This window comes from Erigeron canadensis, chromosome 7, assembly GCF_010389155.1.
Source record: "Erigeron canadensis isolate Cc75 chromosome 7, C_canadensis_v1, whole genome shotgun sequence".
Lineage (NCBI taxonomy): Eukaryota > Viridiplantae > Streptophyta > Magnoliopsida > Asterales > Asteraceae > Erigeron > Erigeron canadensis.
The window spans coordinates 1,802,599-1,874,687 of NC_057767.1; the positions used below are offsets into that span (position 1 = coordinate 1,802,599).

Genomic DNA, 72,089 nt, shown 5'->3' on the forward strand with positions numbered 1-72,089 from the left:
CTACTAGCTTCAAGTATAACTATGGCTTGCGGGAACATAGACAACCTAACTAGCACATATAAAATATTAAAAAGTACGGATGTTACAGATTGAACATCAAAATAAGTTCCTAGATACAATTTTATTATCGTGATTTGAGGTAACCATATATTGTTTGAGGATGGAAATTTAAAAAATGCATTGGAGCTCAGTATTAAGATGGCGAAAAAATATTTAATGTCGATGTCTAATTCAAAGGGTCAACAACCGGTCAATTTATCAAAGCATTATATATATATAAAAAAATATTAGGAAAGATTAATCATTTTATTTAGTAAGCAAAGCATATGATGATATGAAATACGAGCCTAAAACACCAAATATTAGAAAATGGGCCTTCACAGGAGAAATAGTTTTAGGTTTTATCTTTATATATAAAGCTCTCCATCCTCCTATAAACCTACCTTTATCTTGTTCATCTTTCTCTATTGCAACTTTCAAAGCTCACTTTAATAAAAATCAATTTTGTCAACATAACATTCATTCCTATAATAAATTTCAAAGACTGATACAATTTTGATCATTTCTTTAAGCATCATATGTATGCTATGTACAATGCTAATATGTTTTGAGAGCAAAGTGTAAGTAAAAATTATTCTTTTTAAAAGGAAAAAAAATACTAAAAGATTTTAGGTGGTTGTTGGTTTAGAAAAGCTAACCTTAAAAGCCTATAGAGGTTAAAGAAATAGATATATAGGTAGTTAAGGTGGCCTTGGGGTATAAAAAGAATTAGGATAGATTAATCATTTTGTTTAGCAAGAACATCATACAATGATATGAATACGGGCCTAAAATACCAACAATTAGAAGATGGGCCTTCACAAGAGAAAGCCTTTTAGGGTTTTATCTTTATATATAAACCTCTTCATCCTCCTATAAACCAACCTTCATCATGTTCCTCTCTCTCTATTGCAGCTTTCAGATGCCACTTTAATAAAAATAATTTTGTCAACATTACATCCATTCCTAAAATCAGTTTCAAAGAAAAGAATTCTTGTGCTTCGCCAAGACGATAAAATTTAGCCATGGCTAGTCTTTATTCCAAATAGGATTGTGTCTACCAAGACCAGTATTTACACATTTGTATTGAAGTAGGGGTGAGCTTTCAACTCGATAACCCGTGACACGTTTATGACCAACTCGTAACCGACCGACCCGCCCGAAGACCAAATGGGGCGGTTCACGGTTTAGTAAGAAATTCAGTGACTTTCGGGTGCGGACCGGTCCGGGTCAAAACCCGAGAATTCCCAGTTTGACCCAGCCAAATCCGAAGTATGTGCTTTTCTATTTATCATGCGCTCTCTAATATGTAAATCAAGAAATAAACAACAAACATTTTTGGTTTTTGATGTATTGCGAATCAATCTTCATGAGGCACGAATTTTACTTTATTATCAAACAAACATGGTAGATGAATAAATGAATTTTCATATTACGTTTTGTGAGAGTTAGATAAAATTCTTAAGAAGTTGAAAGGATTATATGAAGAAAAGTGTTGTACTGCACTAGTAGAAAAAGTTGGTCTATTTTTATACTACCATAATACCACATGTTACTAGAATCAATTTCAAAGACTGGTGCAATTTTGATCATTTCTGTAAGGATCATGTGTATTCTATATATAACGTTAATATGTTTTGAGGACAAAGTGTGAGCAAAAGTTATTTTTTCAAAAGGAAAAAAAACACTAAAAGATTTTGAGTGGTTGTGGGTTTAGGAAAGCTAACCCTATAAGCGTATAGGGCTTAAAGAAATAGATATATAGGTAGTTAAGGTGGGGTTGGGGTATAAAAAAAAAGGAAAGATTAATCATTTTGTTTCGTAAGCAAATCATACAATTATATGAAATACGGGCCTAAAATACAACTAATTAATAGATAGGCTTTCACAGGAGAAAGCCTTTTAGGGTTTTATCTTTTATATATAAAGCTCTCCATCCTCCTACCTCCATCTTGTTCATCTCTCTCTATTGCAGCTTTCGGATCTCACTTTAATAAAAATCAATTTTGTCAACATAACATTCATTCCTACAATCAATTTCAAAGACGATTGAAATTTTGATCATTTCTATAAGCATCATATGTATTCTATGTACAAAGCTAGTATGTTTTGAAAGCAAGTGTGAGTAAAAGTTATTTTTTTTTTGAAGGAAAAAAAATACCAAAAGATTTTAGGTGGTTGTGTGTTTAGGAAAGCTAACCCTATAAGCCAATATGGGTAAAGAAATAGATATATAGGTAGTTAAGGTGGGGTTGGGGGATGAAGTGATGGTAAAATAATTAGTAGGGGTTAAACCCCCCACAAGCACCATATTCTGACTTTTTTTTTTTTGATAATACCCAACCTTGTGAATCGGATAATATGATGTTACTCCCGATACTTATAGTAATTGGGTGGCTCTGTGATTTCTTATGGGCACAGGCCTGTGGCATTTCAACCTTCCTTCGTCTTTCATGGCTATATATCTTTCCGGCTAAGGAATGGGAAAACCTTTTCCTGTTCCATGAATCCGATTTGCATTTCATCCGGAAAAAACCATCTTTTTCTCAACAATGCCTTTGTCATTTGATCCAATAGTGTTCATTAGATAGGAACATATTTGATAAATACTGATAACTCTCGGATAAAGTATTAAAATGGAAAGATCCATTAGATAATGAATGATTGGTTCTTAGGCATCTCTGGCAATTAATCAACAATTCGAAGTGCTTTTCTTGATAAACCAACGTTTATATAAAGATGTAGAGAATTTGTTTGGGGAGTAAAAGGAACGGGGGAAGGGGGGCTAATATGTTTTGAGAGCATGATGCGAGTAAAAGTTACTCTTTTAAAAGGAAAAAAAATACTAAAAGATTTTAGGTGGGTGTGGGTTTAGAAAAGCCATCTCTATAAGCCTAAAGGATTTATAGAAATAAATATATATAGGTAGTTCAAGTGGGGTTTGAGGAAGAAGTGAATGGTGAAATAATAAGTAAGGGGGAAGAAAGTGGTGGGGGGGGGGGGGACTAATATGTTTTGAGAGCAAAGTGTGAGTAAAAGCTATTCATTTAAAGGGAAAAAAATACCAAAAGATTTTAGGTGGTTATGGGTTTAGGAAAGTGACATCATCCAAATTAGACATATTTTAAATATTTATTTTGAGGCTAATATCTGCTACTTAAATGCACTTTATGTTGTTTTTTTTTTAATTTTGGTTCCTTATTGTTTTGCATAAACTACCTTGTAAGTACTTTGAGTGATGATGGTAATTTGGAGCTACTAGTCTAGTGCTCGCGTGTTGCTACGACTAGAAGGGCAGAGACAATATAAAACATGAGCGATATGAGATGATGACGATAATTGCAAACTATGCACTTGTACTAATCCGTAAAAAATATCGACAACAAACAAAAGAAACATATTAGAATAGTAGTTTTAAAACGAAGTAAATAACCACATAAGACGGATGTAATTACCAACGTTGTGCTGTTAATAAAAGAAACTGAACACATGACAAAGGAAAAATGTAGAAAATAAAAAATACTTGTTTCCTAGGTAATGTAAATGTGGAGGGTATTTTGGGAATGAAAAAGATGCTTAAATTTATATTCAATATCTTTTATAAGGGTTAGGGAGTTAAAATGGGCAAAAGACGACTAAAAATGGCGATTGCGTGAAATGATATTGTTCGGGTCTTTCAATGGAGCTAGCAAAATAATGGGCCGAGAAGATCAAGCTGAGACTATTATTATTCAATATTTCACAAGCCCACCAAAAGCCCAGGTTCTCCATTTTAATCTATGATGGGCCAATTTCAAAAACAAAAGGGAAAAGCAAAAGCTGCTCATTTGTCGATGACATGACCGAGAACCCAGGATCCTTTTGGTTGTAGTAGATTGTTGACCAGCCAATGTGGCAGAGTTTATTAGAGCACCTAATGGTTCATACTAATACTAACCAATACAGTGCCACATTAGCAAAATCTTTTTTCAATACATTTTCCTCAATTCACACCCAATACCCAATACATCCAATACTAACCAATACACTCCAACATATTTATTTTCAAACTTTTAATAAATAAAACCACAAATATAATTTATAAAATAAACACAAATATTATATTAAATCCTAAAATACCATTTTATTAAAAAAACGAGCAGCATACATAAGAAAAAAAAACATTAAAATGCATTTAAAATTAAAAAACAATCCTAATAATGACTTAAGCGCAACAAGATTTAAGGAAGACTCCAAATATGCTCGACGAGATCATGACGTAGAGAATGGTGGACGTGTCGATCTCGAAGTTCCTTGATGGTCCGCTCATGCACCTTTAGCCTCTCCTCGAATGTTCGTCGTGGTAAGTTACGTGGCTCGTTAATGAAATCCTTTTCGTAAGAGGTTATGGCATTTCCCGAATCCTCAACAATCATGTTATGCAATATAACACACGCATACATGGTTCGGCGAATCTTATTAACACTCATGGCTTTTGCCGGTGCCTGAAGTATCTCCCATTGATCTTGAAGAACTCCGAATGCCCGCTCAACATCTTATCGAGCACTTTCTTGGTACTTCTTAAACTTCTTCCTTTTCTCGTCTTGTAGGCATGAGAACGACTTCACAAACATAGACCACTCTGGATAAATGCCATCAGCAAGGTAGTATGCCTTCTTATATTCGGTCCCATTAACGGTAAATGAAGTGTCGGGAGCCGTATCCTCAATTATTTCCCTATATTTAATAAATAAATTATATTAAAAAGCGATAAATTATATTAAAAAGCGATAAATTATTTTAAAAAACGATAATTTATTTTAAAAATACCTAAACAAATTTGACTGATTCAGAACGTTTATGTCGTTGTTAGATCCTGCAGCGCCAAAATATGCATGCCATATCCATAAATCATAAGATGCAACCGCTTCAAGCATGATGGTTGGACGTCCTTTATCACCACGAGTGTATTTCCCTTGCCATGATTTTGGACAATTTTTCCATGGCCAATGCATACAATCGATGCTTCCTAACATCCCCGAAAACCCATGAAGTTCTTCGTGTTTGCTTAGCAAACGTTGTATGTCATCAGGTGTGGGTCTTCGCAAATACTCGGCTGCATAAAGCTCAAAAACACACTTACAAAAATCTTCTAGACATACTCTAGTTGTTTCCTCCCAGATATGCAAATATTCATCAAGTGAGTCCGGAGATTTGCCATACGCTAGTTGTCGTATGGCAGATACACATTTATGGATGTACTAAAACCAACCCTTTTTCTTGCATCGACACATAAGTCTTCCATTCGGGTAAAATGTCTTGGTTTTGGAGACAAAAAGTAGCTTTGTATATCGTGAATGATGCGCATGAACAAGCTCTTTCTTGTTCGAAAATGCCGCCTAAAATGGTGTGGCGCAAACGTTGAGTCTTCAATGAAATAATCTATCATGAGTCAGTCAGCAGTCCCATACCGATCTCTATAAACCGGTTCCCGAGTTAATTTCTGGGACGGTTCGGCCTCATCGAGCTCGATACAATCTTTCATGATAGCCATGAGCTTCTCATCACTATCGTCATCGCTAAGCAATGGACCCAAGTATGTATGGATATTCGATGAGAAAGACATGGTGATTTTTAGTTTGAAGAATGAATTGGATTTGGATATGAAAGTGTTTGAGTTTTGGTTGAATGAATGAAATAAGTGGGTTAAATAAGTGAATAAAAGGTGAAAAAGGTTGATTTTTTTAAAAATTTTAATAACTAGCCGTTTGAAAATTGTATAGTAAATTCAAAAAAAAATATATTTTTTTTAATCAGGTAGCTGTTGGGAAAAAGAAAAAAAAAACAAACAAACAACACTTGCAATCCGTATTCACCACCACGAAATCCAATACGGAAGTGTGGGCCGTATTGGATGCCCAATACGCAGCCTAAACTAGCACATAAAGGGTGCTCTTACTGTAACTGAACTAAAGTAGATTTCTTTGAGTTTCTATAGGGCTGGCACATGAAAAGCTATCCCTCCAATCAATGGTGATTAAGGCAACATAGTAGGTGACGGATTTGTGTTAATTCATGCCATATTTCTTTGTAAATATTTTTTTTACCGACTGACACGTCACCATTCCGCCATACCAACCAGCCTGCAACCAGCCACCATCCTCCGGTCTACTGTTAGTGTTCTTGTATATAAATGATAGAGTATTTGAAATCTTATTCTTAAATTATTATATGTTTGTATGAGATGTGATATTGATATTATAATAAAGATTCAATTTTCACTCTCCAATGGTGTAATTTACTATTTTGGGGTTTACTATCTTGATATGTGAGCTGAATATGTATGATTGTATGAATAGTCAGATGAATTTAATAATTAAGCTTTGTTTCTTATGTTCTTTTTATTTATTTACGAAAATGGTGGCTTCTGCGAATGATGAGGCCATCAGCGATAAAAAGACTTGCAGAGTTGTCGGAGGTGTAAGTATTAACGAGCTATTATTTTATATTATAAGCCTAGTTATTTTTCTAACACCTAAGCACTGGTTTATTCTATGAGGTGGTTAAAAAGAAACTGATCCATTGACTCAATGGGTTGATCCCTGATATGAGCAACCTTGATAAATTGATAATTATGTAACTTTCTTCTCACAATGGTTAACTATCGAGATATGTATTGTATAGTTTGCTGTTATATTATGTTGTTGGTTGAATTATAGACCATCTATAGGACAACAAGTTGACTGGTCCTTTACCATCTTACTTTGGTAGCTTGCCAAACTTAAAAGAACTGGATGTCATAATCTTCACATCTTCATTTTTATTCGTAGTATGTGTTTAGAAATGCATGGTCACTTTAATCAATTTTTATGCAGGTATTACAGAACTATGTGTCTGGGACATCCCTCCAGCATTATTAACTGGAACAGTAATAATTAAGTAAGCTGTTTTTTTTTCTTTCCTCCAAGCTAACTATCTGTATGTATATTTATGAATACTATGGGTTGATATTTGGATTTGACTTGACTTGATGGAGTAGAATCTTAATCCTTTGTTATTCTCTTTACTAAGCATATAGAATTTGAAAGTTTAAAGTTATAATTTGTAAGCAAAAGTAGAACTATCAGAGGTTAGGTTGGTGGATGTAATCAGTGGAGGAGGAAGAGATGTCAATTGATGGGATCAAGCTACACATAAGCCTAAGTCGCGATTGTGTATTAAACCAATCCGTTGGCTTTAATCGAAATGAATCAAGTGGTTGTCTGTGATTATAAAGCACCGAGTAAAAGATATTGTAATAGTTACAGTGACCTACTTTCCATGATGCCAAGTAGGGATTATATGAAGGGTGGGGGTTCGTGATACCATTGGAGGTATTCCTAGAGGTACAAAGACACAATAATAATGGGTATCAAAGAAGATCGAGGCAAAAGAAACATTATACGAGTAAATCATCTAAAATTGTTGGAAGTGATGTCATGAGTTTTGTAGGCAGTCCCTGCTTATCCATGAGTGATACTTCATTTGTAGGGTCCATTGTTTGTGTTAAGATCATGTGGGTTTCTTATAGCCAGCACCTTACATAACGATTTGCTCTCATTTATATTTTTTTCATCGATTATGCCGAGAGCAAGGAAACATACTTCTATGCATGTTGTTTGTCTCACATCCATATGTTTATTGTTATTGGTTGTGGCAAGCTTGCTTCAAAACTTACTATAATGTTGTTTGGATATGTGTTTTGAAACTCAATAGGGGAAATGTGTAATAATCTAAGCTAGAAAGTTAGCTTTAATAAACCGATATGTGGTTAATAATGTATAAGAATCCATCCTAAAATGCATCTCTAACGCCCATACAGTAGTAATGCAGTACCAATACCATCCCCTTCTATTGGTGCTTAAGAACAAGAGAATCAAGAATCCTGGATATGCTATAAAGATTGTGTTATTATTAATTGGCTTTTCTATTTGTGGCCAGCAAGTGCAGAAGCAGATTTGGTCAGATTGTTGCTTGATAGATTCGTGACATATAACATGATTAAGATTCAAAAGCTCCAGCGAGTAGTGTATAAAATCTCTATGGGTTCAATCATAGATGTGCAGTTACACTTGAAGTGAGCAGCTTATGTCAGCATATCAACCAACAAAGTCAACGTCATGTCAATGAGTGAAATTTTGGTCTCATTTGACCCATTGTTCAAGCAGACATGTTTTGCTATTCCTTAGCAAATTGATTGTGTTCAGAGTAAAAATCCAATTTCTTAAAGCAAGTGGATCATTTTCATAAATCGGTCTTTTTTTTCCCAATTTTTTTACCCACATATAAACTCGAATCTATAGCTTTTAGTAGTGGCAGTGACAGGTTGTGTTGCTTAAATACAAGCCTTTTTTGGTTTAGCTTTTAAGAAGGCGGGTAAATCTTAGTAGTTTTTTGTGCACTGGGGTACTTGTGTTTCAACTGGTGAGAGGGATGCTCCTGGTAAGGTATGCTCATAATTCCTTTACTTCATTTTTGTGTTTATGTAAATATGATGGGATCATTCATGTGATAAACTCTCTCACGCTCACAAAACATATCGAATCCTCTATAGTTTATTCAACCATTGATGGGTTTAGTATGTCTTTGATTGCGAGGAATGATACAGAACACAAATCAAGATTTTTTTTATTTATAGGAATTGCAGCTCACATGGGAGGGAGGATTAGAATTTGTAGACGAGGTGAGCTTAATTTGGATTCTATCTCAGTAAGTAGTAATTACGGATTGGTTGTTTATCTTTTAAAATTACTCCAACATCCAGCAAAAAGAAAAAGAAATCAGAGTTGCAGTGTCTATTTTGTAGTATGAAAAGGTTGCTACCTTTACCTATAGATCAATATTCGTTTATTTTTTGTTGTAAATGTTACTTAATACAATCCAAGTATTTTGACTATTTTCTCCCCCAGTCTTCAACTAAACTAGTGTAGGGGCAAGATGGGCAGGTGAATATGGGAATGGGTTTCAACATGTGGCAAAATGGGCCGGGCTGGGTTGACCATCTTTTAAACTACTTTATTTGAATACCTTTTGATTATGATTACAAAGTTAGTAACCCCCTACGTTACAGTCATATGTTGATTATGAGTTAAGACAATAGAGGATACTCTTAAGACTGTTGTCGAGCCGCGCATGGTGCATATGATCAGTTTCGTGACACCCCTGGTGAGGTTCTCAAGTTTGTTCCGTCTTCCTTTGCATTTTGTTATTGTTTCCAATTTGGATAAGTTAATATTTTTTATTCTTTTGCATTTACCTTCCAACCATTTGACAATATACCCTCTTTCCATGTTTGACCTTTATGAGATAAAAACCCAAATCTGCCCAGTGTAAATTAAAGAAGTCAAAATTGCAACGTCTTCCAAACCCGAGGTTTTCGTTTATATGATTCATTTATCTAACACATCAATCTCTTGATTCTCGTGGAAATTGTAAGATGTTAACGCCTGTTCAAATTTTCTTATCATCAACATGTTTATGTTTTATAAACTAATTCGTTTTTAGGGAATGAAGGAGTGCTAAAACAATAGCTTAGTTTTACCAATATATCCTTATTTTGTTTATTTTAACAATTAGTTTACATTATATTCTTTTGAAAACTACAATTTTACGCCATACACAAACAATTGTGCAGGTTAGCTTTGTTAACGAGGTCATCGTCTACACTGGTTATTGACAGCGATGAGATTTCCCCATTGCAAGAGAAGTAAAAGAAAGTAAGGTTAAGGTACATATTAAAGAGAGCTACTTGATATTACGGGCATTGTAAGTTCTTATAACTGGGTTGTTGAACTGAACTCAAATTACATATAATAAAATATTGAGATTGCTTGCTATAAAGGGATTAGAATTGAAAATTAAAGCGGTCATTTTAGCGCAGAAGTATAGGTAACCAAATGGATGGGTCACATAAGCTTGGTGACGGATAAAACAGGTATGGGTGAAACATAATAGGTTATGATTAGGTTTGTATATTAAGTATATGATTCTGTCTTTAGCCTGTTCTATATTTGTTTGTGTTGGTTCATTTTAGGTGCTTAGAGGTTAGTTGTTGCCCGGAATATGTTGACCTTGAAAGCATAAGTCTACTAATATCACATCATATGTTAGTTCATTAGGCTGTCCAAATGGGTTAGTTAGGTGGTTTGGGTAATAAATGAAATAAGCTCTCTTAATAATTTGGTTGCCTAAACAAGCGCCCATTCATCATTCAGAAATAAGAACCAGGCGAGGTCATTGATTCACCACGGATCCAATAATGTTTATTCATAGGCAAGCAAGGAAGTTGTAATATAGATACATAAAACACAGAAAAGTGATAAATGGATGCTTTTGTGACCAGCTTTCTTCGCAAGTCAAATGGCTGTAATTTTGTTTTTGGCTCCGCCTGATGTGCGCCATATTACCCAATTAGGATGAATGGGTCATTAATAGCAATCAGCCCCTTTTTATTACATAAGTGTACTTTTAATTTTGTAGTTTGTCATATTTGTTTTAAAGTTCCACCCGTTACGTACACAAAAGGAAAGTGTGCCAATAGTTTTAGTGTTTACTTATCCCGACTTGCGGGCCTATTTTTTAACTCTAAATCTAAGGGTCTGTGTTTGCCAGGTTAGGTTAACTTTAGTCGTTTGAGCTTAGAACTAAAACCAGGTAATATTTTAGCCCAACATGCAATGTTAGAAACATGCTAACGTCCATCCAGACGCCCTACACCATTATATTTGGTTTTTCCCATTCATTTTATTATTTTGTTTTGGACTGGCTGGTAGGGAGTATGAAAAGAAACTGGAAACCCCTCATCTTGATGATATATATTTTTGTTTGGGAAGACTTTGGTGGGTGTGCATCCTGAGACAAGCAAAAGGGAGCAGCTTGGAAAAGAAATCACACACTCACAATTATCATCTATTAAATACCCTACATAAAAAACCTATTTTCTCTTTTCCTTTTTCTTGATTTTTATCACTAACAATATGTAGCTATTGAAGAGGGAAATGGGAAAGTGGTAAAACTATCCTCATCTAAAAAATTGAAGAGGATTACACCACTATCGGTTCAAGCTAAAACATCTGAACAAACTAAATGGCGAATGTAAGTTGCAAATATATTTTGAAACTGAATTATATATGAGTTAAATCCTTTATCCTTAAAGCTCATTTGACCCGCTTACTTTCCCTTTTACTTTCTGCCCTATTTTCAATCCTTCACCTTTTGTTGTCTCGTAAATTTTGACCTTTTGATGTGACGACGTCTTGATTACAACTTAAAATGCATATATGTAATACGCCTTCAATCATGAGGTAAACATCTAACTACATTCCCTTATTACCCGTGCATCTTTTTTAATGAACAAAAAGGTAACTACAGCTAATGGCAACAAAACAGACCAATAGAAGGTAACACGATGGCTCTAAAGAATGTCATTTTTTAAAGTATTCTAATGTATTCAACCCCACCAACTAAAGAATGTCCTTTTTTTTCCAGCATTCATGCTTGCCTCCCCCCCCCCCCCCCCCCCCCCCCCCCAAAAAAAAAAAAAAAACTTTCCAACATGAGCAGGCAAAACCCGAGTTAGTTTGGGAAGAATCGTGCTAAGGCCGTTGATGTTTTTAGTGAAGGATTTGAGGTGTTTTCAGCTTTTAATGTAGATCTTTTTAAGGAAATAACACAACCTCTTGACTCTGAAGAACTTCAGGTATCTAAGTCTTTTTCTTAAATCGTATTATGTATCTATTTTTGTTGTAACCTGTCTTGGTTTGTAATAAAAAAAATATACATACAAAGACAACGAGCAATTATCAAAATATGGAGACACCAAATCTGCCGGGGCTATAATGTTGGGCGAGCTTAAAAAGCTAATTGAAGTGAATCCTTTGTTGCGGGATAAACTAAACTTATTAAAAAAAAAATTCAAGATTGCATACTTTTATCAATCAAAGGTTAAGATTTTCCTCAGCATCCGGGGTGACTTATGTTGTTCGGTTGGTATTGAAGTCTGTAAATTTGTATTCAGGTACGTACTTTGTCAATGGTCATTGACATCGTTGCTTTACAAAGAATCATGCTAACTTTACGTTTGATATTCATCTCATTTTGAATGTAGTTGCTTTAGCATAATGCTGCTAAAATAGCAGCGCTTTATGAGCTATTTAAGAAGATTAGTAGTACAGTCCATGATGACCAGTTAATCAATAAGGTTTGTTAAAGCTTGCATCATCTTTATTTGGTTATGAAGTTGTGGCATTGGGTTCTAGCTATCTGACATTAATTCAGGATAAGTTTTAGTTGGCATTATTCAAGACCATAAAAAGGAAAGTGTGTTTATTAATCGGGTATGATTACTTGACCCGTTTCAAAGTTACCCAGGCCTGTCTTGGCCCTTTACCCGAAACACTCTCTTTCCACATCTAATTATTTGCATTTATCCATGGTAGTTGAATGAGACTTCGAATAGTAATGCCATGACCATATCTTTTTTTGCTTTGATTTTGTTTTAAAAAATAAATGATAACCTCCATATCAAGTGAAAATAACGGGATTGATCCCTTTTTATCTCATTGAAATTAATGAGAACGAACCATCACGCTTTCTTGGATATAAGAAATTATAGATAAATGGAATTGAATAATCAGGATTTCAGAAGTAATATTAAGCAACGGATCGGGTTAACAGAGGTTCGTGTTACTTTTTGTTTTGTTAGAGCTGGCTAAATAGATGGTCAGATCGTGTGTCTTTTTGTTTCTTAGAACTAAATGTTTATATAATGTTGATGCTTGCCTGCTTGGTAAACTTAGTGGAAGATAATCTTAGCAGGTTTCATCTGATTACAATTCCTTACAAGCTTGGAGGGAAAACCTGCCCAGAAAAACATAGGAGATGAGCAACTCAAAAAATTCTTTTTGGTCTTCTTCCTCATCTTGCTTACTACAACATACAATCGCTCAAAACTGGTGCCATGAAAGACTCTGAGCTGCTCGACTCGGTATTTCTGCACATCAGATTGATCGCATGCCAGAATCAAGAAAGTCAACTCATGATCGGAAGAGTCAAGGTCAAGCAGTGAGTGGACATGCACGGCATGTGAGGCTTCCTCCAAGTGGGGTTAAGGATATGGGTGATAGGCATCAGTTTCATTTCCTGATATAAGCAGCAAACTTGTAAGCTTCGGGCCTGATCTTGTGATGCGAAGATTTCACAGTGAAGGATTGCTGTGAGCTGTTTGCGATGGAAGAATAACGAAAACTATGATCATGGGTGTTTTTTTCTTTAATGGATTTGGGACTTGCCTTGTTTGCTGTGACATTATAATTTCATTGTTGTTAGAATTACAAATTTTGGTTATGTAAAGCATTAAAACATTCATTTTGTGTACCTGATTTCTTTTGCCTTCTGCTCCATGGTGTACCATAAAACCCAATGATTACCATCTTAGCTTTGGACTTTGAAGGTTAATATTTGTTTCTTGTCTTTCCATTCCTTAAACCCATGCCACATTAGTTTTATACTTTTATGTCGCACACTCAAATTAAGCTTATGTCATAGACTAAGTGTTAATTTTGTACTGTACCCTCTTTTGAAGTTATAAAGCTACCGAGATTATATTAACTGTCTTAGTTTATGTAAATATCTTTCGAATTATTTTTTAGGACCACCTAATATCTTTACATGTTTATAAAACAAACTATCCCTCAATGATTGTTCAAATAATTTAGGAAAGATTAATCATTTTGTTTAGTAAAGCATACAAATACGATAATAATATGAAATACGGGCCTAAAATACCAACAATTAGAAAATGGACCATAAGAGAAAGTGTTGTAGGGTTTTATCATTTCTTATATCTTACTAGATTAAACCCATGGGTTGCATGGTAAATTATTTTATTATAAATATATGTTCAAAAATTATAATAAATACTTTTAAATTGAAGTGTTAGACTATAATATTGTAACAACAATGTATTCAAATATAAACTTACTATTTTAATACTTATTCAGGGACCTATATTCTTTAATAATGTCTAAATCATGAACAAATCAAATCAAGGAATAGACTAAATATAATATACTTCATTGATAAACCATCGACATTAGTTCAATTTAAATACATAAAACATAAACTGGAAGAATTAATTTTCAAAAAATGAATAATTTTTTAAATATGAGTAAAATAAAAAATAATTTTAATTTAATAACTAATAGGTAAAATAAGATTTTTTTAAATTCAAATGATGAAAAAGAAAAAAAAAATTACGATATCTTATTTAATTTATTGTTAAAATAATACTATAAAATATTTAAAAAAAATAAATGATAAGTAAACAAAAAACTTAGTTGTCACTTAAAAACTTAAGTCACATTAGACCTAAATTATCCTCAAATAAGTATTGTTAAATTACATTGAAAATATTTCAATACTCCAACTAATGACATCTTTTTTCAACCTATTTTTATAACACAAAAAATTTATTATCTTAACATCAAAAAATCCTTTATCAATACAAATCTTGATGTTGTTGAAAATAATTGGATCAATGAATAAAGTTAACAAAATACTTACGTAACTCGTGCAAAAGACATATACATCTCCAAAGTTTCTTTATTTTTCTCATTAATTAAATAGACTAATACCTATCCATCATATCATATGATATAATTCAAATAAATAAATTAATATTATTAACTATGACTACGTAAAAAAGTTTAACAACTATTATTATTGTTGTTTTATTAAACAAAACTTCCAACAAAACTTTAGCCATTTTTTTCTTTTTAATATTTGTATTATTAATTAATGATGTTTAGGATAAAAGATTAAGAATAATTTAAATGACATGGAATGCTTAAAAGTATAAAATTAATGTAAATATTACACATAAGAAAAAAGCCTACATGACATTCTCTCGTAATTACCAACTAATCAAAAAACTATCATCTCTTAATTATATAGAGAAATCTATGTAAAAATATTCATGGTAGGCACCAGATATTGAGCATTAATACGAATCCAATCACAAATTGACTTCATAGACACTAATCTATATCTATACTATCTATACTTATCTATACTATATTATAAAACAGATCTACCCTGTTTACATTTTAAGTTTCAACATTTATTTTCCCAAAATGCTCATATTTCAATTCTATATTTACCTAACACTCTTTCTCTCTCCTCAAATCTCAACCAATCATTTGTTTTCTCTCTCCTCCATAAATCATTTATTCCTCCAATTCATTCAAAATCTTTTATCTCAAAAATCGTACATCGATAAATTATAAAAATTATATGGGTGTTCTTACAATTTCATGCTCTTTCATTAGAGATGTCATTCGATATACTTTCGACGAATTTTTAAATCCGAGGGCGGAGCCCGTACGGCTAAGGCATTTGGCTATCACATTCTATGACCTATCACCCCCATCATCTCACCGCCGCAATGCGCGGGTACTTGCTCTCGTATTATAAAGAAGATCCCCCTGTCTAAAATTTGAAGTTTCAACATTTACTTCCTCAAAATGCCTCTTTTATCAATTATATATTACCAAGCACCCTTTCTCTCTCCTCAAATCTCAACCAATCATCTTTTTTCTCTCTCCTCCATAAATCATTTATTTCTCCAATTCTTTCAAAATCTTTTATCTCACAAACTGTACATCGATAAATTATAAAATTTATACGGGTGTTCTTAAAATTTCATGCTCTTTCATTAGAGATATCATTCGATATACTTTCGATGAATTTTTAAATCCGAGGGTGGAACCCGTATGGTTAAGGTCTTTGGCTATCACACTTTATGACCTATCATCCCACCATCTCACCGCCGCAACACGCGGGTAATTACTCTCGTAAAACAAAAAGTCTCTAAATTTTCAACGAATTGAAATTTTCAGTATTGATTTTAAGTACATCCCTAAAATACCCCTCTCATCTATTCTATATTTATCTAAAATAACCATAATACCCTTTCTCTCTCCTCAAATCTCACCCAATCATTTTTTTTCTCTCTCCCCATAAATCATTTATTCTTCCAATTCATTCACAATCTTTTATCTCAAAAACCGTACATCTTTTAAATCCGATGGCGGAACCCGTACGGTTAAGGCCTTTGGCTATCACACTTTATGACCTAGCTATCACCCCACCATCTCACCGCCGCAACGTGCGGGTACTTACTCTCGTATTAATAAACAAACTACCTTCCCCCATTTTCAAATCTCTACCTTTAAAATACCCAAATGCCTTTAATTTTCAACACAATCCTAACTCACACACTAAATCTACCCAATATACCCTAAAATATTTTACACCCATATTTATCCAAACTATCTATCTTCTTTATTAATTAATTTAGATATTTCCATCTATTATCCGTGTAATATTCTTAATAAAGTTATTTACAAAAGATATATCCCTTAACCAAAAAATAACTACACTATCATTTACGTCAATTATTTTTAGATTAATAACCACATCGTTACCATCACCACCAATAGCACCACCCGTCGCCGCATTATGCGGGTACGCATCTCGTCAAGTTATACATGTGATTATTACACATCATGACAAAGAGATCGACAATATGAAACGGGCCTAAAAATGAAAAATACCAAATGGGCCACAAGAAAAGCCTTGTAGGGTTTAATCTTTTCTTTTATATGTACATATATAAACCTCCATCCTCCTAAAATAAAAACCTACCTCCATTGTGTTCATAGCTCTCTATTGCAGCTTTTACGATCTAACATCAATTTTGTCAAAAAAAATAAAATAAAATAAAAATAGAATCAGTTTCAAAGAAGATGACGATAAACTTTAGCCAAGGACATTTGTATGAGGCAGTCAAGGGACTCAAAGTGTTGATTTCATTTTCATCACCACCAATGAAGATGAGAAGGTACGACATTTTATACAATCACATTTTTATCAATATATTTTATATATGCCATGCATCGATTATATTTTGTAAAAAGACTTTGTTAAACCAAAAAAATTATGTTGATTTCACTTTTTGTTGTTAAGATGGACTAATAAGTTGAGAGTATGTTTGGTTTTTTATTTTCAAATGCACTTCATTATTTGTTGTTAACACATACATACATACCCAGTTATACAAATCCTCCGTGTATAAATATAACGTCATAACGTGTCTCTCTCAACAAATTAGAAATTACCGAATTACACAAAAAAGCACCCCGCCTTTCTTTCAAATTTTTCTTTCTTGGTTGCTCTGTATCTCGAAGTTCCTTACAAGATTCACAAAAAAAGGTTTCTCTTTTCATCCCTTTCTATACGTATGTGTATATATTCCCACCATTTTTTAGTATAACAAAAGGCTTCGTCTTTCTGTTTAATTTTCAATGTATGATCATTGTATCTCAAAATTTGATTATGGGTTTTATATTTGGTGTGGGTTTTATACGTTTCAATTTAATTTCTATTTGATTTATTCAATCTTTGTCTCTTTATTATATATATTTTACCACCACAACAAAGGTTTAATTTTTTTCTTTATTTCTGTACATATGATCAGTCTTTCTCCAATTTTGATTCGTGATACAATGTGGGTTTTTTACTTAGGAATTTCTATATGATCTTTGATGTTTGATTGTTTATTCATTGTTTTTCTTTAGTCTTTATGTATGATCCTTCTTAATTTAACTTTTAACTGAATCTTTATGTGATTTTACATGTTTTTAATGGTTTTGTAATCTTATCTTTAATCTTGAAAACTGAATATATGCGTTTGATTGTTTACAAATGTAATTGTGCGTTTTTGATTAATGCCCGTATATGTTTGAATCTTTCAGTTTTATACATTCTCTCATGTTTACAAGTATGATATGATTTTTTTTTTTAAATCCTTTACCTGTTCTTCTTTTAGGATTAGTTTGGGAGTCATAAGGGGCTATGGATTGGTGAAAAGTTTGGAAGCTGCCTTGTTTTTATAAGTTTTGTGGCTACAGTTGGTGGTCTTATTTGTTCTTGTTACAAAAATGTGCAGTGTTTTATATGGGAGCTTGAAGATTTGGGTTGGGAGACATTAGTTAAAAGAGGTTTGGATAAGTTGTTTTGAGGCTGTGATTAAATTTTTTATTTATTTAAAGGAAGTATATATTTTGGTGTTTGTTGGACAGAATTGACTTTGTCAAGTCAAATGCAGTGGCATTTGACACTCTATGACATATCACCTCCTATGACCTATCACACTCTATGACCTATTATGCTCTCGTATATTTAAACAGACGAGAATGGTACCCGCACGTTGCGGCGGCTGTCGAGTTAGTGGCGGTGAGAGTGTGATTGGTCATAAGAGGTGATAGGTCATAGAGTGTGATAGCCAAATGCCTTAGCCGTTCGCCTTTAGATTTAAAAATTCATCGAAAGTATATCGAATGACATCCTAATGAAAGAGCATGAAATTTTAAGAACACCTTATGATTGTACGGTTTTTAAGATAAAAATTTTCTATAAATTGGAGGAATAAATGATTTATGGAGGAAAGAGAAAAAAAATGATTGGTTGAGATTTGAGAAGAGAGAAAAGGTGTTAGGTAAATATAGAATTGATATATGAGCATTTTGAGAAAATAAATGTTGAAACTTAAAATGTAGACAAGGGAGATTTGCTTTAGAATATAGTATAGTATAGATATAGATAATGTAATCATGAAAACCTCATCCATATATAAAAGGGGAAAAAACACATTTACACAACTTTTTTTTAATAAAAAATAAGTTAGTTTAGTTATAATAAAAAAAATTTCATAATTTAAAAGAAAAATGATATTCATACCACAGATCTTAATAAATCTATTGTACAACTTTTTGAACACATAATACAAATTACTATAACACATGTATAATAAATTTATCAAAACTTGGTACAAATATCACTCCTCAGGCCAATTTAACATTTTATCAACATAAGACAATTGTAACCAACATCGTGTCTCTAAATACTCACTAGTCAATATGACTTCTGTTAAAGCAATCGTCAAGTCATGTAGGAAAAGGGGTGCCGTTAAGTTTGTCGTTAATTATTAACAGAAAAAGAAAAGTAAAACCCTAATAGCTCCTGTAAGTCTACCTATAAATATACATCACATATACACAATGAATCAGCAGCAGCAGCCACAAAACATAGCCACTTTATTCCAAAATCCATATTAAACAACGGGGCTATGATTATAAAGAGAGAGGGCTCTAGCCGGTTATTTATATAGAAAAAAAACCCGACTATGATATAGACGATCCGAATGCCGCCTCTTTTTGTAATTCGGTACAAAGATGGCTTTAAAGGCATACACAAAAGTTTCGTTTCTGCTATAGTTTTTGGGTTATTTTTTGTGTTAAATAATTGGCGATGACAGAGATCTCTAAAAACTACACTTGATATGAGCCCCATTTTGTGTTATATCATATATATGTTTTATCTTCTTTTTGTAACTAATAATAATTTTTGCATTTGTTGTATTCAATTTGTGAATAGAGTTGAAATATATTTTCATGTTTCTATTTATATACACAACAAATGCGTATATTAAAAGCCTATTTTTTTTTTTGATCTATTGATTTAGATGGAAAATTATTTAGGCAACGGCCAGACAACCGTAGAGATGGTTTCCACAGATGAACAGTTTTTTACCCATCTGTTTGTCTACTATTATCCATCTCACATTTTTATATTTATATATATTTATAATAATAATCCTTTGAGACAAATGTCATTATTAAACTGATTATATATATCTTTGTAACAGCAGTACCTTTAATCATCCAATATATTTAGGATTTATAATTCTAAATTTCAAGTCATTAACGGTTGATTTGTTGCAGAAAATATTTAAATATACTGTTTTATCATCCAGATTTGCTTGCAGGGTTTTTGACGATTATGAGTGCGAGGTACATTTGAGTCAAAAGACTTGGCGTACGTCAGCACTAAGAGGAATGATGAGAGGTTGTGACATAAAGAAATTGCGAAACAGAGCACATGGTGTATGTAGGGCCTGTGAATTTGGTTATTAATGAACAAATATAGTTATCCGAATGTTGTATAGGATAGAAAAGGTGGGTTACATTGTGCTTATACACCGTCTTGAGTAGCGTCCCAAGTTGCCAAGACGCGGATGGTGTATAAGCCGTGATCGTCCTTGTGGCTGCGTCCTTCTACTTGTTCTTCGCCAAGAAGTTTGAGGACATCCAAGGTGGGACCAAAGGTAGCCGTTTGTTTGTTTGTGTTTTTTTTCCTTCAACGGTAACATTTTTTTTTTCCTATTTAAATACTAACCTTATTCTCATTTTAACACACAAACAATTCATCAAACAAACTTCTCATTTCATTTTAAAACACAAACATTTCATTTCAAACACCACCCAAATTATGTCTACTTCATCATTAGCAAGTGATGAATTCAATTTCCTTTCTAACCGCTACACAAATGAACACGCTATTTAATCCAGAGATCGCAGGCGTCGTTTTTGATGTTTGTTTGGTTTTCAGAATGTTTAAATCTTAACTTTTGTTCCAATCGATTGTTTTGGTTTGTGGTGGGCAGTCCTTCGATGGAAAGACCTCATATGCTGCATCTCTATCTACAATTACAACTCTAGTGCTGACATATAAGAACTCAGACCAGCTCGTTCAGTTCCTTACAACTACGCCGGTGCTGGAATCCTTCCATCTGGTGTTTTATGAGGTAAGTCAGTTCTAGACATAGTTGTTGTGGTTCTTACGCAGAGGCTTATGTGTAGCTAATTTAGCTTAATACTGTCCTTATAGGAGTTGAAGTTTGACAAAAATCTGGTAGAGGCACTAAATCATTCTGAAACATTGACTAAGCTGAGTACCTGTTTGAAGAGTGTGACTTTCTTTGACTTTGATGAAGACAAGAACAAGACGGTGGCAGGATTTTTTTTGGCAAATGGAAGTTCGCTGCATAAGATGGTATTCTACCACAAGAAGTCAGGTGAATCCGTTAGTAAAGTTTGGAACTTTGCCAAGGCTTCTGCATCAGTCAGGCTAATAGATATTTTTCCTTGAAGGCTGAAGCCATTCAGTATTGTGTCATTGCCTTATATACCATAGTACAGTATAATGTTTGGTCGGTGACTTCATTAGTAAAGTTTGGAATTTCACCAAGGCTTGTTCATCACTGAAGATCATGGATGTTTTTCCTTGTAGGCTGAAGATATTCAGTAATGTGTCGTTAACTCATTGCCTTAGATACCATAGTACAGTATAATGTTTGTTTTGGTGAAAAGTTTCTTTGTCAGATTGCTCTTGATTCATTTTTTGAGAACTTCATGTGTTAGTTGTTTGTCAAGGTGTAGTTCAATTGTAACCACACTTTCATAAATCTGATTCCTGTCTGTGTTACCTAAGGAATCATTGGTTGTTAAATGCTTTCTATGAATAGATACGGTAAAAATCAACTCTTTTCTTGTTACTTCTATATTTTTTTTGTTTTTATTGCATGAATTCTCTGGAGTAAAGAAGAATTTATAAAAATGTTCACAAGGCTTAAAAATTCGATTTTTACATTCAATATGTTGTAAACATGAACGTGGCTCGTATGACTCTAGTTCTTTTCAAGATTTCAAGTTTATATTGCTATATACAAACCTGACTCACTTGCACTTTTTGATGGAAGCTTCTACTTTCTGCACGGCTCTGATGTGGTTACATTAGGCTAGTGCTAGATAGACCATTTGTTAATCAACGGAAAGTTCCATATACATCTCAGAAACTGAAGGTGACAAGATAACAGGTCGGATGGATTGAGTGACGGTCACTATTTAGTAGAGACGGAAAACAGAATGGCATGGTTGGACAAACTAATAACTTAGCATACTCGGAAAAATTTAGCATACTCAAAACACTATTAATATGCTGATAAACAAAAAACTCAGATCAAAGTTTACAAAAGGCGTTCCATTAAGTTTCGGTAATAGTAATTATAACCATGACCCGAGTGATTAATCATTACAACTAAGTCCGCATAAGAAGTGATAACTTCGATCATTGAAAATGATACATTTTCTTATATCCATGGGATGCAAAGAGACCAAGATTCGCTACATTACCAAAGGCTACTCTACATATGTCAATAGACATGACTCTCATTCCAACTTTTGTCTGATAAGAGCAATAAAAGAAGATTTTATAAAAATGTTCACAAGGCTTACATTCAATATGTTGTAAACATGAACGTGGCTCGGATGACTCTAGTTCTTGCCAAGATTCAAGTTTATATCGCTATATACAAGCCCGACTCTGATGAGGTTACATCAGGCTAGTGCTAGATAGGCCATTGGTTAATCAAAGGAAAGTTCCATATACATCTCAGAAACTGAAGGTGACAAGATGACAGGTTGGACGGATTGAGTGACAGTCACTATTTAGTAGAGACGAAAAACAGAATGGTAGGGTTGGACAAACTTTTCTGTCAATACTCTTTTAGTTTTTAAAAATAACTTACCACATTTACTATAATTACAGAAACATTATTAATCTGGTTTAGAAGGTGGTATGCTTTTAAAAGACACTTTTAACCCATTTGATGAATACTTATTTTTTTAACTATTTTTTTTATCCGACCCGTTTGAGATACAACACAACCCAAATCAGTCAATACATAAAACCTGGGTAGAAGACCACCCACCTCTTTGGGGGCCGTAGAGAAGATTACCACTCCTATCTAGTTGTAACTTGTTATACAGCGGGAATCTGGGAAGTTGACAGGGTTCATTTTTTTTTCTCTTGACCATGCATCAAAACCCCCTGTCAAAAAAATCGATTGATGACCTATTCTAAAACGACCAGCAAACTAATGATTTACAATACCTGAAACTCTTCTCGTTTGTAGTTTTCCACATGTTTCCCTTACCCGTCTTCTTGATCCTTACAAAGAAAAATTTAGCATACTCAAAACACTATTAATATGCTGATAAACAAAAAACTCAGATACAAGTTTACAAAAGGCGTTCCATTTAAGTTTTGGTAATACTAATTATAACCATGACCCGAGTGATTAATCATTACAACTAAGTCTGCATAACAAGTGATAACTTTGATCATTGAAAATGATACATTTTCTTATATCCATGGGATGCAAAGAAGCCAAAGAGACCAAGATTCGCTACAAAATGTAATAAAAATGACACATTACCAAAGTCTACTCTACATATGTCAATAGACATGACTCTAAAGATGTATGTTTTTAACATTGATTGTTTTGGCACTGTTGATGTTATCCTAATGTCATTAAATCTGTACATGTTACTGTACTTCATTAAATTGAAGAATCTTCTCTATCTTCCATTACAATCACCAAATTGCTTTGTTGTTTATGTCCTAAAGTCTCATTCTTAAGATGTGAAACTCAGGGGAGTAAGCAAATTCAATCAAGGCTTTGGTGCGTTGGCTAAAGTAGGAGGTAAACAAGGACGATCAGGCCCCAATCTCCCTTTCTTCCATGCACTCATCTCTTTCTTTTGTGACTTACGAAACTACCTTTGATCTCTGACATTTCATCATCTGATAATGATATTGAAGTGTCTAGCTTTTAAAAGGATATGTAACGTTGTCTGTTTGTCCATGATCGCTCATTCTTATCCGAGAGACATAGACCTCATTGAAAATAGGGATGTGGTCACCTGAAGAAGACGAAATACTAGTTAAATATATTACTACACACAGCCACCATGGTTGTTGGAGCTATGTCCCTAAACTTGCCAGTTACTACTTTCTTTCACTCCTGATATATAATCAAGTAGTATGGCAATCACTAAGAGAGGTGATTTATGCACCACTAAAACTGAACAAGCCAAAAAATGTCGATGATGCAATCGGTGTATGATGTACTTTCAAAGGTGCACAAAGCACCTCCATACACAATCGTGGCCTATTTAGCGTTATCATTTGTTTCTGATGCAAAAATATAAACATTATATGACCCATCTATGCAAATCTAAACGCCACAAGATATTGTTTCTAAAGAATAGTATACTTCTATGTAATTACCAAAAGAGTCAAATTAATAGTTAATGTGAATACTGTTGGAGCAGGTTTACAAAGATGCGGAAAGAGTTGCAGATTACGATGGATTAGTTATCTACAGCCAGGTTTGAAAAGGGAAACTTTTTATGCACAAGAAGCCATGCTCACAATTGATCTACACAGTATCTTGGGAAATAAGTATGCAAGATAAACTTAAATGAAATTGTTTTGGTCAAGCTGATTCATTTCTTGAAGATATTGGTTTTTTTTTTTTGTTATATGTCAATGAACATATGGGCAGAAATAGCAAAGTACGGTAAAAAACTTCTGGAACTCCAAAATGAAAAGATAGCATCTTGCTGGAAATGATATGACCCGTGTTATTTTTCCAGCAATCATCACCTGCAAAAGGTCAATGATCAAGATAATCATGTCCATGAACCATCGTCGTTGGTTAAACTCGATCAAGAATTTGGAACTAATATTGACGTTGATACCAATCATCCTCCCTTTCCACCATCACTCCTGGTCCTGGGTGATCCGTGTCCTGTACTAAATCATCATCTACTGTGGAATTTTGACTTGACTTTTTGTCAAACTTGGGATCTGAATAATCTGATAATGCAATTTGAGCCAAGTAAATTGAACAATATGGGGATGGTCACTGATAATCAAATAAGTATTGAGTTCTAAGATGTTATACCGTGAGATCGACCTTTATGTCGAGTCATTCACTATCATAGCAATATTTGTTTACAACTATATGTAGAGAATTTGCATATACAATAAAGTAGCAAGAGAGTTGCAACAAAACAATCAGTTACATCAGTTGTACCATAGCAGTATTTGGATTCGTAAACCTTTGTATTGATAGTGAATTATGAACATATATACTACAAAAATCAAGACTTTCCATTGATAAACTAATTACTTTTATTCAAGGATCCTAAACATCTTACTGAGGTAGGTATATATAACTTACTTCAAACATTTTTCCTTTTTCATAACTTTTCGGGTTTCTGCAGCAGTGATATCAACATCACCTAAAACAGGTTTTGCAGGATAATTAATGATTTGCCAATGTATCTGTTGACAGCATCCTAAACAGTTTCTGTTAGAACATACGTATATAAACACATACACATTCATGAATCCCACTAATGATGTCAAATGATCCGTGATAAATAACTATATAAAGAATTCACCTGCATTTACAACCCAATTGTAATTAAACTAATTGTAAAAAAAAGTTTAGAATACAAAATCCCTAATCGTAATCAAACTAATAGAATTTAGCACTACAGATTACAGATTTGAAAGCGCGATATAGAGAAGAGAGCATGACATGGGAAAACTGGGAAGGTTTTTAACAAAGAAAAGAAGATCAAGCTTTTTAACACTATTCTAAGCAAGCAATTTCCATGTACAATGATCTAAAAAACAAAAATGGGATGACTTGAGACCTCCAAATATTAGTAGTTATCTTGACGCAATCCTTTTAATTCTTTCAAGTGCATCAAGACGGGCCTCGCCATCTGCATTTTGATTTTCTGCTTCTTCATCTCTTTTTCTTTTCCTGATAAGCCCACCAAATATGGCATCAGGAACATCTTTCTGTGCAATCTCAACATTTCCATCACCATCCTCTTCGTCACTATCGCTCCCTCCAGGAAGATCAATCTCTTCTTGGTTTTGTAGGATTCCTGATTCCTTTTGTGATTCTTGAACACCACCACTTACATATCCAAGCTTTCTAGCAGCAGCAGGAGCTAACTGCCTTTCTAAAGCAGCCATTTGATCTTCTCCAGTTGACTTCTGCACTAAGGTGTGCTGGGGCATAATATCATAAACACTCCTCTTAATACGAAGCATGTCTCGATAAGTATCCTCGTTGCCATGTTGTACTTCAAAATCATGCCACTTCTTCCAAAATATACCATCAGAGTGTGCAAGACAAGATGATTGAACATATATTTCCCGTGCACGGTAAATTTCTCCTAGACTCTTCTCAAGCTCAGCATACTTGATGCACATCTTCATGGCATCCTTATCGGGAAGCCCATCAGAAACAATGGCCTGTTCATAGATCTCCCGAGTTTTAGGGACTCCAAAAATTTCAGCTGCACGTGCTATGTAAATTTCATACACGCTCAACTTCTCATTAGCCGGGACGGCTTTTGTTGCTTGATCGTATACCCTCATTGCTCGTTTAGCTAGGCCGTAATCCTCCTCTAACTTAGCATATTGAAGATACAAGGCCTTTACCACTTGAGAAGGGGCCATTCCAATGGCATGCTCAAACAGCTCTCTGGACCTTTCAAGTTTGGACTTCCCGTATCGTTTCACAAATTTTGAGAGATAAGTAACCCAAATGTCTTTCACATGAGGATATTTGAAGATATTCACCCCCCTTTCGTATACCTTGAAAGCATCCTCAAAGTACTTGTTATCCTCTAGCAGCATTGCATAGTTTATAATAATCTGCGGTGTAGCAATGTGCAGATCCAAGATCCTTTCATATGCAGTACGGGTAGATTCCAAGGTGCCTAAACTTTCTTCTAAATCCACATAAAAAGTCCAGAGCCTTAGGGATTTGTGCAGCTTCATTTGAACCGGTTCATTGCCATCAGCAGCCACTCTGCGTTTCACCTCAGCAGACGGCTCAGCTGTAGCACCCCTCATTAGTTCCCGTGCTCCCTTGAAATTCTTGTGTCTAAGCTCCATCTCTGCCCATTCACACCAGACACGAGCAAGATCATCCACAACTTTATAGTTAACTTGGACAGCCTTGTGAAAGATGACCCTTGCATTAGCAAGGTCCTCATGAGTTTCATACAATTTAGCAAACGCAACCCATAAGGAAAGGGGATTGCCGACCGCTTTGATTGGGTCAATCGTTCGTACTGCTTCAGTATAAGTTAGAATCTGCTTGGTTGGATCCCCTGTGAAGATCTTAACTCTCCTATGCCACTGTTGAACATTATGAGGATTTTGACGAAGAAGAACACTATTGGCCAGTTCCGGCCTTCTGTCCATAAGATGCTCTAATCTCGCCATCCTCAAATCAACATCGTTTTTGTCGGATAGCCAAAACCTGTTGATCTTCTCCTCCAACTTTTCCACGTTAAGCCGATCTTCTCCGTCATCATCGGCCTCAACACCGTTTTCTTCATCCTCGTCCATCTTCAAAGCAAGCACACTCTCTTCAAACTGCGAGTAGGCATCAAAGATCACACTAAAATCCCGAACAGTAACAATCGTGGTCATCCCCTCTTCAAATACATCTCTCGCCTTTTCCAACAACTTCCTCCTGATATAATAATCCGCCAACGAAGTCCACAGCCGACCCACCTCGTCACTAAACCTGCGAATCCCGCCTCGAATAACCGCATCAACATTAAACCCAGAAATGTCACTCGCATGTTGGGTAAGCAAATCACAAAGCTCCAACCACAACCTATGTTTCGTGGAATAGAAGCTATCGTCATTCAAAACACCCGCCAATCTCTCCGCAGCCTCTTGCCACAACTTGGAATTCAACAAAAACTCAATCAAATCCTCAATATGACCCGGATCGTACTTCAAAAACCGTCTATAAACCCTCAAAGACATGTCGATCGGAACCCCTCTCTGCTTAGCAAAAACCAAATACTTGTCCCAGATCCTATCATGTTGAGTAACGGGAAACGCACGTAACGCCCTGTCAAAGGCTCTACGCGTCCTAGTGACCAACTTTTGTTCAGTCAAACTAGCCAGATACATAATCCAGATCCTGGGCTTCTTATGCATAGTGACCAAGGCACGTTCAAACGTATTATTCAAAGCCTGGTATCGGGAATCCGAAACGGGCAAATTACGTACCAGTTCGACACGTTCTCGGATATAGGCATGCCAAAGTTTGTAACTGCCTGGTAATGCTCTGAGCGCCCGTTCGTATATGACTGAGCGTTCCTTGAAAGGCAATTCGGTTAAATAACGCCACCATACTCTAAGGTTGAAGGGGTTTCGGAGCACTTGTAATAGGTTCAAAGACGACATATATAGTTATGAAACTTCTAAACTAATTACAACCAAAAGGCTGGCTGGTGTCTTAATTTGTAAATCCGAGCCCCTAACGAACCCTTGAAGAAAAGAAAGTTTTACGTAAGCTTCGACCAATTGGAATCGAAAACAGAAAATTCGATTTGGGTTATTTTTTTTGGGATATCCGATACAAAGCACCAACCCCCTCTATTTATATACAGGGGAAAAACTAATTCTAGTCCTGGTATATTACCAAACAAAAAGCTCCAACCGACCTAAACAATTAACCGACCAACTGCTAAATAACTTTTGGAAACTAGATTTAAGCTAGAGGGTTTCCCCGACGCCGTTACTTTGCCGCCCCGGGCCCCGACTTTGGTTTAAACAAAATGTGTCCGCGTGTTGCAGCGACAACTGTTATAGCGAGTAAGATGCCGTAACAGTAATACAAGCTTTTTAGGTTACTTTTTCTGCTAATAAACAAAAGTTGTTATCTAAAAACTTAAGCTTTCAAAGGATAATTTCGTGAAATCGAGTAAATTTCATTTATAATTTTTACAACCATCCCCTAATTTATTTCTCTCTACATATACACCTAAAATATTCTTTATAAAATAAATTACACCGTCGGTCCCTCAACTCTTAAAATAACCACACTAACCATTATTCTAACTGCATTTACATTAATAGTCTACACTAAACGTCATCACCACCATCAGTCGCCGACACCACTGCATTGCCGCCATTGTCGTCGCACTGCACGTACACCATGCTATTAACTAATATAAAATTTTATGGGTTGTGTGTTGAAAACGGATGGATACGGTACGGGAAGGGGCTTTGAGCTTATCCAATCTAAAGAGGTTATCCACCGTCCATGTTCAATGGTATGAATTTGATGCGCAATGATCCAAGAGATGGTGATTGTTGGACACGCCCTTAGCTTTAAGGGCGTAGCCCTTAGAAATGGTTTTCACTTGATCACTTCATTATTTACTTATAATAAAGAAAAAATAATTGATGAGAATTCTCTAGTTTAATTTATTATTTTCTTACTTAAAAGAAACGCCACATATAATTCATACTATGGCAAGCTTTAAACTCGTAACTTCTAATTTTTATCTATGGGCCTATATTTGTGAGCCTATGTGGTGAGTTATAATCGCATCAAACGATTGCATTTTAATTTCCACTTTTTCTAGTTTATTTACATGCGTGTCATAACAAACATGTGACTGGATAGTATATATCTTCAACGTCACATTCTAGCATTAATGATACAACTTGAAATAATATTCTTTTTACGGCAAATTGTTGGTAGTTAAAGTTAGGAATTACTGTATTAATTAATGGTACTTTCTTGTGGATCATTAGACATTTATATAGAATGGAGGCCCTTTAAACTTAACGGGCCTTTTAAATATCCATCCATAGAATGGAGGCCCAGGAATATTTTCTAATGAAGACAGAATTATCATAAATTGCTAAATATGCACAATCAAACAAAGTGGTTAAACTGTATATGAGCATGCATTTTGTTCAACTTTAATGGTATATATGTTTGAGCATAGTACATTATGTGAAAATGATGCTACATCAGACTTTATATACCGTAATTGGCATCTGTAATTAGGTAAATTAGTTCATATTCATGTGGGTCGTAGACTCGTAGCATTGGCTGCTATAACATATGGGATTTGATATTGATGTATGTCGAAACTAGGCTATAACCAATTTTGTTTTCTAAGAGTGTGTTCAAGGATATATTGTTATTCGATAACCAAAGCTACTATACGTCTAACCTGTTTTGTTAATTTTCTAAGGGTGTGTTCAATGATATATTGTTATCCATAACCTAACTTTACATCAATTCATAAATTTATATTGCATGTACCATGTCTTTGGTTTGGATAACGATAATTCTAAGGCATGTAGGCAAGAGCGTAACGTACAAATTTATATATGAATTTACTTTCGTAACTTAAGAATTCTGAGTTAAAGTAGCTGATGACTAAATTAAAAACAATCTTAATCTTTGTCATTTATAAATTGCGTCCAACTAAAAAACTACTATAAAAATCTTTTTACCAAAATGGTTGAACTGCAACATTTGAACCTATTTTCAAATTCTTTCATGTTTATTGGTTTTAAAAGACTGTTTAAATCTCACCCCGTTCATACCGCACTTATGTAGAGATTAGATATTGTTTTTGTTGTTGTAGAGTAGAAATGTGGATGACACATTTGTCAGTAAAAGTATATCCAAATTGTCCATAATGATTTGTTGTTTTTTCAAACTAGTTACTTGTAAAACCGGAATAGTTAGGTTATGTTTACTAGTTTGGACAGATTTTATTTATTTCAAAAACATGTGATTTGCCACTGTGAGTTTAGGGTTTGAAGACTCGAATCAAGTATTATAAAAGATAGCCTAAGATATCGAAAACAAAAGTAAAAACTAAAGTCGCATGGCAATTGGCAAAATGTAGAGGTGCAAATACCAGTTAACCGGTTTCGGTTATTTTTTTTAGTAACCGAAACCGGTTATTTTTTTTATAAAAAAAAACGATTTTGGTTAACCGGTACTAGTGAATAACCGGTTTGGGTTCTAAAAAATTATAACCGATGTAATCGGTTTCGGTTAATAATAACCGGTTAACCGATCTCGGTTAACCTATTTCCGGTTTTTTTTAACCGGTCTCACAACAACACTTGCATACTTGAGCTGCTAATTAATTCTTACTAATGTGAACACATTAAATGACTTGTGATAATAGTCTCTTTATATTTGATCGAATCCATCAACTCTAGCTGCTTAGAGTTGCCTGCTTAGAGTTGCTTGGAGCAGAAACAGAACACAGCAAGCAAGCATTACAAACACAACCGAAACAGGAGCAGCAAGCAAGCAAAAGCAACAACTCAACCGAAACAGGAGCAACAACAACATTAGCTGGATCACAAACACAACAGAAACTACAAACCGGCTTGATTTTCAAACAGAAACAGAACACAACAAGACAGAAACAGAACACAGCAAAAGCATAATAATATATAGGTTAACCGGTTATAGGTTATTTTTACTTTAAAAAAACCGGTTATCGGTTAACCGGTTAATAATCAATTATTGTTTTGAAATCCATGATCGGTTACTAACCTACGGTTAATAATAACCTATAACCGGTACAGTAATAACCGGTTAGTAACCGGTTTTTTTAATAACCGGTTAGGTTAACCGGTTTTTTTGTGCACCTCTAGCAAAATGTGGGATTATGAGGATTGACAAATTGTTAGGATCATTTTTAGCCCAATATAAAATATATGAGTTTCGCTATAATTAGTGAAAAGCAGAGGTGGGCATTGGATTGGAACCGATGAAACCGGTTCAGAACCGGAACCAAAACCGGTTCTTAGTCAACGTTTGACCATGTTTTTTCGGTTTGAATCCGATTGGAACCGGTAAGAAAGTGATTTTTGGATCCAAAAGTGGAATCGGTACCGGTTCCAATCGGTTCCGGTTCTTAGATAATTCAGATCGGTTTTTAAGAACCGATTTTTTTTCCCCATGTCTTGTGAAAAGTATACTCAACAATTCTGTTCTCAAATGAAACTCAATTCCGCCTTGGGCCTTCTTCTCAATCCAACCAAACTAGTAGCAAGTCCAATATGGACATAATATGCTTCCACTACAAAATCAATTGAGGATATATAAAGCAGCCCATAACCTTATAAATTAATATATCAGGTTTATCTCGAGGGATTTGGCCATTTGGGTTTATATCCAACATATATAATTTTATGGCCATGTTTGAGATCTTGAATCCCTGTTTTGATTACGAAATATTTTGATATTTACAATAGAATGCTAAAGTCAAAAATAAAAAAAAGCAACAATCTTATGGTTCAATCTAATTACACCTAAGAAAGTGAAACAGTCGAGCTTTTGGTAGAAACATATGACAAGGATAGAGTTGGAGACACGAGTTAATTCGTAGCTTATTTTGGATGAGTTCTAATTGTGATACTTGCTAGTCGACTTCATTTGGTTTGTTGGGTAACTAAAACTAAAAGGCTACTTAAAGCACTGGCCCACATTTGGTCCAATGGGTTGAGGAAATATAAGTCTATATTTTCAACAGAAGTGTTTAGCCATTAACATAACTGGATTACCATTGGGATGTATGTAACGGGCCATCAAACAAAAATAAAATATGGCCCTTGAGTGCCTAGCCGATGCTAACCTAAAACTTTTCAATTTGATATTTCTCTTATGTAATAAAAGTTAGAAATTGATCTTCGAGTAAGATTTTAAGATGTTTCGCTACCTCAACAAATTTATATTCATACATTAACCAAAATTGAATAAAAGGTGTTAAACTGCGGGCTGGAGAAGATATATGGGATGAAAAACTTGAAAAAGGATTTGAGCTCACTATTTATTTTTGTAAAAGGTGAATTTTACTTGAAACTTTATGTCGCATTTCAAGCTCACTTTTAATTCAAAGGGTGGTGAGATGGTGCAAATGGATACCGGAATTGGTCAACCATGCTTTATGTTCTTGTGAATGATATTGCCTCCTTATATATCCTGTTAAAAAAAACAAAAATTTTAAATACATATTACATATTTGTATAAGTGATGCATAAGTCATAACTGCATTTCAAACATTAAACCAATGCATATTATCCGGTTTCAGCTTAGAATGGTTGATACATATTCAACATGATTAAAGCCTATTTCTCGTATCAACGTTTAAAAGATTTAAGATTTATGGTGGCTATAATTATATATACTCACTTCTTTCTTAAAACAGTGTAGTATCCCGCTAGTAAATCAACAAACATACATTGTTATTGTATAGTATAATCTTTTTTATTGAATTGGACAACCTAACAATGTGTACATATATACTCCGTAATTCATTTTCATCACGTGGGAGTAGTTAGCGATGTTGTATAAACCCAAAGTCCAAATCCAAATAAATGAATATATTGCTTCGATGTATGACATGTTTTTGTTTATTGATTAATTCATATAGACAAACAGAATTATTATAATAAATATTGTTAGAAACATGTGAATCATGAATTACGAATTATTTTAGTATCACCTGAAAAGGATTTGATAGGTAAATTTAAGCGACCCATAGTTCATATGAATGTATTTAATCCGTTTATATAACAACTTTCATGTTGTTCGGGCCGGAAAGACCAGTGTACAAGATCGGCTCTAAGAAAATTTGGGTCTAAGACAAACTTGAAGAAAAACCCCTAAGCTAAAAATAATGAATTTGACCTTGTGGACCTAGCTAAAAACCAAAATATGTTTGTACCTAACGTCTTAACTACCAATCCAAATGCTAATAGTTTATTAATCAAGGTATAGACGACATATATAAATTATAACTTTCACACATATATGTATATATAAAAATTGAAAATATAGGCCTCTAAAAAATCAGATTTCGGACGGTCATCCACTTTATCATATGCCTAAGTCCCCATGCCAGTTTATAGATATTTTTTCCTCCAAAACGACATATAACAAAAATATTTCGTGACTATGTTTGAACAACTTTTTCGTGACAGCCTTCAAAATTGTAGCTAGTATGCATGATTCAAACCGAAAACCTTTTATAAAAGGTCTAACATGATAATCATTTGGCCATCTTTAAATATTCTACTTTTAAATTTTTTTATTTTTCTTTTGAACTATAATATGAAAAATGATAATTCCTAACAAACCATCCTAATAATAATAATCTTTATAAAACCACAACTTAATAACTCTGTTTGCATACTTACTTAGGACATCTGGAAAGGTGTTTGATGAAAGAGTTATTTTAAATAAAAAAGTCTTTATAAAAAGTTGATATTATTGAGTTAAATGACTTATTTGATCAATAGGTTGAGAAACTTCAACCTTTTGAGCAAAAGTTTTTTTCCCTTTTTAGTGGTAAAAAAAGTTATTGAAAAAGTTTTATTATTAGAATAATAGCTTTTTCCTAGGTTAAAGATAATGTAATAATTATGTGGTAAAAAAAAAGTCATTAAAACTAATTATTATTGTGTATGCTTTTAAAGTATAACTTTAAATATGTACGTGTCATATGAAAATGAATGACATAGATAATAGATCTATGAAGTGTAAAAGCTACTCTAATAATATATAAATGCAAATAAAGTCAATTTTATATTTATTGCCGAACTATTTTGATGACGATTGCTTTATCTATGACAAAATATTGTATTGCATTATTGATCTAAAATACGGGAAAACAAAGTTGAATTAGTTTTAAAAGATGTCACATTAGCAATTAAGTATTGTTAGAGATAGGAAAACATGGAAAAGCTTGTCAATGGCTTGAGTTGGTGCACGTCGTCTATGTACACGTGGAATTAACTTAGTGGCTATCAATGTACTTATAATTTAGTGTATTGTTATCTTTTAATATTGAATTTTATTTTTATTTTTTGCAAGAGTAATATTCCCTTCACCTACACAATTTTATCAATCAACTAAATGGTTCAAACATAAATACTATGAACATATAAATGTTGAAAAATAAGTATATATATACAACATTGTAGCTTATAAAATAATCATATAACATAATGCAGCATCACTATAAATTTAGTTTTTTAGTATTGGAGATGTGTAACTTAAAATATTTTTTTTCCAACCAACATCCTACTATAAATTCCTCAAGTAAGTAATTGTCAAGCATTCCGACCTACCCTATGGCGTTTATTTCTTGTGAGAAAAATATCTAAGAGTTAATGTCACGTTTATCATTTATGGTGACAATATCAATGTAAATTAATCCTAATTTTATTTTATTAACTAAATAAAAGTTGTTACTAGAAGTTATTGACAAGTGTACACACAGCTGGCCAACTCATATTATTGTTTATTAATCACGACCTACCAGTCCGTTTGAAACCATTTAACAACTTTTCCGACGTGGATTATATAGTCCCATTTTCAACTTCTTCTAACTTGGCATTTATAATAAGTGTGATGTGATTAATTTCTTCCTTCCAACAAAAACCATCCTCTTATTCTAGTTTAAATACGTTTACTTACTACTATTAAGTTGACATTTGATATCGATCTCAACTACAAAAAAGGTGAGAATTCATTCTACTATTCATCTTCATCTAAAATGTCTAATATTTCTTTGTCATTTTTTCATGAAGAATCCAAGCTCCAAGTCGAAGAGTTGAAGATATACACAAGGTGCTTTATTGCTTGATCATCTAAAGGTAATTTATAGCTTGTAATCGTTACAATATTGAGTCTAATTCGTGTTCAAAGGTCGTCTATGATACATGAGTTTTTTTTTTTTTTTTTCTAACGAATGTTACTCTACATTTTTTAAATTACCTCAAATTTTACTCATTTATAAGTTTTTCAAATATATGATGAAAGGGTTTTAGATTTATAATCCAAAGTAAATAATACTCGAAGTGTGACCAAGTAACATTATCATGTTATTTAGTCGCACTTTGAACAAAATCTAAATATCTGATTGCACATTTTTTAATCAAATCTCTGTAATAGGATACAAATTAATTGTGTCATTCATTGTAGACATGTCTACTATGGCTATGAGCGATGCAATGATAATGCCGGCAACGAATATGACAACAGAAGTACAGTTCGCAAAGTGTGATTGTTGTGGGTTGACCGAGGAGTGCACACCAACATACATAAACAACATTCGTGAAAGGTACAATGGCAATTGGATTTGCGGGTTGTGTGGAGAAGCAATAAAAGATGAAATGGCAAGGAGTAAAGTGTTGATTAGCATAAAAGAAGCCATGACACGTCATATGGACTTTTGTAGCGAGTCTAGATCACCTGAACCACCACGGAATCCAACGGTTCATCTGATCGCTGCAATGAGACAAATTCTTAGGCGGAGTTTGGATTCGCCCATTAAGTCTTTGCCTAATAGTCCGATACGAAATACTAACAATAATGTTAGACTTAGTCGATCGTATACAGATTTGCAACAACTTATGGAATGATGCTAAAAAAAAATGCAAATGCAGAATGTGACATCTCTTGATTATTTTGTTAAGCTTTGGGTACATGAAAAATTAAATTTGATATATGTAAATAGGATATAAAAAGTATACTAATTTGTTTGTTACATACTGAATAGTACCAAATTTTGGGCATATGTTGATACATTTGTACAGGAAGTCAATGTGTTTTGTCCGTCCCGTAGCAGTTTTTTTTTTTTCTTTTTTACTAGCAAATTTGGCTTTGTATGATATACAGATATTCAGGCTATACCTATTCACAATAAATTAAATAAACATGTTATATCAATTTATGAACCTTTCGTTGTGCATTCCCAAGGCTAGATGCACGACTCGATGGCTAGAATTTGAGTCTTGATCACAAAAATGTAATTGTCCAAGCCCGTGAAGAATTAGCACCACCTTTTTTTTCTTTTTCCTTTCATCGCATTTGCAGTCATTATACGTGCATTTGAGAATTTCATCCCAAAGGCTTCTCCATTTTGTCTAACAAACGGACACCGTGGTTCCATTCTAATGAGTCGTGATAAGGTTTTGTTTCAACTAGGGATGAGCATATGACCCGGAAAACTGTGACCCGGCCCAGACCCGTCTGAACCCGACCTATAAGAGTAACGATACGGCCCATGGGTTTGATTTGTTGCTCCACAGGGTTTCGGGCCAGGTCGGACTGTGTCGGCCGGGTTTTGACAAGTGAAGAACAAAAAAAACCTTAAACTCGAGAATCGAACCGAACCTGCACAAACCTGACACGAACCGACTCGTCTTAATGGCAATGTGTTTGATTTTGTTGCTTTGTCGGGTGACGAGTTTGTATGGGTCGGGCCGGGTTTTGACCTGTGCACAACCCTAGTTTCAACTCATATGGTCGAGGGGCACTAGTTTCTTTGCCAAAGCAGATCTATCCAAAATTCTTTGCCAAAGCTTCTTTCACATCCATCCAATTTCACTAACCACAAGAATTATCTTGAAAAATGCATAAAATTTTGAAATATGTAAGATTTAGCAACAAAAAAAATTTCTGACTAACAATGTATGGAAAACGAACCATGTACACTCTCAAGAGTTGAAATATGACATTCAATTATTTATGTATGTCATGTCATGTCATGTCAATCTTTTCGTTTCCATTGACTTCAGGATCGCATATTCATTAGAGGCTCATCTCACACGCTTATTTGACCATCTCTACTCGCCATAGACAAACGTATTACTATTACGAGTACTATATTTGTCAAGTTCCTTAATTGAGACGGTTTGATAATGTGTTTTAAATTAATCATACGTCCTAGCTAGTCGGTTTGAGATCACCTTTTCTTTAAACATCAATACGATACAACTACAATTAAATTATTACGAGTATTTTTTACTACGAGTTACACAAGAATAATAATGTGACGTTTAGCCGTGCGGTGATCATAAATTAATTAGTCTATAGTACGAGTATATCCTTTTTAACCATCCTAGTGACAAGAAAAATGTTGTCATAATTAATTTTACGTTTGAATTCTGTTTTTAAAAAGTATTATGAGAATGACCAAGAAAATGACTGGAATAGACATAGAAAAAAAAAAAAAAACTTATTAAGTTGTTACATTTAAGTAAAAACAAAAAATTAGATTAAAAAAATAATAATAATAATTCATTTATCGGTTTATATCGTTGTTTAATAATTAAAGCTAGACTTACCATAAGTTTATAGACATGTGTACATACAACTGGCAAATCATAAAATTATTGTTTATTTGTTTATGAAGCCACACATTCCGTTTGAAATCATTTCGACTACTTTATTATCACCTCGCGGCTAAACGTGGATTCTATTCCCATTTCAGTCTTCTAACCTTTCATTCATTCATACATATATATATAAGCCCCTCCCAACAAAACCACTATCACTTCACATTTCATTCCTTAATTTCTTTCTTAAACAGCCTGTGTTTTCTTAAATAACTCTTTTTTTTATTATTATTTTTTTTTTCCATAAAGAAAGTTTGAAGACGAAGAGTAGAAAACGATACATAACTTAGAAGGATCAACGATAATAGTTGTACGTGCACGAGTTTTTCGGTTGCTTGATCAAAATTCATTACTTATACCGGTAAGTTACTTATTTTGGATAGAATTATCGATACAAGGGCCGATTATGAGTTTTTGGAGTCATTTCAAAAAGCCAAGTCAAAAGTTGACTCTTTTTTCATACTTATCGTATTCTTTGATACAAAATATTTATTCAAGATTTTGGAACTCATTGATTTGTTATAATGTTGGTTTTCGCAGATATGTCTACTAAACTAATAACTAATAATACAATGGTGATGCCAACATCGAATATAACAGATCATATGACGGAATTAGTAGTATTTGCAAAGTGCGATTGTTGCGGATTGATAGAGGAGTGTACCCCGACATACATACAAAGTACTCGTGACACGTATAACGGTAACTGGCTATGCGGATTATGTGGAGAAGCTGTGAAAGATGAAATGGTAAGGAACAAAAGATTAATGAGCACCAAAGAGGCCGTGACACGTCATATGGACTTTTGTCAAGAGTCAAGGTCACCACAACCACCACATAATTCCGCGGTCCATTTGATAGCTGCAATGAGGCAGATTATCCGGCGTGGTTTGGATTCGCCGATAAGGTCTATGCCAAATAGTCCTGTAAGAAATACTGATAACGTAAGAGGGAGTCAATCTTATACGGATTTGCAACAACTTATGAAATGATGAGAAAAATAAAAGTAGTGAGGAGACAAGGGTTATGAAATGTAAATGAAGAATAGTTTTATATATGTTGAAGCGGCTAAAACATGCCGTTTTAAAAAGAATAATAAAATAAAATAAATGTGAAGCATTTTTGTACATGAAATAAACGTGTTTTTCTCATGCTCCTTTACAATCCTCTTGAATGGATTTGTGAATTTGTAGTTAGTTTTTGAATAAAAATGGACATTTGTTATTGGTTTATAGGTGTAAAAGTTTTTCAAGTATAATTCGTGAAGTTGTGGTCATCCTCACTATGTCGTGAGTACCTCTAACTCACTAAGGCACTAACTAGTAACTATCAAGATGGTCGAAAAAATTAGATTGAAGTTATGAAAAAATCATTTATTGGTTTTGTCGACTTGAACAATATCATCACAAGTAGGGTCAAATTTTTTCAAAATTCGATCTTTTTAAATTTTTAAGAAGGGTAAATACACTTAAGAATACTTTTTTTTCCTTAAAATATTATTAAATAATTTGCTAATTATATCCCAAAATTCTGAAAGACGATAATCCCTTTTGGTTTTATTGATTTCCGCCACTGGTCAAGACTTTTCATTACAATTATGTAGACGATATCAATGGTGTGCATATAATAATTTAGGTTTTTAGACGTGTAGTTTTTCGGGCAATGCAATTAAAACAACATGTAGTTAAGAGGGTTGCCAATGATTTGTCGGTATTTTCAAACTTCATCATGCACGAACTATATATGCCTATAGAATCAAGTTTCTTAGAGCTTATTCCCTACCACCAAGTTTCTTAGAGCTTCTTAGAGCTCTGTCTATAAACCATTTTCTTCAACCCATCGTGATATATCACAAAATGTCCCCGTGATGTGGCGGTGTGACGGCAACAACAACGACGGATAGTCGTGGCGACGATAGAGACGAGGGATGGTGGTGGTGGTAATGTTGTGATTATTAATGTAATAATGATTGATATAAGAAGGGTATATTGTAGTTTTATTAAGAGTTGAGCGATGTATATTTTAACTAATTTCATTAAAACTACTATAGGTATATCAAGTGAAGATGTTTAAATTAATAAATAAAAAAAAAATTATTTTTGAACCTATGGAAAACTCAGTTAAAAAAAATTAAATACTTTATAAGAACAAACTTTTTTTTTGATTGGTTACAACCCTTGTCCCTACCTCATATCGTCTAGAACTTCTTCTCCAAGAAGCTCACCCAAGACATCATAGTGCCTATGGCTTCTTTGGGAGAAGCCTTGATTTGAAAGAACCCCTCCAAGAAGCTCTATAGACAGAGGCTTAAGTACATAACACATCCTGATACGGCCCATGGTGACAACAGAGACCTAGTCATCTCCATCCATACCAAATAACAAACTGCATAGTACCATTTACTATTAATTACATGTATCATGTATTCATCATAGATTCATCTATTAATTAATCTCATACGGTTTGACCATCTTTACTCGGTATATACACAAACATATTAATCAAGTCGGTTTGATAATGTGTTTTAAATTATACACACCTTTTAGGCGGCTTTAGATTACATTTTATATTAAAAGTCAAGTTGCATTCTTCAAATATTAACACAAACTACAAATATTTTATTTTGTTCTTGGAAGTTTATACACAAGTACGAAAATGGAGGTGATAAATTAGTATAAAGCTAATCCTTCGTTTCTTAATTAGTAAGATTTGTACCACAAGTTATAGACATGTGTACATACAGTTGGCAATTATAATTTTAAATTGTTTTATATAGCCACACATTCCATTCCATTCCTTTTGAAATCATCATTTATATTGAACACTTAATTTGCCAACGTGGCTTGTATTACCATTTCCAAATTCCAAATCACCTCATATATAAAGTCCCTCCCAATTAACAAAACCACTATCATCACTTATTCTCTCTTAAAACAGCCTGTTTCTTTGCTTGCTTGACTCCTAGTTTTAACACATTGACTTTCAAAGTTTCTTGTGATTTGCTTTTTTTGATCTCAACAAAAGTTAGAAACTCTCTTTACAATTCAGATTCATCTGAAGTGCATTGCTATCACATTTCTATCAACTTATTTTCTTGAAGAATCTAAGTTTGAAGACGAAGAGTTGAAAACGATACATAACTCAAAACTCAAAAGGATCGGTAAGTTAATTAGCTCCTTTTGGCATTACTGGTGTTTTATATTCATAAGTTATAAACAAAATAAAGTGTGACACAATGAAATTTGCATCATATGCTTAACTTAATTAGTATCTCCTTGGCTGAAAATTTAACAATCAATAATTGTGTTGCTAATTGCAGATATGTCTACTAAACGAATAACCGATACAATGCTGAATTCAACATTGACTACAATGACTCATTCGACGCAAGTAACATTTGCAAAGTGTGATTGTTGCGGATTGATAGAGGAGTGTACCCCGACATACATACAAAGTACTCGTGAGACGTATCATGGTAAATGGCTTTGCGGATTATGTGGAGAAGCTGTGAAAGATGAAATGGTAAGGAACAAAAGACTAATGAGCACCAAAGAAGCCGTGAAACGTCATATGGACTTCTGTGGAGAGTCAAGGTCACCCGAATCTCCACATAATTCTGCGGTTCAGCTGATAGCTGCAATGAGGCTGATTATCCGGCGGGGATTGGATTCGCCGATAAGGTCTATGCCAAATAGTCCTGTAAGAAACACTGATAATGTAAGAAAGAGTCAATCTTATACGGATTTGCAAGATCTTATGAAATGAAGAAAGGAGGAAGAGATGCATATCAAGATTTTTAGTGTGATTTTTTTTTTTTTTTTAACTGGGATATACAGGAATTTTTTTGTATTTTTATCGCCATACTACAAATAATTATTTGATTTTGTTACATTGATGCACTTGTACATATATATATAGTAAATAAAAATAAACGTTTGCTGTTTTCCCTCCATTAGAGAGTTCATAACTCATAAGTCATAATGTCCATTTTATCATCAACCCATAACTTCTAACTAAATCCTATACATAATGTACATACACTAACACTGCATTCTCGAGATTATATTTAAAAGAAAAGAAATAATAAGACTGGATAGAGAAAAATAAGAAAAGAAATTACATAGTTAAAAGACATTCTCAAGTTAACAAAAAACAAGAGAAAAGAAAGTGTTAATTACATTTTTAAGTTAGATTGAAGGCAAAAGATTAAAAAAACTTTTTGATAACTTTACAATTTTGTCCTCGTATCCAAGAATAACTAATATTTTCATGAGTCATGTCATGGATACAGATCAACCTGATGATATTATGCATATAGGATTAAAAAAAAAACTTCACAGTTCACCCAAAGTGATGGTAACCCAGTAAACTAATGGGGCATATAGGTACTAGCATATCCTTATTTTAATATAAACAACAATAAGCATTGTACTTACAAATTGTCCAGGCCCTTTCTGGCACCGGTCACTGAAAGGACTCTATTTTCAGGGTTGCTGCAAATAAAAGTATACGAGTAGTGGGAATAGTACCGTGGGAATCTTGCCCTTTACTCCTCCAAAAGCTTCTTGCCATGTAGAACTTCCTCATAAATACATTTTGACAAAAAGATAATTATGGCAAAACAAAAGTGCTACCAAGGATAGATGGCGACTTCCCCTTTTTTTTTTCTTTTCAAGCCCTAATATCTAAATCCCTGATTAATTGTTTGTTTGATTCCTATTTCTAAATTAAATCATATCTTTCTAATCTCTGATTGTTTCTGATCAGCCCCTTCTGGGTTGTTATAAAAAAAATCTGATTTTTCTGATGTCGAATCAAAAACCCTCGTGTAAACAACAAATTAAAGTGGGGAAGTCACAGGATGTTAGTGAGACTGCTGATGTGCATGAAGGTGGAAACAAGCATGGAGCTGATAGCAATATGGGAAGTAGGAAAAACCCGACCCGTAATGTCCAATCTATCTATGCTAAGCAGATTCCTATAATTTAGACTAAATCTGGTCAAAATGGTGAGGGAAGTGACGGAATTGAATGTAATAATGGGGAAATTAAAAGCAAGCAAACTACACACTGTGAGAAGATTGATGAGGCAAACTCTAACGTGAATAAAGGTGCAACTGATAATGATGAAGGGCAGGGCAATGCAGAGGCTATCCCTTCGTCATCCAATGCTGGTCAGACGAAATCTTATGCTGCGATTTTAACATCCGAGAAAAATGTAAGAAAGGTTAATTTTCGTTCTCTTTCATTTGATAATTCTGTGGAGGGGGCGGATATTGTCATTCCACTCGCTACGGTGGTGGAGGTCAACAATAGGTTTACAAACACTTTATATGGTTACTTCCTGGGCAATCGACTTGCGTTTCCTATTGTTGAAAACTATATAAAGAATACATGGGCCAAATTTGGTATTAGAAAAAGTATGATGAACTCAGCGGGATTTTTCTTTTTTAAGTTTGAAACTGAGGAGGGAATGAATCAAGTCTTGGAAAAGGGACCCTGGCTAATACGATATGTGCCTATTTTGTTGAATGTGTGGACTCCAAATGCATCTTTAACAAAACAGGATATTACAAGTGTCCCTCTTTGGGTGAAAATGCACAATGTACCGCTTGTTGCTTATACGGAGGATGGCCTAAGTTTGTTGGCAACAAAAGTGGGGAACCTATTCATGCTTGATACGTATACAAGCACCATGTGCTTTGACTCTTGGGGTCGTAATAGTTATGTCAGGGCTCTAATTGAAATTAAGTCGGATAGGGAGCTATGTAAGGAGGTTGTTATTGCAATTCCACATATGAATGGAGAGGGGCATACACTAGAAACTGTTACTATCGAATATGAATGGAGTCCTCCTAGATGTGCGGGTTGCAAGGTTTTTGGTCACACAAATGAACAATGTCCATGTAATGTAAATGTTCAGAATGAAAAGAAGAATGAGGAGAAACAGGAGGATGGGTTTATTCCAGTGGGAGGTAAAGGGGGTAAAGCAAGAAATCAGAAACATTCAAGACAAGTCGAAGGTCTTAAGCTTACGAAACCTAAACCCCAATTAGTATATCGGCAGAAACAACCAAAAGATAAAAAGGGTAATGGTAATGTTGGAACAAATAAGGACTCTACTTCACATCCAAATGTGAAAGTATCTGTCAAAAAATCATATGATATTCTATCATCGGATTTGGATGATGTATCAGAGGAGAACAAAGGGGTTAAAAAGGCTGCTAATAAAAAGATTGATAAGGATGTTAAGAGTCGTGACTTAGCTCAAGATAGTGATGATGAGGAGGTTGAAACAATATTTGACGAAACGGCTGACTACATGGCAAAACCGAATGAGGGGGCAAGCACTCCCGTTGTTATTGTTCCTGATGTATAATATTGCATCTTGGAATATTCGGGGTATGAACCAGGCCCCCAAGCAACTCGAGGTTCGTCAAGTAATTACGGATAATCGTCTTTGTGTTTGTGCTGTGTTGGAATCACATATTGTTTCCCGCAATTTAGATACTTTATGTTCTAAAGTTTTTGCAAATTGGCATTGGACCTCCAATGGGTCCCTATGTCATAAGGGTTCTCGAATTATATTGGGGTGGAACCCCGATATAGTGGATTTAATGGTTGTTGCACAATGTGACCAGGTTATTCATACTCAAATTTTTTTCAAGGCTGATTCGAAGATGATTCTGTGTTCTTTTATATATGCTCATAACAGTTACTTAGAGAGGCGGGAGTTATGGAGGAACCTATCTGCTCATAATGTTTTTGTCAAAAACACACCATGGTGTATTCTAGGGGATTTCAATGCGGCTCTTTAGTTAGCTGATAAGGCTTCTAGGACGTCTTTTATGGACATTGCCATGCGGGAATTTAAAGATTGCATTGTTAACATTGGGCTCACTGATGTTAATAAAACGGGGCTTCATTTCACCTGGACTCAAAAGCCACATGGGCCGGATGGTGTCTTGAAGAAAATTGATCGTATCATGGCTAATGTGGAGTTTTTTGACTTGTTTTCTGGTGCCAACGCTATCTTCCAACCCTATCGCACCTCTCATCACTCACCATCCGTTCTTAGAATCCCTATGGTCTCGGCATGTAAAAAGAAACCTTTTAAATTTACAAATCTGCTAGTGGATCATGAGAAGTTCATTCCAATTGTTGAGGATGCTTGGAAACTTGAGGTTCCTAGAGTTCACATGTTTCGGTTGGTAAAGAGGTTAAGACAGTTGAAAAAACCTCTTAAGAAGCTTCTCTTTGATAAAGGAAATATTCATGGGAAAGTTTCTAAGTTGCGTGATGAACTAGACAAAGTACAAAAAGCTCTTGATAGCGACCCATGTAATGTTGAACTTAGGGAGGAAGCTGCTATTTATCTTGGATCCTACAAAGAAGCTATCTTAGATGAAGAAAGATTTCTAAAGCAAAAGGCAAAGATTAATTGGCTAAGGGTGGGCGACTCCAATACAGCCTACTTTCACAAGGTTGTTAAAAGTCGAGCTGCCAGAGCTCGTATTGATTCTATTATTGATGTGAGTGGCTCTCGGTTGGATGGTAATGACGTCCAGAAAGCTTTTGTAGATCACTATACAAAATTTCTGGGCATGAGTAGTTCAGTTGCATCTTTGGATACTGGAAACCTTTTCACGAAAACACTTTCTGATGAACAAGCCGCTGATATGGTTAGAGACATTAGCAATGATGAAATCAAGAAAGCCATTTTCTCTATCGGGGATGATAAAGTGCCAGGTCCGGATGGTTTCTAAGCAACATTTTTCAAAAAAGCTTGGCCGATTGTTGGCGAGGATGTGGTTCTTGCCGTGAAGGATTTCTTTCATTCTGGAAAACTTCTTAAAGAAGTGAATCACACGATTATCACTCTCCTTCCAAAGGTTCTTTCTCCCTCTCATGTTTCTGATTTTCGTCCAATATCTCTCTGTAATGTTGTGTTCAAGTGTATCAGTAAAATAATTACAAACCGTATAAAGGATAGTTTGGCTGATCTGGTAAGCATTAACCAATCAGCTTTTGTACCCGATAGAAGAATTTCAGATAATGTTCTTTTAACTCAAGAACTCATGCATAATTATCATTTGGATCGTGGACCACCTAGATGTGCTTTTAAAGTCGACATTCAGAAGGCTTATGACACGGTGGATTGGCAATTTTTAAAGGTAATCCTTGTTAATTTTGGCTTCCACAACAAAATGGTTTCTTGGATAATTGAATGCGTAACTACTACCTCTTATTCTATTTGCATCAATGGGTGTTTACATGGGTACTTTAAAGGAAAACGTGGACTTAGACAAGGTGATCCGTTATCCCCCTATCTTTTTACTCTTGTGATGGAAATACTTACCCTTATGCTAAAAAGAAAGGTAGCTCAAGAAGATCGGTTCTCATATCATCATCACTGTGGTAAATTAAATATTATTAATCTCTGTTTTGCTGATGATCTCTTCATCTTCCTGAGGGGTAATGTTGAATCTGCAATTATTATTTGGGAAGCACTTGAGGAGTTTAAGAATTTATCGGGTTTGGCACCAAGTTTGCCTAAGAGCACAGCCTACTTTTGTAATGTTCTCAACCATGTAAAGATAGCGATTTTAAATGTTCTTCCTTTTAAAGAAGGTAAGCTTCCTGTTAAATATCTTGGGGTTCCACTTGTTTCTTCTCGTCTCATCTACAGAGATTGTAAGGAGTTGGTGGAGACTGTTCATGATAAGGTGAATAATTGGAAGAATAAATTTCTTTCCTTTGTTGGTCGCCTCCAGTTAGTCCAATCCGTTCTGTCTGCTATGCATGTCTATTGGTCCTCGATGTTTATTTTTCCAGCTAGAGTCATTAACGAGATTGAACAATTGTTAAGGGGATTCTTATGGAGTCAGGGTACATTGAAGCGGGGTCAAGCTAAAGTTGCCTGGGATGTCGTTTGTAGGCCCAAAGATGAGGGTGGTTTAGGCATTCGAAGACTTGAATATTTCAATATTGCACTCATGACTAATCACATTTGGAGACTTTTGGTTTGAAGGAGTCATTATGGGTGAAGTGGATCCATATGCATAAACTCAAGGGTAAAAGCTTATGGGAAGTTCAACCTAAGGGATGTATGTCATGGGGTTGGCGGAAATTAATGGAAATTAGGCCATTGGTCCGAAATCACTTCTATTATAAACTTGGAGATGGCCATTCAGCTTCTACATGGTTTGATTTGTGGGATGATTTTTGTCCATTAATTAATGGAGTCACGCCAAGAATGGTTACAAATGCGGGCTTTAGTCTTACTTCTAAGGTGGCTGATATATCCGAGAATGGCAATTGGAAATGGCCTGCAACTTGGAATTCCTTTTTCCCAAACTCTTTGGCTCCCATTTTGGTGGAGTCCCAACATGATGTCCTACAATGGAAGGATCGACTTGGAAAACTAACAAACTTTTATGTAGGTACAGCTTGGGAGGATATTCACCCAAGAGATGGTATTGTTGACTGGTACCATTTGGTTTGGTTCAATCATTGCATCCCAAAACATTCGTTCCTCTTATGGCTTGCAATCATGAAAAAGCTCAAGACCCAAGATAAGATACGACGTTGGGACCTGCAACAAACACTTTTGCTCTGCCCATTATGTGAGCTGCAATCAGATTCACATTCTCATCTTTTTTTCGAATGCCCTTATGCCAAGGAGGTATGGTTCGAGGTGAATATGAAGGCTGATCTTCATCAACAATCGACCGTGTGGGAAGACATCATTCAGGATATGATTCCGTTTTCTAAGAAGACTTCTATATTTAGTGTGATTTCTAAGTTAACTCTTGCTGCATCGGTGTACTTCATATGGCAAGAAAGAAATGCACTCTTATTTAAAAAGAGGAAGCGAACGAAAGAAGAGTTGGTACAAGTGGTGATCGAAACCATCAGATTTAAACTGATGACTTTTAGATTCAAGAATAATTCGAGGGTCGAGCGAGCTATGGTAGTATGGAGATTACCCAAGACGCTACTTAGTACTAATTCTTCTAGCTGATTAATGTTTATAACTAATTTAGGCTAGATAGGGTGTGATTGTATGAGGGGACTTGTTACCCCTATCATATTTTTTGGCTATTGCTTATGCATATGGCAACTAGCTGATATGGTACTCTGCTATATCACCTGATCTTTGTATTCTTTTTGTTAATATATAGAATCATCCGGGGTGATACAACCCTTTACCCAAAAAGTATACGAGTAGTGTGAAACCCTAAAATAAAAGAGTTTGGTAGAGGGATATATTGATAATTTAACACTTGGATGTATTGTTTTCCATCCAAATCAGACCATTTTTGGAGAGAAAATATTGGAGCCAAAAACCCTCTACTTTTCCAATCATTCCTTTTCTTTTCTTATCTAAAATAAACTCAACAATACAAAAATTTAAAGTTTTCCTTTCTTTTCTTTTCTTATCCTTTAAAAAAAAAACTAAAGAATGCAGTGTAAGTCGCCGGTAAAGATTTCGTCAATTTGTTTCTTACTTAAAAAAGTTCAAGTTAGAAACTATCTTAAAGAAAATCAATAGTCAAAGATTCACATATAATATTTAAATCGTTTTATTGATTTTAATTCGATGGTTAATATTATTTCAACTTGAGTAATACAAAGTAAAAATTACTTGATCAGATTCTCATCATTTCTCACCATTTTCATAAGAAAGATGATAATGGAAGTGATTCGCATTTTTACGTATTTGATTTCAAATCTTAATGCAACTAAAAAAGAGAATTGTTTCTCATTCTTTTTTCACTTTTTCCATTCCTTTTCATAATATGTTTAGACTTTGATTTTCTAAAGAGACAAGTCTGTGAGTTTTTTCCTCCGAATTACCTGTAATGGCTAATATTTTACAAGTCAAGCTCAAGAATACGTGCAAGGTTGATCGTTATCGGTTAAGTGTCCCCTAATTTCGAATACGTATTCACGAGTCACGATTAAAAAACAAATCAGTCATGCATATACTTGTGGCAGATAAAATGATAAATCAAGTTTTGTGGTACAGCTATAAAGGAAAATTAGATATAACAAAGGCTGGGATTATTTGAACTCGTGACTTTGTCTGAAAACACAAACAGAACCCACCGTGTCATCATCATCATAGTATCAACTAAAACGAAACACGCATCTTTTTTCTTCCGTTTCCGATCACTCACTGTAAGAAATCTACATATCTATATCTGTATTTATATCCATATATTCTTCTAATTTAGTTAATTTCACAATTCCGATCGAAACCCTAGGGTTTCGATTGTGAAATTAATATTAGAAATAAAAATGAATAGACACGTGTATCGATACCGTAAAATTCTCAATGCTGCATTTGCCCTAGTGTTAATTTCCCTAATTTACAATAAATTTGATCAAGTTTTTGATCATGGTCAACGAAAGTCAACGGTCAGAAGGTTTATGAATGAATTAAGCTCAAATGTAAGTAATAGTAGCCTAGAAATGGATATACCGTGTACCGGAATAACGAACCATGTCGGTTACGCTTCGAGTTGTGAGTTTTTGAAAGCTAACCCGCATTGTTCGTCAGACGGGCTTTTTGATTATTTAAAGTTTTATTATTGTGGCTGCAATGAAGGTGCATTTGGTGCTATAGTTTTAGTTGTTTGGTTAGTTGGTTTGTTTTACTTGTTGGGTAATACTGCGGCGGATTACTTTTGTTTGTCGTTGCAAAAGCTTTCGGGCTTGTTGAATTTGTCCCCGACTGTAGCTGGGGTTACTTTGCTTCCGCTTGGAAACGGGGCTCCGGATGTTTTTGCTAGTATTGCTTCATTTGTCGGGAAGGATACGGGTGAAGTTGGGTTGAATAGTGTTTTAGGTGGTGCGGTTTTTGTTACTTGTGTTGTTGTTGGGATTGTGTCGATTTGTGTGGCTGATCAGGGTGTGCAGATTGATAAGAAGGCGTTTGTTAGGGATGTTGGGTTTTTTGTTTTTACGTTAGTGTTTCTTTTGTTGATTCTTGTTGTGGGTAATGTGAGTGTGGTGGCTGCGGTGGCATTTGTGTCTATATATGTGGTGTATGCGGTTTTTGTTGCTGCGAATGAAATTGTGAGGAAACATGTTCAGAGGTTGAAATTAGATGCTGTCACTCCGTTGCTTCCGCTTAGGGTGAACATATTTTCTCAAGATGAGGATTCGGTTCAAGGTTCCTTGCTTGACGTTGAAACGGAATCTGATGGTTCACAGTCGCGGAATTCTTTGCCCGAATGGATGTGGGCTTCTAATGTTGCGATTTATTCAAACCAAATGAAGTTTCAAGAACACGAAAGACATTTATGGGGATGGCATGATGACGCCATTGAGGTTGATCAGCCATGGTTCTCCTTTTGGAGTCTCTGTTCACTATTGGAGTTTCCATTGGCCATCCCCAGAAGGTTAACTATTCCTTTAGTTGAGGAAGAAACATGGTCAAAAACGTATGCGGTTTCAAGTGCGCTCTTGTCGCCACTTCTTCTTGCATTCCTATGGAACACGCAAGACGATTCGGGCTCTCAAAGCAAGGTCATTGTGTACATTCTTGCTGCTTTGGTTGGGTCCACTCTCGGGATCCTTGTATATATGCACACTAGACCTGACCACCCGCCTAGTAAGTTCCTATTCCCATGGGTTTTAGGTGGCTTTCTTATGAGTATTGTTTGGTTCTACATGATTGCGAACGAGCTTGTTGCGTTATTGGTAGGATTCGGTGTGTTTCTTAGAGTGAATCCTTCAATTCTTGGATTAACGGTATTGGCTTGGGGTAATTCTATGGGTGACTTAGTTTCAAATATAGCACTCGCGTTGGACGGTGGGGATGGTGTCCAGATCGCCTTATCTGGATGCTATGCCGGCCCCATGTTCAATACACTCATGGGTTTGGGAATTTCGTTGCTGCTTGGATCGTGGTCAGTAAAACCTGCCTCATACAGCGTTCCACAAGATAACAGCCTTTACTACACAATGGGGTTTCTCATTTTAGGACTTCTGTGGGCCCTTGTTATTCTGTTAAGAAACGACATGCGCCCTAATAGGATATTGGGTACAGGTCTTGTTGCTCTTTATTTGGTTTTTCTATCAGTACGGTTATCGAGTGCAATGGGGATCATATCATTGTTTGGCCTAACTAAATAATATGCCAACAAAAGATTGCATGTGTATGTGAATGTTTTAAGAGTGAATTTTGAGCTGCAAATGACATGATGTTCAGGATCAACCACACGGCTACCATATCTAGTGCACAGTTGTTAGTGTAGATTGTAGTTTCAAAATTTCGGATGTTAGTGTAATGATCAATTTTACTGTTAATTACAAAGCTACGAGTCTCTTTTTGGGACATAATTTGAGTTGTTTGTTTAAGTTTCTTGCATAGTTGTATCTTGCTGTTCAGTTCAGTTGTCTCTGGAAAGTTGTCATGCATATCTATATACCAGTTTCATATTACTATTTGGGGTTTGCTAAATACAGCCTTAAGGGCTGTGTTTAATGTGCGTAAATTATTTGTACATTTATAATGAAAATTAATGTGCGTAAATTATTTGTACATTTATAATGAAAATTAGGGGGTAGACTTTTAAAATGGAAAGTACAAGTTATTTTATGCAAGGGTTGTATTTAGCATTTCTCTCTTTAGTCATTGAAATTTATGTATGTATGATATGATATGAGTTGCATTACATATCAAAAGACTACATGTTTAAACATAATATAATATTTTGTAAAAATATAATACGGATAACGTAAATTAGTAAATAAGTAAAGGCATATATAACCTTAAAACTATCAACTCTTTGAAAATTTTAAGGGAATTATTGGTATATCAATTACTGTAGTTTTAATGGGGTTAAAGCTCTTAATAATCTTTAACGGGAAAATGATTTTATAATATCATAACATGAAAGATAACACAAAGACGCTTTGGCCGAGTGGTTAAGGCGTGTGCCTGCTAAGTACATGGGGTTTCCCCGCGAGAGTTCGAATCTCTCAGGCGTCGTTCATTTTTTTAATTTTTATTTTCAATGTTTTAATTTGATTTATATAACCTTTTTGGGTGGGTTTATACTACTTTTGTTTTACATACATTGCTAAAAGCTTTCTACTCGATCTGATGAAAAAAGATAATCATCAAATAACATTACTACTACTACTTTGCGTTTTGCTTAAGGTTAGGCCTATTGGTTTTTCAAATGAAAGGAATAAAACATTCTTAGGGACATTGGTTTCTTCCTAATGTTCCTTTTGGTGTTGATTGACTCCTATTTGATTTGTTTGATTTGGCTCGATCAGTCTTGGAGATTACCTCAAAACTCAATTTCCAAAATCATTCATTTGCTATTTTGCTCTAACAAGCTAAAACGCAGATAATGTTGTGAATGAATGAATTTACTACGGGGATGGCTATCCACACAAATATTTTTCAATATAGACACCATTATTTTAATAAAAATATTAATAATTAGGTAATCATGATGTTTTTCTTTTTTTTATTGTATTTTCCTTTTTACTTTTGCTATAAAAAATTGTAATAATCATGATATACTAATCATGATGTCTTGTTGCTTTTTTATTTTTAGTTTACTTTTTTCATTTGATTTTTGATATAATAATCATGTTGTCTTATTACTTTTTTCTTTATATATATATATATATGTATTTATTTTATTTCATTATTTTTATTTATAATATCATACATTTTACTTTTTATTGCAATTAAAAGACTAAAAATATAATAAATTATTAACATGCACCTTATATAATTATACATAATAGTAGAAGATACATAATATTAGAAGATATAAATAATACTCATAGATAATAAAATATTTTAATAATTTTCTTAATCAATATTAATACAAGTTCTCACACCTACTGAATTACGTCTAGGGAATTTAATCTGGTTGTACATATTTTGTCTATCCAAAAAAGGATTTTCTCATGCCCGACCAAATGCGTGACTAGACCATTGTGGATGCGTAGGAGGTACCGGAAAATCTCCTTGTAACACCAGTCTCACGAAATGATTACGATTGACTCGTCCAATTACACAAATATCATGTGGTTGTGAACTTGGTGGGCTAGTAAAAAGCGGAAAACACGTTGTCTCCCCATCTTTGCTCAAAAAAACAACCACCACATTATACCTTGAAGCAATGAGTAACCCAGTCTCTGGCATAGTCATCCAATATGGTGGATCTGCAAATCCTTCTTCAAAGTGATTCAGCATGTACTGAAGTGATTGTACGTCTTCTTTGTTAAAAATTACAGTGTATCTTGCATTATGCACAAATAACTCATCCAATAAATCCATACGAATTTGACGCCAATCATCTTGATGACGACCAATGCAAACAGCCGTCGCTCTAAATCCACAGTTTCCATCTCCTAGTACATTCTGAACCTGTGTGATATACGGAAGAAAATCTTCGAATCCTTGATCAATTAAATAATCTTTATCGTTTATACTTGGATCTGGATTTTGGGTTTCGGGTGTATACATATATGGATCTAGATTGTGGTACATATATGGATTTGGATTGTGGGTTTCGGTTGTATACACATATGGATCCGGATAGTATGCATTCTGGTGTTAACTTTGGCTCATAAAAGGATCTTGAAAGAATGGTTGGCTTGAATGAAAGACTTTCGGAATATCATCTATTAAATTTGAACCACTCATGGGTAGACCTTCGTCAAATTCGAAACAGTTGTCAACTGGGACCTCATTTAGGTCAAATTCGAAACATCTATCAGTTGGGACCTCATTTAGGTCAAATTTGAAACATCTATGTCTGGTCGGCTCATTATCCGAATTGACATAATCGGGAATGGTTGAACAACTATATCTTGTTGAGGAAAACTCAACACGTTTTTTTTTGTTGCGATTTCTTTGGTCGTCCACAGGTATTTTTTTGAACTCGTGGTTCCCGAATGTCGGTTGTACTTGGACTGAAAATATTCTTCAACTTTCTTAACCAGCTCTTTCTTCCATCTTTAGACTGCTTGTTGTAGTTTTCTTTAAAATGTTCCAGTACACTCCCACAACTAACATCATCATCTTCCACAGATGTTGTCGGTGAAAAATCTAACTTTCTCCAAAAGATGTCAATCGAATCCAATGAAATACATTGACCTACATTAAATAATAAGTAAGTATTGTATATACAACTTTTAAAGAAATGTTATAAAAATAAATTTATCGTATTATACTTACCTGAATTTATATACTTCGAAAGTTCACAAGAACATGGTAACCCACAACTGTTGCGAAGTCGGCAATCACAATCGGAAGGATCTACTTGATGATAATTCGTAAGAATTATATTGAGAGCTTCATTGGAAACAAAACCATGTAACATTTTGAAACATCGTAGATTGTGCTTCTGATAACGGATAATTCTGCTTTTTTCGAAGCTTGCTTTGATCGCCGTATGTTGAGACTGAACCAGACGATTAATACAGCCCACAAGTTCATGCAAAGTGCATCTTTTAGATTTCAAATATTTCTTTAGGACCGCATGTTGACTTTCTACTCTATTGGTGTTGTTGTTTCCAAAATTGAGATGTCGATCAATCCACACAGACACAAACATTTCTTTGTATTTTTCCAACCAAGTTTCATTCAAATACTTAAAAACACCTAAATGGTAACGTAAAGTTGTATGAGAAATATAAAAAGAAAAAAAAATATACGTTGGGAGATTAAAAAAAAATGTTAAAGGCGAATATAGAAAACATACGTGGATATTTTGTCAAAAATGACTGAAGTTGATTGTAATTTTCCGTGTAAGAATCCATGGTTGTAGACTTCTCTAGTTTACTCCATAATTCATTAAAGTTGCTCCAATCACGTGTTGACTTGATAGTTTGCCTACAGTGGTCGAAAATATTCCGACTGATGTGAATTCTACAAAGTAATTGAGCTACATCTGGGAAAATCTCTTTGCATGCATTTACTAGAGTCAACTCTCTGTCAGTAACTATAACACGTGGGTGCATGCAACAGTCTAAAGTCAACTTAAGACAATTTAAAACCCATGTATAGTTAGCTGTCCTTTCATTTTGTATAAATGCAAAAGTTATCGAAAATGTCTTGTTGGTCGACGTTACACCAACAATCTCCACAAAAGGCAAATTGTAATAGTTGGTCTTGTACGTGGCATCAATAATCAACACATGTGGAAATGCACGCCAAATACTGAATGATGTTTGATGCACAAAGAATAGATTTTCTAGCTCGTCCGAAGCAGTTGTAGAAAATTCGTAAACATAATTATTAAAATGCAAAAGAGCCATGAGAACCTGCATTGTACATTTGAATGTTTATAATAAAATGACAAGATTTCTAAAAATAAAAATAAAAAAATAGCCATGAGAACCTGCATTGGAGAGTTGCCTACTTGCTCGGCCATGCGAAGTTTAGTGCGTGCGTTGTAGATCGTACTAATTGTAGACACATTACTTAGATTCCTCTCCCTAACGATTGATAGAATTTCACGTGGGGGCATATTCATCGCTGTCAGTTCTTCAACCAAACTAAACTCATCTTGAGTTAACCGCTGTGCATATGGATGACCCTCCATACTTTGTAAAGGGCGATGGTTATGTTCATCACATATGACTGCTAACGTCCAATAATTATATTCATCTGAATATTTCGCTTCTAATTCGAATGGACAGTCAGTTTTTCTTGTGCGGGGAGCTCTAATTGAACCCTTTTTTTATATTTGCCGCCATGATCACACATGAGTACAACTTTATACACGAAACCACTAAGATAACTGTTCGATCTTTTGGTGACAATGACAACACCAACAGAATATGCCACGTCCTTTACCCAATTCTTCCCGAGACTTGAATACCTAAAATAAATTATATCGTGTTAGTTTTTATCGAAAAAATATGAAATTTAAGATATATAAATATAAATATTACAAGTTTACTTAATAATCAAAACAAAATAGAAAACATATAAGTATAAAGATAATAAATGTACTTAATAAAAAATACTCAATTATTATAGAAATATATATATATATATATATATAATATAATATATACCTTATTAGTGAAAAATTCTGGTGTAGTTAGAACAAATTTATTTTCTTCCATTGAATAATTGCTGGACACCTATTTATATACAGATAAAAAAAATTAAAAATACAAAATACACTCCTATAATTATCTTATTTATAAGAAAAATAAAAAATGTTAGATTGATTAAAAAAAATTAATAAAAAGAGTTTTATAAAAATATTCCTAAAAAAAAGCCCTTCCATATTAATTCCTTTAAACCCTTAAAATAAAACATCCCCTCCCACAAAGAATATCAGTTTCTCTCCCCCAAAAAATTATCTCTCCCCTTAATTCCTTTAAGCCCTTCCAGATTATCAATTTCTCAAAATAATCTCTCTCTTTCCAAACAAAACTTTCCCATTCTCTCCCCAAAAAAATCCTCCACCCCTCCCTCTTCCTCTTCCAACTGCCAGCCGCCTCTGTCCAGCCTCCACCCCTCCCTCTTTTTCAATTCATTCACAGATCCGGCTTAAATGGTGATAGTTGGTGGTGGTCATGGTCGGAAGTGGTTAAAAGACGGCGGTTAATGGCTTAGTTTTTAGATCTGAAAGTGTTTTTGGTGTTGGACTGTTCGAGATCGTGGCCGGACGTGGGTGAAAGTAGCGGTTGTTGATGGCTCCGTTTATATGGTGGTGGTCGGTGGTGGTCGTGGCCGGAAGTGACTAAAAGACGATGGTTTACGGCTTATTTTTTAGATCTGAAACTGTTATTGGTGCTGGAGTGGTCGGTGGTCGTGGCCGTAGGTGAGTGAAAGTGGCGGCTGTTGATTGCTTCGTTTAGATGGTGGTGGTTGGTGGTGGTGGTGGCTGGAAGTGGATGAAAGACGAGTTTTTTTGTTTTTGTTTTTAGATCTGAAGTGTGTTGGGTGGTTGTAGCCGGAGGTGGGTGAAAGTGGTGGCGGCCGGAGGTTGTCACAGGGGTGGCCGGAGGTATTCACATGGGGTGGCCGGAGGTGGTCGAGACTAGATGCCGTTTTCAGTAAGTATAGATACACATATGGAAATATGTATACATATATGTATTTAAAGATCAAGTTTTGTTGCCGGAAAATGGGTGCCTGCCGGAATTTTCGCCGGAAAGATTATGTTTGTATATGTGTTGTATAAGTGTAAGTACATAATGTAATGTTTACAAAGTAAATCTTGAAAGAAATTAACCTTCTTACTGTTAATTTCTAGTTAATTTCATTATGATAGTTTTAATTCACTATATATAGTGTATTATATCTGTTAGTTTTGATTCATTTATTTAATATTTATTTGCTAACTGTATTTTAGTGTTCCAAAATTACAATTAAATTAACTCTCATTTTGAACAAAATTATGTTTTCAAAAATTTGACTGGTATGAAGTTACATATAAACAGTTACAGATTTAAAAAACAGATTATGTTTTCAAAAAAATTATGTTTTCAAAAATTAACTCTTATCTTATTTTTTCAAAATTATTCTTTTATTTAAATAAAAAGTTACAGATTATAAAAAAAATTAATAAGGTAATAAAAAATGATAAAAATTACTATTCATGTTAAGAAAAAGCTGAACAAAAATCTGACAAAAACCTGTTAAAGTATTTGACTTAAAAGATGATTTTAAATTGTGTCACATTTAAATATATAATTAAAAAAAAATGTATATTGGTAGCTATAACAGCTCTCATTTACTACTCCAATGGATTGTTGCTCGATTTTAAATAATGGCCAAGAACTAATCGTTACCGGTCAGGGCCTGGAGCTAGCTAATTCCCTTTCTGACCTTTGACATGAAAATGTTTAATTTTTCGGTCTCTCTCTGACATGAAAATAATTAAGCAAGGTGATACGGGCAGCACTTCAACTTCCATGGAATATATATTAAGTCGTCCCCGTACGAGATTCAACTTACATAATTGGATCATTGATATACCGGGTAACATTTCTGGTATAAACGATGACCAGGATTGAATAAATGTCACATCTTTCACAATGCAAGATGGGTTGTTGATAATATAGAGAGGCAAACATTATAAAAAAGGTGGATTGATTGGACTACATATAGATCTGCTAATGTAACACCAATAACTTACTTTTTCATTTCTTGGAACATTTTCCATCAACAAAACATAAACCACAAGGCAGAAATTGTTTGGAGCTGAATAAAGAGAGCAAATATGTCACTTTGGACAAAAGCATAAGTAAACAAAATTTGATAGTGCAAAATTTGAAATAACTAGTCTGCCTTATAAAACAGGCCAGAAGAAAGAGTGATAGTGCAAGCAACAACCACATCTTAAAAAAACGAAAACATCAACCACATATAAGCAGACTCAAGTTTGGGTGTCTATGACAATGAATTCCATAATGGAAACATTGACATGATGGCTTCTACATCATCAAATACTTCCTCAAGTATGATAAGTACCAAATAGTGTAGTATGATCAGTACCTAACATTACAAGGTCTTCATCATAGACATCTCTATATGGACTTCCTTCAAAAGAATCATCAGGAAGTTTTAGAGTTTTAATCTGTTCAAAACACCTTTTCCCCAAATCTCCATTAAGATCTATGCTCACACAGTTACGCAAGTCAAGTGTTTCAAGGTGACGACAACCATCCAAAATCACCTCTAACTGCTCATTTGACATGTCGCTTCCAAAGAGTTCAAGGTGCCTTAACTGATGTAAGTTTTTCCCGATAGCTATAGCTATCTGATCATCAAGATCTCCAATATTTATTAGTCCATGATTCACTTTAAATGTCTTAAGCATGGGGCAATAACGAACGGCGGTTTCAATAAACTCTTTTGTCATCATGCTTGCTCTACATGAGTAAAAGTTGAGTTCCTCCAAATATGGGAATTTCATTAAAGGTATTTTCAGCACATCAACCTCAAAAGATACAAGTTCAAGACGTCTAAGCTGCCCCAACCTGGTATGAGATAATTACATTTAAAGATAGACTTAGAATAGTACTGCATCAAAAAATCCAATGCAAAGTCATCCGGATGAAACAAATTCACTTCTAAAATATTGCCTTGTTAGTTTTGGGATATCCAATCCAATAAAAACTAGGTATTCCTTTACAATTAAATCTGTTTTGGTAACAACTAAAAATATAGTTAGATACAGATAGATGTTAAGATTGCAAACCTGTCTGCAATATATGAAAGAAGTTCATCATGTGTCGATGAAGAACGGATGCTGAGGTCAACTAATTGGCCTTGGCTTCTGTCCACTGCTTGCTTACACATCTGTTCTTCATGAGACGATAGGATGTGCATTTTGATGACTCTCCACAAGGCAGGATCTTTGCAGATTTTACGCCAAGCGGAACACACTTTCTGAGCATTGTCAAGTATGTCAACCACACCAAGATGGAAGATCCAACCAATTCCTGTTCTGTTCATTTAAACTTATATCAGCAGATGATGATGATGATGACATATTGTTTCTTTAGCAATTAGCAAATACAAATGCTGACAAATTCAAATTGAAATGAGAAGGAATATATATAGAAAAAACTGGAGATGAGAACAGAATGCAAAAAGGCTGAGAATTAAATAAAGCATTTACTAATTGGGTGGTAATTGCTAATTACTAGTAGTAAATACTCTGCATGTGGTTATGAATGTACACATACCCCAAGTGATGAAGCAAATACTGCATCATCTCGTGTATCTAGTTTTCTGTGTCTATATGTATTAAATAACGAATTACCAAGTGGACTTCAACCGTTTCAAGCCTGGGAAATACTCCTAAACACCTTGCATTCTCGATATCTTTTTCTTTGAGATATTGAAAATTTCAAAGGTTGAGTTATTGAAATTTCATCAAAGATTGATACTCTAAGGGCGCGTTTGGTTCACAAAAAGTTTTTTGAAAGGAATGAAATCTTTCGAAAGAATTAGAATCGGAAGGAATGGAATTTGATGGAATGTTTTTGATTTTTTGATAATTCAAGTGACGAAAAATGAAATTCCCCCCTCCATCCCCAAGGAATGGAGATTCCATCAAATGATGGAATGTTTACATTCCTACGGAATGAGATTCCTCATTCTTTGAACAACCAAATGCACTAAGGAATGAAATTCAATTTCAATTCTATCATATTCCATTAAATTCTGTGAAACAAACGCGACCTAAACATAACAAAATACAATTTTCAGATATGTGAGTTAATTAGTTGCATAGGTTGATCTTTTACATATACAATGATAGAGTTGTAACACTACATATATACTAATATTTAGCTTGTAATCCAACCAAAATAGTTCAATACGAAAACTAATGACCCTCTAGATAGCAGGGTCCTTACGCCAAGCGGTGCACAGTTTCTGGCCATTTTCAAGTACACTCCAATCCCTTCTTTTTTTTTTTTTTTTTTTTTGGGTTTATACTACTACTTGTCTTTTAGGTACATTGTTAAAACGTAAAAGCTTTCTACTCGATTTGATGCCTAAATAAAATTACTATTACTTACTTTGCATGCCTCTTCATTTTCGCAAAGTCTATCTTATTACTTACGTTTGTAGGAAACATATATGGGTAAATGATGGGCCTAATCATATTTTCAAGTTGTTTTTTCACATAAAAGAAAATAAACATTCTTAGGGACATTGGTTTCTTCCTACTGTTTGTTGGTAAGGTCGATAGGATGAGAGTAATGGAAAGCCCATCCATACCAATTCCCTTTTGGGTTGTTTGATTTGGCTCGATCGATCTTGGAGATTACCTAAAAAATCGGTTTCGAAAATCATTTGCTCTACCAAGCCAATTAAAATGCAGATAATGTGAACAGAAAAAATTTACTAGTTCAATTGGTTGTTGGTCGATTTTAAATAATGGGCATGTAACTAATAGTTGTTCAATTGGTTGTTGGTCGATTTATGCTTCAATAACTTACTTTTTTTCATTTCTCCAAACTTTCTTCATCAAGATAATATAAAGCCCAAACCAAAATTGTTTGGAGCTGAATACAAAGAGCAAATATGTCACTTCGGACAAACGCATAAGTAACTAAAAACGATTACAAAATTTGAAAAACCAAATCCGCCTTCTAAAGCAAGCCAAAAGAAAGATTAATATTGCACGCAAGAATTGCATCTTGAAAAAATGGAAACATGTAGCCAAAAATCTGCAGACAGGTGTCTATAACATTAACATTAGCATCAGAAAGAATCAAAAACCGATGACTGTTGATGCATCAATATGTACTCATTAAAATCTAAGTTCTCAAAATCTACTTCATAGAAATCACTAAAAAGACTTCCTTCAAGAGAATCATTTGGCAATTTTAAACTTTCAATCTGTTTAAAACATCTGTTTCCTACATCTCCATTGAGATCACTTAAAGAGCATTTAGGCAAGTCAAGTGTCTCGAGGTGACGCCAACCATCAAGAATCGCCTGCAACCAAGTGTTTTTCATGTTGCTTCCAATGAGTTCAAGGTGCCTTAACTCATGTAAGTTTTCCCCAATAGCTATAGCTACCTCATTAGCCTCATCTCTAGTAAAAACGACATGATGTTTGATTCACTTTAAGTGTTTTTAGCATGGGGCAATAACAACCAGCGGTTTCAATAACCTCTTTTTTCACGCAGTCTCCGATTCTGTAAAAGGTGAGTTCCTCCAAAAATGGAAAGTTCATGAGAGGTTTTGATATTCTTCTAGGCATAGTATCATAACGACATATAATTTCAAGACGTCTGAGTTGCCTCGACCTGTTAGACCATAACTAAGGTTAAAACAGAATCACTTATGTAATATCTTTAAAACAAAAACCTTAATCATAAAATGAAATTGTAGTTGTAGATACCTATCTATTTGCAACATATGAAAAAAGTTCATCATCACAAAAACATAAGCTAATGTCAACTAATTGGCCTTGGCTTCTGCAACAGCTTGTTTTAACCTCAATTTTTCACAAGACAATCCGAGTCCAATGTGCATTTTGATGACCCTACACAGAGCAGGATCGTCTTTGCAAATTTTACGCCAAGCGGTGCACACATTCTGAGCTTTCTCAAGTATGTCAACTACACCAATTCTGTGAAGTATACTAGTCGTTACATCGGATGGGAGTTCCAAAACCGAAAAGATAAGAATATATATAGATATAGAAAAGACTCGGGATAAATGGAATGCAAAAACGCAGGGAACTAAATATAGCATTTTATGGAGTAAACTCGTGGTAAATACTCTGCATTTGGTTGTGTACAGACTACACATACCCCAAGTAATTATTTCAACCAAGTTTCTAAATCCATAATCTCTTGGTGTATCTAATTATAAGATGAGATTTACGCAATATATTAAAAACTAATTTTCAAATTGTCAAATACATGATAAGCAAAATTAAATTGAGCAAAGAATAGCACTGATCGAGTTTACACCAAAGTTACATACACTAACAGAATCATATATGCATCCTAGAAAAGAATGAATAAAATCATATTATTATTGACTTGTGCCTTTTATTTTCATGTAAACTAGGGAGGTTCTAGCCCCGCTCTACGGGGCTTCAATTATTGTGTTGATATAGTTCGTTATTGTAGTCTAAATGCGTTGAATCTGCTTGAAGAAACCAAAAATGAAAAAAGTGTTAAAAAAAACAAAGAAATAACCTGAAGAAAACTAAAAATGTTTATTCGAGAAACCAAGGAAAGCGCGTCAAAAAGTTTGCGATATTGAAACATATATTTAGTTTGTGCAAGAAATCCAAAAATGAAAAAAGAAAAATAAAACAAAATGTTGAATAAAAGTTTCTAATATATCAGTGAGAACACAAAAGCAAAAAATAGTGTGAATAACACAAAAAATAAACGATAAAAAGAAATCCATATAGTGATGCGGGGTATAAAATTAACCAATCAAAGAGAACACAAAAGTAATAAAAGTGTAAAAAAAGCAAAAAAAAACACTCAAACGGAATCCGATATGACAAAATTCAAATACTGATCGGAATTAACATGGACCAAGAATATTGAATGGAGTCACGTGGCGAAAGTTGAATGGGGCATGCACTATCCATAAACATGCCCATTAATAATATTACAATGTAATGTAATTACGGGAATGTTTATGAATTATTGGGAAAAAACACACTATGGTCTTGTGATGATAGATCGGAAACACGGATGATACATCGGAGAAAGTTAATTACTTGGAAAAATACCCAAAGTTAGTCCAAAAACTTTTTCTGACATTTGGAGGACAAAACTAGTCACTGTTCATAAATCTAATCATCCTTGATTAGATTTGAAAATGTTCATTAATCTCTCATCTTTTGAAACACTTGATTAGATTTCTTTTCAAAGTGAATATTGATTAACTTCGTGAAACTATAATTATTGTGAGAGAATATTACTCTTCAACTTTCTTTCTAACAATTCTTTTGCTAATTCACCGATCTATTATAGATAAAGTGGTATCCGTTATCAATCAAATATGGGCTCAGATGTGAAGTTGAGAGACATTGATCCGATCTTTAGGGTGTTGGATCGTGTCGGAATTAAGGCTTTTCGCCGGCATCATAAGCCCACTTTGCTGCCCTAGAAAGTAGTGCTCATATTGGTCTCAGCGCAGGGTTTCTCATTTCCTTTTTTTTGTTTGTTTGCTAATTCTACTTATATTTCATATGCTAGCAAATTACTCACGTAATATAACAAGACGATAGCTGCAACGGGGTCATTGTGGCAAACAACGGTGATAGTGATGACTGTGGTGGTGATCAAGCCAGCAACGAGAAGTGAGTATGGTCTTGTGGTTTAGGAATAAAGGTTTGCTTATTGAAAAGCTATTATAAATAAGTTATAAGATTAGAGATAGATGGCATACTATAAAATCTACATGGTTTAAAAAGAGAGCAAAATGAGTAACACTTAAAATTGATTTGTATCATCTCCAGATGATCCAAATAACTTAAGCTAATCAGTTACCACATATGAAGTTACATATGAAATTACTTCTAAGCCCAGTTACACCATCATGGCATCATGCAATTAACTTCTTGACCGGCATCTAAATTATTATCTTGGTTAACTTTTACTTGTGCCTGTTTGATCCAATAAACGTCGAATGGAACCATGAAAAGCAAATCTCATATCACAAACCAAACAACCATGACCATGCACAACAATCAAGATACACCCAAAAAACAAAAGCCAAGAAGGTTCATTTGTACTGAAAATATGGTTCAAGAAACTGCACACATGCTCGTTTTACTAGTTCAAAACCATGTATCATAGCAAGTTAGAATGATAGTACAAGATAAGCAACAGAGCTTAATGTGTGTTCCCTTCCAGTAACTTGCAACTTCACTTCTACCCGTGGCCATGTCAAGCTCTCTAATGACCATACTTTTGGAACTCCCACTCGCTGTTGTCTACAAAATATTTATAAAAAAAAACACAATAACAGCTGTTTAGACCTCTCAGAGAGCATGTATGTGTCTAGAGAAACATTGAGTGTACACAGTTACACACATACACACACACACACACACACACACACAGAGAGAGTAACGGATAATGTATCATGATATACCTAGTGGGCAAACTTGGCGGGTCTTTAGCCAACGACTGATGCAATGAAAGTGAAAAGCATGGTTGCAGACACCTGTGTCAATGTATAATTAATAAGTGATTCCAAATTCAAGGTCCATAAGTTATTTAAACCCCCAATTCAAGGTTCATTTGCCGCAGACAAATGCTAATCTAACTTGCTCGTCTGATTAACAGAAAGCAGGATATCCATTGGTTTAATTGCAAAAACAAACCACTCTGTATCACAAACAATGACAGCTGATAGGCATTCATAGAAGTAATTTGGTTGTGCAACCTCTATCCTATAAGAACTAATAGCACATTATGTGACTCCATCTAGCTAATGCATAACAAATCTGGGAGACACATGTCAAGAATTGATAAAAGAAAGGGAGGCCAAAATAATAAGATTAGGATTAAAAAAACAAAAGTCTTTCTTAAAGAACTCCAAAGAAACAAATAGCCACATAGCAAAAAACATCCATCTTTGTAGAAAATAAAAGGCAATTTCAAACTGATTTCGGGAAAAAAAAAAAAGAGTGGTACAACTCAAAGCATCTATATGAAAAAACTACCTAGATCTCACAATATGAATTTCGTCACTTCCAATTACAAAAAAGGAAAGGTACCAGATGTGAAACGCGTTTAGTCCCCACAGAAAGCTATATAAACCTAGGAATCATATGTTTCCTATTAACACGGGTCAACTATTCAATGCTTAGTATAAGGCAACCACCTGCACCAAACTTATGAGGGTAGAGAGAAGGAATGATTGAAATTTCAGCAAGAGAGAATGGGCAACCAAAGCTTATATAAAGCTTCAGCAAGTTTACACTCCTTGATGCAAGAAACCTGGCCTTGACACATCAACTCATACTTGTTCAAATAAATACACCATAACCCATTTCCTTGAAGAGATGCTGTTTGGCTTAAAGATATTACACATTCACCAATATCTGATGTCTCTATTTCTTCATTACTTATTATCTCGAAGTGCAATATACGTTTCAACATCCAAATGACCAATCATAACACTTGCCCTAATCTACCTGAACGCAAACAGAACATCTTTGTACCACAAAAACATATGGATACGACTTAAAAACTGAGTTGGACTTATGTAATCTAGTAAGCTATTTATGTAACCAAGGCCAAACTTGCACAGAAAAAGCTCAACAACATAACTTCACTAGCCAAGAAAGAAATCAACACCAAGCTGATCATGTTAGAAATAGGGAGTTTCACATAATTTAATCTATCTATCTTGAACCATCTTTTCACAAGTTAACTAACAGCACCGTTGTGTTGCTCCATGTGTTGAGACTAAGAACTATTTCAATTTATGCAATCTATCTTAACACAGTATACCTAAAAGGCTAGGGCCTCTTACTTGGTACCAACGTTGAATATCCGACAACCAATACAGACAACTATGTACACCTTCAAGCCACAAACTCTCGTTTAATACTATACGTACTTACCTAAATCATCCAATTATGAGCCTAGACAAGCATTAACACAACTTTTAACACATCTTCTTCATATTTTACAAACATAAAATAATATTAAAGAACAATCGACATATCAATATAACAATACACTATATAATATATACATATGTATATATATATACATATAATTAGGGTTTAGGTTGAGAAAACATACCCCATGCCACAGTACACTCCTCACTAGTAGCACTGGCCTGATTAGCTTGGCATTCAATACCTATAATTAAATCAAAAATCAATAAAATTAGCTAAATAATAAGGGTGCCAAACAACCCGAGCTACAGGCGAAAAAAGCCTATTATTGAATACATACAAATTATTATAACAATATACACAATTATCAAAGTTTTCGAGAGCTTTTCTCATAAAACTCCAAGCTCGATCTAATAAGCCGAGCTCGACTCGAACGCCTACATTAATAATCAATAATAAATAAATAAATAAATAAAAAGAGGTACTTACAGAGATCCATGATATGGTTTCTGCAGATAGCACAATTATCGACAACAATATCTGCACATAATCAATTTATTAATATATATATATAATGAATTAATTTGAGAGAGAGAGAGAGATAAAATTAGGGTTTGAGAGGCATACCCCAAGCCCAAAGAGCAACAGCGTTCCACTTTTTTATTTCAAACCTTTTAGGTTTCTTCGAAGAAGATGAAGGTCCAGCCGGAATAGTTGAGGTTTCGCCGGCCGGGACCATGGTTACATCGGAATCCATCGGAGATTAAAAACCCTAACGCCAAAAAAGAGATGGATTTCTCACAAGTTTGATTTGGTTGGTGTTTTTGGCTTTTCGCAAATAATAGTAATTCGATACTTATGTAGGTTTATGGGCGCATATATATGTAAATTCTTTTTGTGGCCCTTTGGGTTTTGTTATTTGCAATTTGGGGTTTGTTAATGGTAAATTGTTTCCTTTTTCTATTTTAATATATTATTAAATATTATTTAAAATTATATGAGTAATATTAGACTTATTCCCGCATGGGTAATACAACAGTTATGTGGGTAGTGGCGGCAGTTGGTGGTGTTGAAGACGACAAAAACAACGAGTATTATAAGTTATTGACGTAAAGGTAATTGATATAAAAGAAAGTAATTTATTTATTTTATAAGTTAGGGATAGATGTTGTGTCAACTGTCACTTTTTATTTTTGAGGTTTACACTGCTCATTCATCTACGTTGAACAGAACCATGGACAGTTTCTACGACTTCTCCAATGCACACAATAGTTTCGGCGATTGTTCTCATCTTCCTCATTGTCATATCCGACAACTCTTCTACTTCTTCGGCAACACCAAATCGACATCTTCTCCTTCTTTCTTGCCTTCCGGTCATAATATTGTGACAAACATTGTGGGTTTTGAAATGAACGGTGACAATGGCCAACTACCCATCCTAGCCTGGGTTTCAGCCACAAGGTAGTTAAGCACAAGATCATCTTTAACTCAATATATTGAACCACTTTTATCATTAACCCTTTTACTAATAACTCAGTTTATCAGTGTCACATCATCATCAACTATATCAATATTAAAAGTCATATTATATTAAATTATAATGAATAGCATATTAAATCAAAAAATATTTCATTTATAAATATTTATTTGGAAAATAAAAATCAAAACATACTATAAAACTTCATTTACGTTTTTGTTTCTTTTAACAATAAAACTAATATAACTTGATATGCTTTTGACACTTAACGATACTACGAGAGTTTAAAGTAAGATTATGATACTTAAAAAGGTATATGGTAAATATGGTATTAATATTATAAAAAAAAAATACAACACAAAAGGACAAACACATCATACTTTTTCTTCGTTGAAGCAACCATGATATATCTTTTTAAAAATAAGTCTAAAAATACTCTTAAGATCATAAAATGGTGACATGTATAATCTACTAACTCTCCTTCATAATAATATCCCTTGATTTTACCAATTATTATCATCTTATGATTATAAGTTTTCTTAAGCTCTTTATTTAGGAGAATTAATAATTTTTCCTTATTCCAATAGAGCTAGTCTTACAACGAAAACAAATAAATACATAAACTGCCGACAAAGATAGACGAAGTCAATATACAAGACTAACAAACGTGGTAGCCACCATGAATGAGGAAGTCACCGACAAAGATGTCGATGCCTTTAACCTATCACGCTGAACTTTCGGCGTAATGGACAAACACACCGGCAATACGACAAGTGTTAAAGATGGCCTAAAACCAATTGTTGAATCAAAGACACACACAACACAATCAAATTTGTATGTAACTTTCTAACTATTTAAAACTGAACCTTACGAGTACATAATGTAACACCCCAACAAGGCGGAAATATGAGGGTCACATAAATAGCACAACACGACATGGAAATTAAGTAAAGACAATTCTAAATGCATAAAAAGGATTTGGAAATCCATACAATTCAATCAACTACAATTCTAGAATCATATAAAAATGCATAAGGAGTACAACCATCAAACGTTTACAAGAGGGTACAAAAGATGGTGTATGATCCTAAGTATAACCCATAAGCGGGAATAATGAATCACGGATCCACGATAAAGTCCAAATCCAATCCTAGCATGCAAACTATCAATCATCCCTAACACATCTTTGGTTAACCTGTTCATCTGAAAAGTGTACTAAAACGTATCAACATAGAGTTGGTGAGTTCGTAGGTTTAAGTAATGAAAATCAAGTGTCAGGATATCAACCGTTATCGATAAGTAGGGATTAGAATACCTAATCCCGTCAAAGTCAATACAACAAACGTCACGTCATAATAATCGTCAATATGGATATAAACGTCATAGTATGGGCTCAAAAACCCTTATACCGAGTATGATCATGTTGGGTGTGGATTTGTCGATCCACCGTCACGTCAATACATAATAATATATAATATACGTCATACGTCACAAGTACAACGTCATAATAAAGTGGCCATGATCATACCGGGTGTGGATTCGTCAATCCGTCGTCACGTCAATACATAATAGTAATATATACGTCATACGTCACAATTATAAACGTCGCATACAACTGTCACATATAAACGTCACATAACACGTATCACAATCAATCAGTTAGATATCTAACGTCTCAATTCATATCATAACAAATTGTATCATCCGACAACCATTTAACCACGAGTACACTCTCCACCCCCAAATAAAGTAAACGTAGGGACTACAAAACTCACCTTTGCCTCGTATCGTCAAGTTATAGTTAATTTATAAGTATTCAACAAGCCACAATTACCCCAAAAGCTTTCAATGATCACGACCTATCATATATATTCATACGACACGAGTATTAATATAATTACGTGTACTTATTTACATGTTTTTATCAAACCATAACATTTTATTATTATATGTTGTATGCATATACACACATATATATAACTATATATGTATATGTATGCACATTTTTATATTTGTATTTATGTATAAATAATCATACACTTTGCTTATAAATCGAGTTTTGCTCATTAGTTCTTAATTATAGTGGCAGTTTAGGAAGCCCGACTTTGAACCCATCAAACTAATCGATTTGGACAGCCCAGGGTACAATGTGTTGGGCACGAAAGGAATCCCAACTGGCCCAGGGAAAAGCCCAAAACTCATAACTGAAACTAAATAAGAGAACGGGGAGGGAACCGTACATATATATATATACACACACATATATACATATATATAATATAATGTTTTCTTCCTGAACCGGTCTAGGGTTTTTCCCCAACCACCATTCGACAGAAAAACGACACAACCAAGACCCAGAGACCCCACTCGAGACAAGGCTCGATGCAAGAAGGAAGAAGGAAGCTAAAACAAATTCTGGAAAAACAAACCATCCCAACCACCGTAAGGTACGATGGTTGTGGCGTATCATACGGTGGCAGCAGTACAAAGGGCGTAAAGTACGGCGAGGAGGGGCGTATGCTACGGTAGTTAAGAGTAGCAGTGGTGTAGAGTATGGTGGGTTTCACCGTAAGCTACGGTGGCTCCCATTTGCAAGTTTCAGCGTCTAGTGAGCGTAAAGGAGGCGTAAATAGAGGATTTCGACTCAAGGTCGACAAGTGAATTTCAATGTACATGTGCAAGATCGAATTTCAAAAATGGGGGCCCATAAACATAAAAAGATATATATATTTCTTTACGATAATTACTCTAAGTGTACCAAAAAAAGTATTAATTGCTTATAAGATTCCTTAAACACAAAATGTTTATATCATAAAGGTAGTTAGAACTTACCATTGATTTCATTTTTGGTTGAATAATGCCTTTTTTTCAAGCCGTCTTTGAAGCAAAATTATTGATCAAACTTTTATAATCAATACTATCGAATAAATCATTCTCAATTCTTATCATTGTCAATCCATTTAGCCATTCTTGTGACATTGTCAACCGCAAGTATGACTTTAATAACTTAAGTTTCGAAAAACTTCTTTCCGTAGTTCTCACGGTCACCGGAATAGTCAACAACACTCTATATGCAATACATGCATTAGGAAAACAATCCACCCGTTTTATATAGAATAATAAATTTATAATAAATATTTATATTATATTAATATAAATTTAAGAATTTTAAAAAAATGGGGGCCTGACTTAAAAATTGGGACCCACTTTAAAGTCGGGGCCCTGTGCGCTAGCCTACATTGCACATGCTAAGATCTTCCACTAATTTCGAGCGTAACCCTCAAATGGAAGAAGGAGATGGGCGTAAGGTACGCCACCTAGGGCGTGGGTTACGGCGGCAGTAGCTGGGCAAAGTAATCTGGACAAAGGCACAAGAATAAGATCAGTTGACTTTTACTGTTGACTATTGGAATTCACCTTAATTAACCCATAAATTTTGATTTGCAGGCATGACAATCCGAGTTTAATAATTTTTAACCACCCATATATGTAATTTAACATAACCCATAACATAATCTTTGACTCGATACATGAATTTCGAATTTAAATGTTTTTGGCCTTATTTTTGAAAAGTAAAACCCTAATTTTGGTTTTCTTGGTTTATAACCCGGAATTTGACCAAGGGTTACTTATGATAGACCAGATACATGTTTTTGAATGTAATTTACACCAAGAATTTGACTCAATTCAATAATTAATCGAAAAACCCGTTTATGACCCATTTTGTTAATTAAAAAGCCTAATTTGGCTAAAATTGATTTTTGGCTCACATTTTGAAATAAAATTTCTTACAAACGACTAAAGGCATGTTTAGAATTGTATTTCATTCAATAATTTCCGTCCATAACATCGAACAAGTGATTAAATCGATTTTTGACCCATTTGGTTCATTTGAAACCCTAATTTGACCCACAAGAGATTTGACTTGAAAAGATGACCTAAGAACACTTTGTTTTAGTTAAAATCATGATAATAAACATCAAGCAATGTTATTGAAACAAGTTTACTTACCAAATTCTTCCACTAGGAGCTCAAACCTGAAATTTAGCTATAACCCAAGATTTCTTGCACTTGACTTTCCAAACTTTGAGATGATGAATACTTGATGATGAAGATGAAGAATTTATGAATAGTTTAGCTTGGGTATCATTAAATGATATAGAGAATTTAGAGAGAGAGTGGATGCAATTAAGAATTGGTCTTGCATTCAATGTGTGAGAGAGAAGAAGATATGAGAGGAGGAAGAATGTGATTAGGTGGTTTGATAAGGTTGGGTCAAATGGGTGGTTCATGGGTCATGAGTCGACCCATGGATCACCCGATTAAGTTCCTAGTTTAATTAAACATCACGTTAAGTTATATACCGACTTAATACCGTAATACAATCTCGACTAGCATAAAACACGTCCTAAAATCGTCAAATAGCATTTAAGTCATTTCATCATCCAAGAATAAATTAAATTAAGCACACGTCACGTCAGCGGGTCAATTTAGCTAAAATTTCACTAAATTGCGAAATCAAATTACATTAAATCACGTTTAGTCATGTTAATCACAAGTCAAAAATCACGAATGTTACACATAAATACTTGAGAAAAGGCTCGAAATTTAGAACCACTAACCCACTAAGCCATTACTCAAAAAGATTTGTGA

The 72,089-nt window shown here is 34.3% G+C and overlaps 6 protein-coding genes, 3 long non-coding RNA genes and 2 other non-coding genes across 14 annotated transcripts; 8 read left to right on the top strand and 3 right to left on the bottom strand.

The window, feature by feature from the left end:
* The first annotated feature begins 11,949 nt into the window (after positions 1-11,949).
* On the top strand, positions 11,950-13,450 carry LOC122608601. The gene is made up of 3 exons (XR_006325267.1): positions 11,950-12,073; positions 12,164-12,256; positions 12,874-13,450. It is a non-coding gene; the product is annotated as an uncharacterized LOC122608601 (long non-coding RNA).
* A 3,326-nt stretch (positions 13,451-16,776) lies between these two features.
* Positions 16,777-21,539, top strand: LOC122607550. 3 transcript variants are annotated; one of them, XR_006325065.1, is made up of 4 exons: positions 16,777-16,957; positions 19,931-20,281; positions 20,621-20,761; positions 20,845-21,539. It is a non-coding gene; the product is annotated as an uncharacterized LOC122607550 (long non-coding RNA). The 3 variants fall into 3 exon arrangements; XR_006325066.1 differs by having other exon boundaries at positions 19,943-20,281; XR_006325064.1 differs by lacking the exon at positions 16,777-16,957 and having other exon boundaries at positions 19,556-20,281.
* LOC122609606 lies at positions 19,601-19,742 on the top strand. The gene has a single exon (XR_006325356.1). It is a non-coding gene; the product is annotated as a small nucleolar RNA snoR143 (small nucleolar RNA).
* Positions 21,540-25,416: 3,877 nt separating the features above from the next.
* Positions 25,417-28,101, bottom strand: LOC122607147 (pre-mRNA-splicing factor SYF1-like). Its single transcript, XM_043780069.1, has one exon. The coding sequence runs from the start codon at positions 28,099-28,101 to the stop codon at positions 25,543-25,545; it is 2,559 nt and encodes an 852-aa protein (XP_043636004.1). The 3' UTR covers positions 25,417-25,542.
* A 7,006-nt stretch (positions 28,102-35,107) lies between these two features.
* On the top strand, positions 35,108-36,270 carry LOC122608421. Of its 2 annotated transcripts, XM_043781528.1 has the most exons (3): positions 35,108-35,214; positions 35,284-35,349; positions 35,678-36,270. In XM_043781528.1, exon 3 carries the CDS (start codon positions 35,680-35,682, stop codon positions 36,115-36,117), a length of 438 nt encoding a protein of 145 aa, XP_043637463.1. In that variant the 5' UTR covers positions 35,108-35,214; positions 35,284-35,349; positions 35,678-35,679; the 3' UTR covers positions 36,118-36,270. The 2 variants fall into 2 exon arrangements, with proteins under 2 accessions (XP_043637463.1, XP_043637462.1); XM_043781527.1 differs by having other exon boundaries at positions 35,108-35,349.
* A 1,734-nt stretch (positions 36,271-38,004) lies between these two features.
* Positions 38,005-39,009, top strand: LOC122608513. Its single transcript, XR_006325236.1, has 2 exons — positions 38,005-38,236; positions 38,416-39,009. It is a non-coding gene; the product is annotated as an uncharacterized LOC122608513 (long non-coding RNA).
* A 7,998-nt stretch (positions 39,010-47,007) lies between these two features.
* On the top strand, positions 47,008-47,898 carry LOC122607148. The gene has a single exon (XM_043780071.1). The coding sequence runs from the start codon at positions 47,008-47,010 to the stop codon at positions 47,896-47,898; it is 891 nt and encodes a 296-aa protein (XP_043636006.1).
* Positions 47,899-48,949: 1,051 nt separating this feature from the next.
* LOC122607109 (cation/calcium exchanger 4-like) lies at positions 48,950-51,263 on the top strand. Its single transcript, XM_043780025.1, has one exon. It carries the CDS (start codon positions 49,179-49,181, stop codon positions 51,018-51,020), a length of 1,842 nt encoding a protein of 613 aa, XP_043635960.1. The 5' UTR covers positions 48,950-49,178; the 3' UTR covers positions 51,021-51,263.
* Positions 51,264-51,797: 534 nt separating this feature from the next.
* On the top strand, positions 51,798-51,879 carry TRNAS-GCU. The gene has a single exon. It is a non-coding gene; the product is annotated as a tRNA-Ser (tRNA).
* A 3,775-nt stretch (positions 51,880-55,654) lies between these two features.
* LOC122607150 (putative F-box/LRR-repeat protein 23) lies at positions 55,655-59,343 on the bottom strand. Its single transcript, XM_043780073.1, has 5 exons — positions 59,087-59,343; positions 58,381-58,865; positions 58,022-58,086; positions 55,944-56,012; positions 55,655-55,744 (listed from the first exon to the last, which is right to left on the bottom strand). The coding sequence occupies exons 1-5, from the start codon at positions 59,341-59,343 to the stop codon at positions 55,655-55,657; spliced, it is 966 nt and encodes a 321-aa protein (XP_043636008.1).
* Positions 59,344-64,078: 4,735 nt separating this feature from the next.
* LOC122607398 (RING-box protein 1a) lies at positions 64,079-66,810 on the bottom strand. Its single transcript, XM_043780363.1, has 5 exons — positions 66,587-66,810; positions 66,449-66,499; positions 66,144-66,203; positions 64,480-64,551; positions 64,079-64,318 (listed from the first exon to the last, which is right to left on the bottom strand). Exons 1-5 carry the CDS (start codon positions 66,714-66,716, stop codon positions 64,281-64,283), a joined length of 351 nt encoding a protein of 116 aa, XP_043636298.1. The 5' UTR covers positions 66,717-66,810; the 3' UTR covers positions 64,079-64,280.
* Positions 66,811-72,089: the final 5,279 nt, after the last annotated feature.

Bases quoted from the DNA above. Each gene is read 5' to 3' on its own strand.
- LOC122608421 (XM_043781527.1), top strand. From the start codon at position 35,680: ATGTCTACTATGGCTATGAGCGATGCAATGATAATGCCGGCAACGAAT.
- LOC122607147 (XM_043780069.1), bottom strand. From the start codon at position 28,101: ATGTCGTCTTTGAACCTATTACAAGTGCTCCGAAACCCCTTCAACCTT.
- LOC122607148 (XM_043780071.1), top strand. From the start codon at position 47,008: ATGGAAATTAGGCCATTGGTCCGAAATCACTTCTATTATAAACTTGGA.
- LOC122607398 (XM_043780363.1), bottom strand. From the start codon at position 66,716: ATGGATTCCGATGTAACCATGGTCCCGGCCGGCGAAACCTCAACTATT. The intron at 66,500-66,586 runs GTATGCCTCTCA...GATTATGTGCAG, and splicing joins TGTTGCTCTTTGGGCTTGGG to ATATTGTTGTCGATAATTGT. The intron at 64,552-66,143 runs GTATGTTTTCTC...ACATTGACACAG, and splicing joins GGAGTGTACTGTGGCATGGG to GTGTCTGCAACCATGCTTTT.
- LOC122607150 (XM_043780073.1), bottom strand. From the start codon at position 59,343: ATGAACAGAACAGGAATTGGTTGGATCTTCCATCTTGGTGTGGTTGAC. The intron at 58,087-58,380 runs GTACTGATCATA...CTCTTTATTCAG, and splicing joins TGAAGACCTTGTAATGTTAG to CTCCAAACAATTTCTGCCTT. The intron at 56,013-58,021 runs GTAAGTTATTGG...GTATATAAATAG, and splicing joins ATGTTCCAAGAAATGAAAAA to GTGTCCAGCAATTATTCAAT.
- LOC122607109 (XM_043780025.1), top strand. From the start codon at position 49,179: ATGAATAGACACGTGTATCGATACCGTAAAATTCTCAATGCTGCATTT.